Raw genomic sequence first — 72,089 nt, 5'->3', positions numbered from 1 at the left:
TCTCCGTATCTTGTGGATTTCCGGGAAAAATCAAAGTGTTCGGAATTGGATTCTGACGATCTTTACATACACTTATATACCACATAGAGTACTAATAATATCCCATAAGATCAATAACAGAACCCCTACATAGCGTGGCATGAAAAGTTTTCTCGTTCAGCAAAAACACTATTTATAAGGGTTTCAAAATTTCTCCAAAATTGGGGTTATTACAGTCTCCCCTCCTTAAAAGGATTCCGTCCCGGAATCAGATAGAAAACAAATGGGGATACTTGCTTAGCATTACACTTTCTAACTCTCGAGTCAATTTTCCCACATTGTGGTTCTACCACCAAACTCTGCCTAGTTTGATAATCCTTCTCCTAAGCACTTGTTCCTTTTCACTCTATAACCCTTCCTGGTTGCTCCATATAGGTTACGTCGGGTTGCATATCTATGCGCTCATATGCCTCTATTTATCTGGCATCTGAATTACACTTCCTTAACATTGATACGTGAAACACGTTATGACCTGCTACATGTTCGGGGTTAGGGCTAGCTTATATGCTAACTTCCCAAACGTCTTAATATATCCAAGGGTCCAACAAATTGTAGACTTAGCTTTCCTTTCTTTCCGAACCTCATCAATCCTTTCCAAGGGATACCTATATCATTACTAGGTCCCCTATTTCATACTCTTTATCCTTTCGTGTCAAATCAACATACTTATCATGTCCATCTTGGGCTACTACCAGCCGTCCTCTGATTAGATCTATCATATCCTTGGTCATTTGGACTACTGCGGGTCCGAGCATCTTGCGCTCTACAACTTCATCCTAACATAAGGGAGATCGACATTGTCTTCCCTCAAGGATCTCATAAGGCGACATCTCGATAATGACATATGATCTATTGTCGTAAGATAACTCAATCCGAATTAAGTGATCATTCCAAATTCTTTCAAGTCTATTGCACAGACTCTCATTATTGCTTTTAGCATTAGAGCTTCTGCTTCTCAATACCCATTCTTTTCCAGTTCGTAATCGCTACTACCTTCCGTTCCTAATATTATACTGGTTATACTTTTGCTCGTTAGCGTTATATAACCTTTTAATAACCACGTCAACCTTAGTATCACGAATGTGTTCCCATTCCGCATACTACCACCACTTTATTACTCCTTTTTCAGTTGTTTCTATTTTCCAAAATTTGATCAATCAAATAGAAGTAAAGGAATTTGTTGAGAGATCACTATGATCATGAACACTTGTTATATCGCATAGTTAGTACAGAAGGTGGCCAGCCTTTAGTACTTGACAAGCAATTAAACAATAGCTGGTATCCTACTCGGCTTCTATCACACAGATAGATAGTCATTCGGCAATACCTCCCCTTTTGGAAGGGTTGTTCTTCTCAGCTTACATGAAATGAAAAGAAGAGAAAAGAACGAACTGAAGAGAATTGTATATATGAAAAAAATATACTGCCACAAAATATCTGGCTTGGAACCTACCTCTGAACTATAGAGGTTTGTCATAGGAGAACAAAACATATACGTATTTATATCAGCATCAAGCATTATAGCCTCGAATTTCCCATGCCTAAATATTTTCGCTATCCCGTCCATCATTCTATGGACCCACACTCTTCCTCGAGCTTATACATAATCATCTTTGAAACTCCCTCGACATCGAAAATCGAATCTGGGATCTCATTCTATACATCATCGTTACTAGAATTCTATGCTTGCACCGCAACCTTCCTCGTATAATAATACGACTCTCTATTGATAAGAAAGAATAATTATTCACTAGGTAGATACTCTACTTAATTAGTCTATCAATGATAACTTATACACCACCACGACCCGATTAGTGGTACTTACTCTCAACATCCATTCCAATACAACTCTCACGGTTGTAAGTAATCAGCTCATTACTCTCAGAATCATTCCTACATTACTATGGCCCACCGTTGACCTACTATAGTCATTCGTTTTCCATGAAGTTTTAATAGCTAACCATACGGAGTCCATTCATATCATATCGAATTCTTCTAAGGAGGTAACATGATCACCGTTCTTGATTCATGAAGAACACTCCTGATCCTGACGTACATTCATGACGTGAAGCAGATAAAATTGCAGAAGAGTTTCAATCAAAGCAACGATAGCAGGTTAATACCATTCTTAATCATATGCCTTAAATAGAAGACTTAACTCAAAGGTTCGTCTAGTCCTTTTGGAAACATGGTCCTGGCTTATCCCAAGATAGGACCTCCTAAGATAGATAGCCCGTTCATGGCGATTACACGAATTAAACTTTTACCAACTACTATTACGGTTGGGTATTGCACAGTCATCAGAAGGAATGTCAATCTTCCAAACCATAATACAACCTTCACAGTTTTAACCATCATCACTGTATTCCTCTGGCACAAGCGCCTATAATTATCCTCTTACCTTTAAAGTGTCGGCCACCTCTTTGGCCTTTCCTGATATTAAAATTTCCTTATAGTCAATGTCATTTTAACCACCTCCAAATAAATTTTCTACCTTATTTCAATCACTGTTTTTGTGAAGATGTATTCCTTAAAATCTGATGAGTAAAAAAAAAATATCACCATTTTTCCATAAGTTATTGCCTCAGTCTTTAGAGGCTAATCACTGTCAAGACTGACTCTCAATCATACTTAGAACATTTTTTATCTTAAGTCCTAATTGCCCTGAACAATTTCGACCATTACTGGTTCGATCCATACTTTCTCGTGGTTTAACACGTGCTCCACTTGGCATCATTATAATTACGTCATATTTCCTTTATCAACATTTCTATTCTTGAGAATTTTAAATATTACCTTTCTCCTTGTAAAACCTCTAAGGTTATCCTTCAATCGTTCCTCCTATATTCCCTAGATACAGGGCATATCAAAATACCATTTACTAATACTAGAACCATTGTCTATATACTTCTGAAAAATTTCTCCACTGATTCTTAAAGGTTGTTGTTACCTTAACCCTTTCCCAATCATACTGTCAAAACTCATATTGTCCCTATTAAGGGTGACATGCCAACCTTTATGCAGTCCCCTAGGATTCATTTTAAGTTACCAATGTTCTATCCTTAATTCCACCTTTAAAAGGTACCTGCATCCTTCCACGAATAAATCAAGTCATATTTCCTTGATAGATTATCATATTCATCATTCCCACCTCGATAGTCTATACCTAACTTCATAATAGCATCCTTATTCAAATTGAGGTCAATTCATATGGCCTCCAAAAGATAACAACGGTTATCCGCTTGTCTTGCCTAATTTGGTAACGATAACAAGGATGTTCTGGAAGATATTGGTCATGTTCAACGTGAACTTCTTCTTAATAATTCCTTATTTACTTTTGTTGTTTATCTCAACAGTCACCTCAATGTTGGGATATCTTTCATACCTGGCGTCTCCCTTCCTGGGTATCAAGCCACCGGTCTTACACTTCCCATTCTTGAAGGTCACTTCCTTCATCCAATTTTCTTAATTTCTTACTTTTTTGTCTCCTCAGTCTATCCGCGTCTCATTATTTATCCTTCGAATTACCTCAAGGTTTCCTCGAATCCTCCCAACTTAAAGGGGATAAAATATACATAACTCTTATGCCTTCAACCATCAATTTTAACTCATGGTGAATCACCCTCATCCTGACGATTACATACTCTTCTATTTCTATTTCTACGAGTCGTTAGGGTTTCCTCATACCCAACTCCCTTATCATACCTCAAACTCTATTGCCGTTATATTCCTTTCCACTTCAATTTTTTTTCTCTTATCATTATTTCATGGACCAACACAACATAAACATTGATTTCATACATCCCGTCATTCTGGATTCGTGTCCTCAGAATGAATCTTGACAACTTTTACATCTTAGATTCATAATTCATCATACTCGTCTGCTTTTGTTCTGGCTCTAAAGCTTTTACACTATCTCCTTATCTTTGGGAATTACTTTCCCGAAAATAATTGACTGAACTTAAATCAGTTTATTCTAACCTCTGGCTCCGTGCCTTTCTTGGTCTTTCACCAGCGGGTGGTCTCTTTCTTAGGAGGGTAAGTGACAAAAACGGTCTTTTGTGGTTCATCAATCATTTTGAATCTCAAATGATTCCTATATTTCCTTTAGCCAGGCTCTTGCCTCGGCTGGGTCAGCTTGTTTCTTGGAACTCTGAGAGCTTAGCGACTTAGAGGTCCTGAAAGAATTTCACACCACATTGTTTCCTCAAGGTGGTGGTTGGGGATAATAGTCTAAGTTCTGTCTAGACAGGTCCATGAATTGCCGTATAGGAGTACCATCTCGGGTCTCCTTTCCTTACTCGACTTTCTGTTTCCTTAGTATGAAATGTTTCATCCTACTCCCCATAATTGGGGTCATCTTTTAATTTAAAATCCTCATTTTCCACTCCATTATGTCATGGGTTCCTTCTATCTTGATGGCGACCTCCCTGACTATCACGTTCAGGGTTTGCTCTAAATCTTATTCCTCAAACTATGGCTCTCATCTAAGTTCTCATCCTTACGCTCTTGAACTTTTGGAACCCAAATTCTGTAGGAATACCTCATTATTCCCTTCTCATCTTTCTCGGTATTAACCTCTTATCTATTTGTTGGCTCTCTGCCTTCATTCATAACTTTTTCTGGCACAATATGATCTTTTCCAATAATTCGGGCTGTATTGCTATCTCAAACAGCTTTTCGGTACCGGCTCCGGTTACCTTCACTACTATTTCCATTTTCTCAAAATCTCTTATAAACTCTCCAAAAGACATTATCATCTTGAGTCTCTCCTTTTTACTAAGGGCATCAGCCACCATATTGGCTTTCCCCGAATGATAAAGAATCTCCCAATCATAATTCTTGATTAGCTCTAACCGCCTCCTCTGGCGTATGTTGAGCTCTTTCTACGTAAGAATGTACTTGAGCACTTATGGCTTAGGTAATTCTCGCACTTCTCTCCATACAAGTAGTGCCTCCAATCTTTAGGGTAAAACTATTGCCACGAGCCTAAGCTCATGGGCGGGGATATCGAATTTCATATTACCTTAATTGTATTGACGCAGATGCGATTATCTTGCTGTGCTAAGAAGCACCCTAATTCCTTATGCGAAGCGTCACTTACAAATCACAAAATCTCCTTTTTCCATCCGGCAACGCCAGCATAGGGGCCATCACCAACCTCTGCTTCAGTTCTTGAAAGCTGTTCTCGCATTTCTCTGTCCATTCGAACTTCTCAGTCTTACGAGTAAGCCGCGTTAAAGGGGCTACTATCTTTACAACTTGAACGAACCTCCGGTAGTGACCGGCCAATCCTACCTCTGGTAGTTGCCCTAACCATGGTCATCAATTCCTCAGTGGTCCTTTATTCATTCTTGTCAGGATCCTCCATGGGATCCTCCTCAGCAACTATCCCTTCTAGGACAACATCCTCAACCGCTACATTTATAAGGGTTCCCATAAGGGTTTTAACTGTCAGTACTACGTTAGGTAGTCCGACTATGAACTTGGCAAGAGTTCTTATTATCTTAGTGAACTTATTATCTTAACGTCCCATCATCTCTGAGGTTTATAACGCTTAGCTCTGATACCATTTCTGTAATACCCCCAGATCCGGGGTCGGGGATCCGGGTCGTCACGGTCTTTCTTTCCACAATATCACTTTACTTAATTAATAATAAATAACCTTATGCTGTGACCCCACACTAACACACACCACAACCCGTTATAGTCTCAGAGATGAAATTTAAATAAGTACAAGTCTTTGAATCCACAATTTAAAAGTTATTACAACCCAAAATGATTACTTGATAAATTTACAGTTAATTGCCATTATCTGCCACAAGTTATAATTATACATAATTGATTCTCAAAAGTAGATGGTCTGATCTACAATAGATCTACCTCTGCAGCTATAGCAGCTACAACATCAACGGGAAGACGCGGGACGCTTCCCACGCGCTTGCGCTGGGTCTGCTGGAGTCTGGCCATCTTTCCTAACTGTTGTTGTGTGATGAAGAAATAAAGCAAGGGTGAGCAGGAAGCCCACCAAAATAATATGTATAATGATTTACAATATATGAGCCTACTCATAATACTCATGAAAGTCTTGGTCAAAAGAAATGAACCAAGTTTGATATCTTAATGCGATGAAGTCGCAAAATATTCAGTATATATACATATATACTTTTCAAAATATTAGAAGTCCTCTTCCATGCATAATATACACAAAGTCCCAGTGTATAACTGTATAAAAAAAATATCGTTGCAAGGTGATCTCATATATCTAACCTTGTCTCAACATTTTTCTGAAAATCTTTGTCATTCATAAGACAATTATTAATTAGATATAAGTTTAAAAGATGAGGTTACCAAATACCCCAATATAATTATATCTTTCCCAATACTACTTGAACTACCACCGTTCAAGTTATAATCAGTTTCAAAAGTTCATCACATAGATGAGACTACAAGACAAGATTTGAATAGATTCAATCTTTGAAATATTATTGAATGAAATAAAGTTACGAGATACTTTATTTAGTCCCGATATATATATATCCACATATATATATCTCTTAAACATTTCCTGGAACCTCTGTTATGTAAAGTATGAACAGAGTTTGAAACATCCAATGAATTTTGGAAAGGAAAAGAATTTTGGCATAAACCAGATATCTTGCTGATCAGGCAAAGATACCAATAAGTAACCTTTTCTACTAGTAGATGGATGAATCCCCCACCGGTCATCACCCTGGCCACATAAGGACCTTGTGCTGGACCGCCACCCGGCCTCTTACGCGTTGATGGACTGCCACCCAGCCACTTACACTTTGATAGACCGTACCCCGGCCTGTCGCTTATGCCGACTCAATTAGATGGGCTTACTTCCCGAACATTGGGCAAGTAATCAATTCATTTATCAAAACAGCAACCTTGTTGCGAATATAAAATACACCATAGAGCCGGATCCCTCAGGTTTTGAGCGAGTATTTAAATCCCCTTAAAAGGAAGATCTTAAATAAAAAAAATGAGTTTTGGGATCCGCTCTAACTTTTAAAAATCATTTTGAAGACTCGAAAACACTTTAAAGAGTGTTTGGAGTAAAGCTGATTTAATGAAGTAAATCAGTCCCCATATATTAGAAAATATCTGAATATTATTATTTAAATAATATTCCCATAAAGAATAATCTTTATAAAAATAATTGAAGTAGAAGTATTAAAACTTATACTTGAAATAAACATTAAATAACCAAAGATATACTTATATGAAAGTATTATCTTTATTTGAATAATCGAAAATAAGTTTGATTATTAACACTTTATTCTCTAATGAAATAAAGAATATATTTCAGTAATAAGCGGAGTCATAATACCTCGAATGAATATTATAAATAATATTCATTAAATAAAATAAAGGAGTCATACATCCTCAAATGAATATTCAAATAATATTCAATTATTATAATAAAAGGAGTCATAAGCCCTCGAATGAATATTCAAGATAATATTCATTAATAAATAAAGTTATCGAATAAACCTTATTCGATTAATAGTTTGGAAAACTATAACCATATATATATAAAAATATATATATTATACTCGGGAACATCGTCTCCCGGTTTAGAAATATGTTCACCTTTTTGGGTCCCCTATACTAAGGGTATACGCAACTACTGCTTATCTCTAGCATAGGTATTATGCAACTATAAGCATCGAAATCAACAGATAGATAACCAGATTACGAAACAGACATGCATATATACCATATCAGCATGCTCCAATATATCACAAAATTTGCTAATAACAATCATGCACTTATCACAAGATAATGCATATACATATATTTACATCACAACAACAGTATAACGGGTAGAAAACTTGCCTGAGCGACTTGGGGTGATAAAAGGCTCGGGACGAGTCTGGTAACCTATAAACAACAAGTAAGTTGGAATTAAACCAAAATCACTTATAAATCTATACTTTAACTAACTTAGACTCTAACGCTTGTTTTGCGCTCACTGATTCGCTTAAGTCACTCGGGTACCCTCGGCTCCACCATTTTTAATAATTTAACCTTTACGAGTTTTAAAGCGATTCCTTCGCGAGTGTCTTACCAACTGCCTAACAGACTTACCATAAATGTTTCATACATTAATTAACCCTTATTGGTCTTTAACCTATGTTTCAAAGTAAGGCGAGGGGAAAAGTTTCGTTCGCGAAACGCCGTTACTTGAAACGGTCGTTTCTCCTAAACCGTGCATCGGAATCGAACGAACTACATATCAAAACAAAGCTCGTAACATGAGCTATCTAAACATGGCAGTGGTCATAATCTAGCAGGGGGTTCTAGGGTCCTAATATTATGCACAAAAACAGTCCAAAGAAAATCGGACGTTACGACGGCTATGTTTACGCGATTTCCAATATTTTAAACCATTCAAACCCATTCCAAATCAACCTCAAATCCAACATACAACCAACATCCATCCTCATCACATCATAACAACCCCAACCAATTCAATTTAATCATTCATACTTATGCCTAAGCTTAACTTTAATCATACTTAAGTTCTTTTAATCAAAACCACAACATTTACCATTCCATTTCACTACCATTTCAAATCCCAAACTCTAATCACAACAACAAGCTACAATATCATCCTACTAATCAAAATCATCTTATAATATATAGGAATCTAGGGTTTGGAGATGGTATACCTTCCTTGAAGTGGTGGGAGGAGCTAGGAAGCCTTAAGAAGCTTTGAGAAGTCTTAAGAATGCTTGGATCTTCAAGAAAACAAGAAAAACTTCAAGTTAAAAACTTGAAAACACTATTCATAGTCTTCTTCTTTGATTAAATGAAGAAGATTGAGAAGGAATTAATGGCTTAAACTCATGATATAACCCTAACTAAGCATGAAGATGATTAGGGAATTAACTCACCAATTTAGGAGGCTTGGATCTTGAGTTTTTGAATTCTTGCCCATTTGCAATAGTAAAAAGCCGAGAGCATGATGAACCATGCCTTGGTTTCTTTTTGATTTTGATGAAAATGATTTTGCTTGGCTTGGTTGGCTTGTTTTTGTGTTTGATTTAGTTAATTACCTTGTTGCCCTTGAATTTGTGTGGTTAAAAAGCCACCACACCTCCTTCCTTCCCATGTCATGCTTGTGTCACCTTGCACATGTCATAATGCTCCCACTTGTCCACACCTTGTGGTTTGATGATGTCACAATCCCTGGCTTCTTGTACAAGCTTGTCTCTTGGTCTCTTATTTGTTTTACGGTTCGCTTATCTTTCGTTCTCGTTTATCGTTTGAGGGATCATACACGGGATCTTATTACTTAGGTTCCCTTAACCTTTCTCAATATATTGTATTCCTTCTATGATCCTCTCTTATAATCCTTTAATTTAAATCCTTTTTATCCTGTTACCTTATACTCAATTCTCTCCGTATCTTGTGGATTTCCGGGAAAAATCAAAGTGTTCGGAATTGGATTCTGACGATCTTTACATACACTTATATACCACATAGAGTACTAATAATATCCCATAAGATCAATAACAGAACCCCTACATAGCGTGGCATGAAAAGTTTTCTCGTTCAGCAAAAACACTATTCATAAGGGTTTCAAAATTTCTCCAAAATTGGGGTTATTACAATCACTCATTTTAACACTTAATAAAACTTAATTTCTTAAAAATCAAGTAGAGACACTCAAAATTTCCAAGAATCAAAACATGCATGCATCACATTGGACCTCTAACCATAAATCATTCTAATTACTCTACAATTTATAAAAACAATTATCAATAAATCATTCACACCAACAAAAATCAACATGATCTTCCCAAAAATTAAGAGCCATTCGGCGTCTTCTTCTTTTATCAAAGAAACCTCACATGCAAACTTAATTTCAAATCCTTGCATCTTTAATCACCCTAATCTTTAAACATTATGCTAGAATAACATCCATAACTAACAAAAATCAACTCATTAACTTTTGAACTACAATTCCTTTCGGCTTTTGATCAAAATACCACATGCAAACACAGAAAATTTGATTTAAAGATACTAGAGCTCAGTTTTAACATCATTACTCACCATCGGTTCACCGGAGTTCATCACCGGTGGCGGTGGCTTCACGGTGGTGCCCCCATTCGAGGTTTCCAACCTTCAACCACCAATTTACACAAGTAAATACACACATGCAAACATATATCTTCACTCTAAATCATTTAAGAATCAAAACCCTTTTTGTTTTTATGAAAACCGAATCAAACCACCAAATCCAACTTTGGATTTTTCTCAAAAATCTTGAAGATAGTGACATGCATGTATATATATGGATAGATAAAGAAAAATCTCACACAATCAGGTCTTATAATCAAAAGAGGATGAACAACAAGAGAGAGATTGAAGAGAGAGAAAGTACTGAGAGTGAGACAGAGAGAAGTCCCGAGAGGAAGAAAGAAAATGAGAGAAAAAGAAAGAGAAGAGGGGTGCTCGGGTGAGAAAAGAAAGAAAGAGGGGGTGGGGTGGGGTTATATACTACCAAGGAAGGGTAGTATAGTAATTAGGCTATTCTATTTCCAATTAACTCTTTATTCTAAAAGAAAATGAATTTGATTTGCAAATATCTCTCTCAGAAAAGATGAATTTGATACGAATGATAATTTTAAAACGTGAATCTTGAAATTAGCTTTCCAACCATTACTCATAATAAACTTTTGAGCGTAAGGTTGATTTTATATGATTTTTACAAGTTTGTGCTAATAATAGCATTTATCACATAAAAAAATCAATTTATAATGCAATGATCACAAAATAAATCCGTCTATCATATTTAGAAAGTTTCTAGTACTATTCCGAAGATAACAAAATAAATCTCATGCCTTTACCTTACTCGGATAATTTTATAAAAATGTGCGAAGGTTAAATAAACCTTATTTTAAATTAAATAATTCCCTTAAATCCATGAAAATATCAACAGATCACGTAATCACGCATACAAACATGCAAGCACATATATTGACACATCACAACTTATGTTTGATCATAAAAATTTTCTCTTTTTATCATTACTCCTCTTTTCGCGTATCAGGTCACGTTCTGTCTGACAGCCCGACGCTCAGCGTTTCAATTACGCTTTACAATATCATTATTGACCGACACGTCACTAGAACGCAATACTTCACTTAAACATTCATTTCACATAATAACACATATTTCACATTTTATATACTTTAATCCTTTTTAGGACGGGTTCCGTTCTACCCGACGGCCCGACAACACAGCTTAACTCCTAAGTTGACTCTTTAAATTGGAACGCGTCTATCAACGCTCCCAGATACTAATATACAATAAGGACGATTAATCATCACTTAATCACATATTTTATAATCACTTCACATAAATCATACTTTATTGACTTAATTACGTCAAAAAATTCTCAGTCGTCACATGTGCCCATGAGTGTGGTGCGTGAGTTTTATGCTAATGTTAAGGCAGAGAAGAACGGTTTCACAGTGGTGAGGGGTATGACGGTGGACTACAATGCTGAGGCGATTCGTAGGGTGATTGAGCAGCCTGAGAAGAAGGAGGAGCAGGAGAACTGGAATGAGAAAACTCCGGAGGAGTTTAACTTGGATTTAATTGTTGCTACCCTGTGTGTGCCTGAGACTCATTGGAAGTTCAAGAAGAGCACGAATGAGTATGCCACGTTCCCTGCTTCGTGCATGAACAGGTTTGCACGTGCATGAAATTCTTTTATTTGTGCTAATATCATGCCATCTTCTCACGTGCATGAGATTACTGTGGAGCGTGCGCGTTTGTTGTGGGGTATTCTACAGGGAGACTATGTGGATCTTGGGATGGTGATCCATCAGGGTATTCTTAGGTTCTTGCGAGGGAGTACTACGGGTTCGATACCATATGCGTCCATTGTGACAAAGTTCTGCGTGGCGGTTGGCGTTCATTGGCCCGCACATGAGCAGCTGCAGCTCCCTAGTGCTCCGATTGATAGTTCGACATTGCTGAATATGACAGAGTGGTATGGTGGGAAGCCCAATCCTAAGGGGATTGGTTATTCTTATGACCATCTCCCAGGTGGAAGGCCAGCGAATCAGACTTATGCTTGTGGGACGTCGCAGGCTCGTCGAGTAGCTTGGAGAGCTCAGTTGGGAGAGGAGGCTAGTCCTTCGAGATTACATCAGCAACAGGATGAAGCACGGGACAGTGATGGTTTGATTACGATGCAGTATAAGCGTTTAGCTAGGAGGATGGATGTTATGCATGATATTCATAGCAGGTTTGCACATGACCTCACCCAGGCGTTGGGGACTGCTTTCAGAGCCACAGGAGTTGACATCCAATGGCCAGTATTCGGTGAGGACTCGGTGTATCCACCTCCAGACACTCCTGATACTCCACCCCTAGAGGTGTTGATCCTGGTTTCGATTAGGTATGCCTGATTCCTTGCTATTACCTTCACTGAGGACAGTGAATATTTTAAGTTTGGGGGTAGTAGTAAAGGATTTATGTGTTTTGTGTGAGTCGCATGTAGTTGCATATTCATGCTAGTTTAGTTCATGTAGTTGCATATTTGCCATGTAGTAGTTTTTTTTGTGTTTTTTTTGTAATTTTTATGATAGTTTGTTCATATAGTTTCATGCATTTGCATAATAACATGACCATTTAGATGATTTTTTCGATTAATTTGTGATATTGATGTTAGTGTAGTGATGTCGTGTTTAGTAATGATTAGGTCTTGTCAAGTTGATTTACATGATAGAGATAATTGTATTGCACTAAGTCTTATAGGTTGCTTGAGAGCTAGATCATGGTCATGGTTTATTTGTTTGTCGAGGTTTAATCGCTTGTTTATATTTAGAATTTAGGATATTCTCTTAATAATAAAATAATATGGATATTTAAAAATTGGAGAAAATTGGATTTCATTGCTATTTGTTGTGGCTAGGTGTCAAATGGCTAGTAGTCGGCTCATTTTATATGAGTAGTCTAGGGTTGAACGAGATGGAGCGAAACACACTCATTCAAAAATTCGTGAAAAGAAAAGAAAAAAAAAGAGAAAAAAACAAGAAAGGAAAAAAATATGTTTATGCATAATTGATCACGAGTGGGTTCTTTAATACTTGAGTTATTAAGTTCTTAGGGGATTTTATGCCTAGTGACCTAAGGCTTTTTATAGTCTGGGATCCACTAACCTAACGCTCGCTACATGGGTATTATTGTATAAGTCTTTTGTGGACCTCACTCATTGCACGATCAAATAAGCATATTTGTGATGTTTTGTGTTGAGAATAAAAGTGTGAGTCCATGTAAAACTCCGATATAAGAATTGAAGTGTTATAAGTTATTTTGAGTCTAGCTTTTATTCTATTTATAACCTTGCGATTGCTTTGATGATTAGTGAGTCATAATTATTGATCTAGTTGTGATAGTATATTTGTAAGCATTTGCACACATGCACGTTCTGGCTTTTAAGTTGATTTGTGGGGCTTGATTGACCTTTGTGCAAATAACTGCATTTGCTGAGATGTTGCTTGTTGATTGGTTTACTTATTCTATGGGGATCGTTGCATTCATGTAGTTTGCATTCATGCATTTTTATTTCTTGTTCTTTGAGTCTGTTTATGCTTGAGTATAAGCATCGGTTCAAGTTTGGGGGTATGTTGAGTGACATTTATGACACTTTATTACGCTCCATAAAGCTTTGAATTGATGTTTTGTACTCGAGTTGTTAGTATTTTTAACGTGTTCTGTAGTATTTTTGCATTTCAGGCATTTATCAGGAATATAGGTACATTAGCATTGTTTGGATGCTAATTTGGTGTTAGATGATGTCTAGAATAAAAGTTCGTGAAAAGACCAGCTCAAATCAACAAGAAAAGAAAGAAGTCAGAAATTTCTCCAGAGAGACGGCGCGCCCGCACTGTGATAGTGCAAGCTCGTGCCAGGATGGCAGAATATCAGTGCGCTCGTGCTGGTCAAGCACGCGGCCGCGCCAGGTCGGGAATTAAAATCCTGTTTCTCATGGAATTTTGATCCGTTGGACTTCTACTCTGCATGGGCTGCTATATATACATAACTTAAGCTCGTTTTTCATAAGGAGATGTACCAGAGTTTAAGGAGAAGGCGTAAGAAGACCGTAGAGCACAATTCAACCAAGGCGAAGAAGATCTAGTTTATACTTGTGATTCTTTATTTTAAGTTGTAACTTTGGATGCTAGTTTCTTATTCGTGAACCTTTACTCTTGTTTCGTACTTGGTTTTATTTAAGTATAAAGACTACGTTTAGTATACCATGCTTTCATCGGAACCCACGTTGATGATGAGTCCGATTATGGGCTAATTGTTATCGTGGGGTACTAACGGATTTATTTAGGGATTTCTTTAGTTAATTTGTTACGATGCTTTAGTGTGTGGTGATTGTATGATAACCTAGTATTGGTTGTACTTATTCGTCTTATGAGCGTCGCGAACTTATAAGATTGTGTGTTAATCTTTAATGAAGCGAAAGTGAATTTAAGGGTTTAGAACTTGCCATGCTAGCATAGGTTCATGTATGTGATATGCATGATTTGTAGGTAATTTTAACCATCTTACTTGCCATATGTAATCATGATAGATAACTTGCGCATTCAACCATTATGTTGTCAAATTCTATAGATATATAGGGTCTCAATATAATTGGTGTCTATTCAGCTTCTATCTCTTTTGTGGATGTCTGGTAGTATGGCAGTTGTACAACGAAGTTGGCATTTATCAGTTTCGTGTTATCTGATTAGTGTCATCACCATTACATGTTAAGGTTAAGAACGAAAAGGCTATTGAATGAAGTATTTAATGAAGTTAGAATCACATGTTTGTGTCATATATTATTCAACTCTCTTTAATCTCCTAGTTTATGTTCTTTAGTATAATCTCTTAGTTAATCTTAGTATAAAAAACCTCAATTTGTTATTCGTCTTAGCATTGGATAATAATCATACCAGTGTTGCATAAATATATTGATTGAAAGTAACCTAAACCTATCCCCGTGGGAACGAACTAGAATTTATTCTATATTACTTGATGTCGCGTATACTTGCGTGAATATTAGCGTGTGTTCTAGCTCTAACATGTTGCCACTTCTGGTGGTCAGAGTTGTTGTAACCATCACGCTGCCAGTTCAGATGGCTAGAGTTATAATGATTTTGAAACCAGCCTCGAAAGTTTCCATGCCCATGGTTTCGTCAGTAACCTCGTCTTCCTTTATGCTCTTTCCCATGCCCATTCTTCTGGAATGACGTGTTATGTACTTCAGGTAACTGGGCAGAGCCCGTGGGACATATCTGATGATTTTTCAGTAACATCTCATTATTCTTTCCAGTAATAAGAAGAAGAGATATCAGCTCGCCATACTTCCGAAAATTGCGCTCCCTATATTGTTGCGCCAGAATCATAGTATTGGGGTGAAAGGTTGAAAGGGTCTTTTCTATCATGTCAGCATCAGTAATATTTTCACCACACAAAATCAGTTTTGAGCTTATTTTGAACAAGCCAGAATTATATTCAGCGACAGATTTAAAATCTTGCAATCTTATATATGTATTTATTCATAACGGGCATGTGGAAAATGGACAAGTTTTTGGTAATCAAACCTATCTTTGAGATTGGTCCAAAGGTTGAATGGATTTTTCACAGTTAGATATTCAGATTTCAAATTTTCATGGATGTGGTGTCTAAGAAAAATGATAGCTTTAGCATTTTGTTCAACAATTGGGGTCTTTCCTGATTCCATGATATTTTCTTTTATCCTGTTAGCACTAAGATGTAATTCCCCATCGAGTACTCAAGACAAATATTTAACCCTAGATACATCAAACGCAACAAACTCTAATTTTGTAAAAATTTTCATTCTGAATATATAATAAATATTAAAATATGATGTAATGATTCGCAAATATATTTAGACAATTATTTCCAAATAATAACATATATGATACGATTAATACAAAAGTTACGACGGCATAACCAGCTAGAAAACTTTTGGATAATACTTGACGGCATAGCCATCTTTATAGCATTTAAACAGTAATATAAATAAATAACGATAATAATTGGAATCAAATGATTAAGTTTAAAACGTACCTCTTTCGTTAAATAAATTTTATTCGGGTAATACCTTCTTCGTGAATAGAGCTTACTTGGACAATACCTCCTTCATAAATAAAGCTTGTCCGAGCAGAGACTTGTGCTCTTTTGTGGAATAAGCTTGAGTTGACACGGTTTCGCGAGTAAAATTAAGTTGTACCTCCTTTGTAAAAACAAGGCTCGGCTGGCAGAGGCTCGTGCTGATAACGTGATATAAATACACTATAAACTATAGAGTAAGAAAAAAAAGAGAGAGACCACAAAAGTATTATTACTTCTTTTATGTGATTGTTAAAGTACAAATGACTAGGTAAAACTTTTATTTATAGTAGAGTTTTATTAACTATACTATGAAAACTTAATATGTAAGTTTTCTTTGTGAGGTTAACAAAATCTTGATTTTCGTGACAAGATTCCAATATTAAATCAAATCTTTTTTTATAAGTATCGCGAGTCTTTCTTAGTAAGTATCGCGAGTCTTTCTTAATAAGATTTGACAATAATTATTATAACACATACATGTTAAAGTGGAGTGTTTTTTCAATTTTCTCTTTTAATGATGTTTGACATGTTTTAATTTGGATACGTACATACACGCGAGATTTGATAATTCTTTTTTGAAATCATCGTAGTTTGACACATAATTAATTTTTAAAAAAAAATTGGAAAAAACTTCTGAGTAGTTACCAAAAAAATTCTAAGATGATATAATATGCATAACATGGTACTGAATGATTTTTAATTGATAATTTTAATATTTACGTGAGGCTAGGGTCAACTAGAAAATATCACATAATATTTGGTAAATATTTTCCGGTCCCCGTTAATTTCCAAAATTGTTAGGTACTTGAGGAAAAAGGTACTTGAGATTTTCCTCAACTACCTTAGAAAGCTACAATTTACTGATCTATGTGGTTTTATAGGGGAATTTAACTTGACGTTCGTCATTGATTCTTTGTTTCGTTATTCTTTTTTTACTAGTGTTACAACTCGTATATCGCACGGGTGTTTATTAATATTTTTATATTATTTAAAATTGTAATATTTTTTTGGATCATTATCTTATTAGTATATTTTATAAATAATAATATAAATATTTGTTGTTGACAAGATTCGAACCTAATATAAATATTTTTTGTTGGCGGTTTCGAACCTGGGAGTATGAATAGTATAGATTCTTTTAGTATTTGAATCTAATAGTCCGCATCACCTTGATTAAAAAGATCCGATATAAGCCGCAATAATCAAACCAACCAAAAATTACATACCAAAATTATAACTCATTCTAATTATTACGGTACATTATATCAACTCAAAAGTCAAGAGCAAACAAGACTTTCGGTACAAAATCTAGAGAAAAGATCAATGATCATCTGTCCTTTTTGTTTGTTGCTTTGTCCCCAAGTAACTAACAATTAATAAATCGAAATCTGATCTCATACATTTTAGAACACAGAATTCACATTTCTACCTATCTACCTCAGCACTAATATATGTATATGTGTGCGTCTTCTCATCCGTCATCTACTCACTGCTGCCATTATCAGCAAATGCAGGAGATCGGTAGCTATGAGCTATCTAATTATCAATATAAAAAACCTAGTCTTACAAACTACTAGTAATAGTTTTGGCCTGCAAAACGGAGATTAGTACAATGTAAATATGTAATTGTGTTTGAAGTGGCCGCTATAGACCCAGCTAGGTTTACACGCAAATTTGTACTTTAGGATTTGTCTAATATTTAGTCAAGTCGTAGTTACCTCTTATAATAAATAAATTTTATAAATATAAAATATACTTGTATTAGTATACTTAAAATTTCAACAATAATAATACTTCTTATGTTCTAAATATAGTTTTATAATGTTTTAAGTTTAATTTATATTTACTTAGAAAGCCTAATGACTAAAGTAATATATTTGAAATGTAATAATGGAGAAATAAAAAAAAAGTGTGGAAAAAGATTTCCTCTTTGTTTTTTATTTGTCCCATATGACTTTGATGTACAGGTGCCTGGACCGGGTCGGGTTTGACCGGGTTTTGACTGGATCGGCCCGAGCCAGATTTTCGGGCCCGGACTTTTTGTGTATCTCTACTTTGATACAGTCAAATTGGCCCAAGTTTTGACTAATGTTTATTAATATTTTATAATTAAACAAAACAATCATTGAAAAGTACATTTAATCTATTTAATACCTAATTTTCAATTTTTTAAAATAATATAAGAATAATGTTTAGTGTTTGCTCAAAAATTGATCATTTTAACCTAATTAAAAAAAACATGACAACTAAACAAAGACTTGGTATAACATTATTTTTTATTATTAAACTTTAAAATACGTGTCCTACTATTTTAAGACACGATTGAGACATTGTTCCCTGTTTTACCAATTACCCTAAATTTTGATTTGATTTTGGAAATCATATAACACATAAACAGTTTACATGATTTTTTTTATATTTTTCTTTATTATATTTATATATTTTAGTCTACTATATTTTTTTATTAGTAAGAATATAAATAATTAGAAAATAATGAAATAGAAGAATATATTATTTATGATATTTTGAATCATGCACCTATATATATATATATATACTTGAAATTTAAAATAGATAACATAAATGTTTAATTATAATATATATCAATGAAATTTCAACAATTCATATATTTTTTTATAAAATTTAATAATTATTATTTAGTGTATCAAACTAACTATCAACCAAAAATTAAACTTATTTATTTATAAAACACCTATGAGTACCAATCTGTGTTTTCTATTTAGTGATGGAACTAGATTATCTGAAGATTGATGGGGGCTAAAACATAAAATTAACTGGACTGAATTATTATATAATAGGAAGTATAGTGAGCGTATACGAGTCTCACCAAAATCAGGGTACTAATAGGAAGTACATTGCAATGTTAATTTTGGGTACCAAAAAACAATTAATTTTTTTTGGATATTACTTAGCAATAGCATTACGTTATATATAAATACGTGTGAGAGTTCTACTCATAAGAATAATGTTTACCGGCATTTTAGAACTTATAAAATCCTATTTTACTATGAAGTGTGACAGCATATTTGGTTTGAATGTTTGATAAGATCAGTCTGTTAATTATAATTACCATCAACTGCTATTAGTTTATATAAGATGAACGATAACGACATCCATTTATATAATTGTGGTTGTCGCATGACTCGAAAGATGATGATGAAAAACAGTTGGACATTTTAGTAAGGACAAACATAAGCTACAAATTTTTAATATTTGAAAAACCTTACCTGCCTGCCTGCCCCAATATTGATGTTGTGTTTGTGTCTTTGTGCATGTGTGCGTTTTGACTCGGTAAAAATTATGTAGGTGATGGTTTGATGTGGAAATATATATATGTATAACCCCATGATCGAAATCTCATACAATCCAGTAAATTTGGCTGTAGTATTGTAGCAGTTGTGCTGATTAGTGTCAAGGATAATACACACTATAATGGGTCAAGGATATAACACTACAATAATCACTTACCTTTCATGCATATATCTTGTTTTCGAGACAAGAGTATCTGATGAATCTAATGAGTCGATCAACATCGTGCAAGTTTTCGACACAAAAGTATCTGATGAGGTTTGAATTATCAACATCCCCCAATGATCAGGAACGAGAGTGATAACAGTAGATTAAGAAATCACCGAGAGCTAGTAGTTTATTGATCGATGTGCGTTGGATGGTTTAAGTCAGCAGTACTAATCATAAAGATAATAACATTTTGGGAGGTTGAGTTATAATCCTTTTTATATAAATCTTAAATACATGTATCAACAGGAGAAATAAATTAAGCTGGCGGAGGGAGAAGAGAGAACTGTTACCGCGTCAAATACAAATTAGACGAAAGCTACCAAAACACTCAAGGGAGACAAGATGAAAGTAAATAAATGATTAAATCATAGACTAATGTACAATCTATACGTGTGTTTCTACTTCACAGTAAGCCTCTCTGGAACATCAATTTGTAAACAATCTTAAATAATTTTAATCTGTTGTACAAAATCGAAAAGTAGTCGCACATATACATCTAGAACAATGCTATATATATATATATACTTCTGAGTGATTTATAACTTAAAATTACATCTATTTTTTTAACTTACAGGTGATTTGATAAGGTGAAACAGCAGACCCCATAAAAAAATTTCTTTGCTAAAAAGTTATATATTTCTTAAGTTAGGTATTGATCGCGGAAATAAACCTAAGCTAATTAGTCTCTTATAGGATATTAGATTATTAACTCTTATAAGATGTTAGATTACCATATCATTTTAATCTACTCATCTGCACTGCAACAACACTGAGAAGGCTTTTACGACCGACATCTTACCACGATAATTTGAACTCGGTACTTCAATTTATGGAAAAATATATTTTGTGACAAAATCTAATTAAACTTTTTACTTGAACAAAAGCGATAAAAAAATTTCCTTAGTACATACCCTGATTTGTTGTAGAGTTAAGATATTAAGGTATTAGTTAGAAAAAGAATTAATTAATCAGATCTATATATATAATTAAAACTTATTATTTAGGGATGATTTAGACATTTCTTGCGAGTCAGCTGACATGTGTTGTATGTTTGTTCTTTGTTGTAATATATCATCAAAGAAAGATCTAATATAGCACTGCCGGCCAACCTGAAGAGACTTCAAACTTTACGTTGCCTTCTACTTCTCCATAGTTTAGATTATAAAAATTACAAACTTTGTAGTCTATATATTGAAACTTTGTTACCTTCTTCTAATTCTCTAAATTAATTCTTGCACATCAGGAATTCCAATATTCATACAGCACCTCCAAATATCGTAAAATTAAGGAGCAAGAGAATTCAAATGGAATCCAAATACCAACAAGAAGATTCAACAAATTCATCAGGCGATGAATCTGATCAAGTGGACCTGCAAGTTAGTGCAATATCGAGATCGTATGAGTGTGTGTTTTGTAAAAGAGGCTTCACAACAGCACAGGCCTTGGGCGGACACATGAATATCCACAGAAAAGATAAAGCTAAGACAAGACCTTGTAAAGAAAATAAGCAAGAACATAATCGTTACGGTGGGAAGGTTCCGGCCTTTTTTCCTGTCTCAACAAGTTTGTGTACTAGTGATAATTATCCCAGTATTCCATTGCGAGCAATTGAGGATTATCAGCTGGGACTGAGCTTGAGCTTGCAATTCAGGATACCGAAATTTGGAGAAGAGGTGGAGAATAATAGAACAAGTGGTTTGATTGAAGATGACGATTTGGATTTGGAGCTCAGACTTGGTCATAATCCTTAACTAAATTCGTATATATCTAGCTACACAATAAGTGATTATTTATTTTCACTTCTTGCTTTGCATATATTTGCTAATGCAAAAACACCATGTACGTTACTATAATCTTTTTGCAATCTTTTTCTTTTGTACATATACAGTATGTGGATCATTTTCGGCCATATATGTTATGGTAATTAGCGCATAGCAAGAGAGTGGAGACGAGATATAAATGAGTGTTCTTTATACTCGGTATTGAAGGTGAATATGGAACGAAATATTGTCATCTCCGGCCTCTTGCATCCGTTACAGCTAGGACTATGTGAAATCCCTGCCTACATCTCACCTTAAGCAGATCCTACTTGGTCTCGAGTATCCTATATTCAGGTAACGTAGTTTGAGGTATATGTGTGTATAGCCATATATCTGCAATTCCTTCCATATCAACTATAATTTCACGGGTTACATACACATACTTGCGTTCTTAGCCAGGTAGCTCATATGATGTAATTTGTCTTTATTCTATTTGAAAACGGACTTATGTCAGAACTCGAAAATACAGAATTCACCTTCAGGGTTTAGGAGCAACTACAATATGTGATGAATCTGTTTGTATTACATGATACTGCCTATGTACATGTAAACGCCTTTATCTTAAATCCACAGTGTTTCTCTTGTTTCCTTGATTAAGTTTTGCACGCACACATGAGCATACGCAAATAAATTACTATAGTTATGAATTATCGGACAATTGGATGAACATATGTTTTATCAGCTGCCAAATTTCTTTGCACAAGGAGAGGACGTTTATGGACTACAGTAGTTGCAAATATATATCTGCAGGACTGTGAAAGACTTATTAGATATAATGAATTATGCAGGAGTCTTTTTAGATAGTTCATGAAATTGTCAAACAGTTTACTAGTTTTAGCATTTTAAGTACATACATATTGCTGCATTTGTTGTAACAGAAGTTGAGCTAGAACAAATCTATTTTACTTTCTTATTCTTTTCAAAGCCGGCACTGATACAATGTGCTGGAAAAAGATTAATAGTTGAGATGGAAGTTGCACCCTTACATACTATCGAGTTTATCGAGTTTAATACTAGTTACGGATTTACAATACTACTTATTCGCAACTTTCCATTTTTTTTCTTTAATTGAGAAGTCAGGTACATTCCTAGAATCACTACAAGAGTTTTCAATAATGCCAACTGAATTTTATAACGGAAATCATTCCGTTGCAAATTAGTAACAAATTGTTAACGGTACTCACAATATTAAACAATTAATATAATAGTAACGAAGACCCAACGAAACAGTAACAGATATTTAACAACGGAAAATTTTGTTGGTAAAATAAGCGGGAAAAGATCCCGTGCAATTCTACCAACGGAACTGCCAACAAATTACTATCAGATATTTGCTAATGAAAAAGTAACGAAATTGCAATGAATTAGTAAGGAAGTGCCAACGGAGAATGTTCCGTTAGTATTACGTTACTAAGTCGTTACAAAACTAGATCGGTTAAAATTGCCCCGGTTATTGTTCTGTTATTAAATGCAGGCCTCGCATTTAATATTAACAACCTACTCGTTAGTAAAAGCAGTAGTTGAGCTGCATCTCTCATTTCTTAACTTTTATTCAAAAATCAATCTACTTCCATACTATTTTTCTCATCTTGTTCAAGATCTGATTCTCACAAATTATCACAACATATCTCTTTGAAAAATATTAAGGTAAGTTTATTTTTATTATTTTCGGTAATTAACTTGTGTTTTGAGATTCTTAAACACGGATAGCTAGTATTTTGTTTGCATTATGTAGTTAGCTTGTAATTAATTTTAATTAAAAATGTTTTGCCATGTCCTAAGTTTTGTAAAGTTTTTGTTTCTATATATGTCTCCCCCGAAGCATAGATGATAATAAAGGTAGTTAAGTTCCTAGTTTTCTAAACAGTAGTACATATTTTTTATGTTGTTAATGTACTGCTATTCAGTTTTAATTTTATAATAAATCAGTTTAACAAGTTTTTGGATGGGAGATTGGGCGTTGTGTAAACCCGATTCATGCTGTCTTTTTTTATTCCATGCTCACTTTTCTAAAAGTAAAATATGTACATGTATAAATATTTGAATTATAAATATTTTTTTTAGGTTATTAAAAGTTAAGCATGGATAATAATAGAGGTTGGATGTATCAAAGGATTGATAGTGGAGGATATTTAACTTCGGCTTTTGTAAATGGCTTGGAAAGCTTTATGGAATATGTTATATCTCGAGAAGAATCTATGAATGGAACAAATATTCAGTGTCCATGTTTCAAGTGTGAGAATGACAAATTCTGGAATGCGGAAACAGTAAAATTGCACTTAATGAAGAAAAGGTTTGTAAGAGATTATTATGTGTGGGATCGACATGGAGAGCCATATGTTTCTAGACAAAGGGCAGAGCAATCCTCCCCACATTACTCCAATAGAAATGGTGAAAGAGATGATGATAACCTAATGTACAACATGGTGATGGATGCTGCTGGTCCAAGTTTTGATCCAGAAATTCCAAATGCAGAGGCACAAAAGTTGTATGATATTTTTAAATCTTCAGAAAGAGAGTTATATGAAGGTTGTGAAACTTCTCAGTTGTCTGCCATGGCTCAGATGTTGAGTTTAAAATTTGATCATCATTGGTCAGAGGCATGTTATGATCAGACGTCACAGTTCTTCAAAGGCATCTTGCCTCAAGATAATGCATTTCTTGATAGCTTTTACAGTACGAAGAAGTATATGGAAGAGTTGGGGCTTCCTTTAGAGCATATTGATTGTTGTGTTAATGGATGCATGATATATTGGGGTGAAGATATCAACATGGAGTCATGTAAATTTTGTTCACATCCGAGATACAAAACAAGACTTAACAAATCCAAGAAGGAGAGAAAGAAAGTGCCTTTTAAAAGGATGATCTATTTTCCATTGGCACCGAGATTGCAACGATTGTATGCTTCGCCTACAACAGCAACCCATATGAGATGACATGTCGAACATGATCAGGAAGAAGGTGTAATGCGTCATTGTTCAGACTCAGAGGAGTGGAAACAATTCGATATAGCACATCCCTCATTTTCCTCAGAGACGAGAAATGTAAGACTAGGACTTTCTGCTAATGGGTTTCAACCATTTGGTGCAACAGGCAGACAATATTCTTCTTGGCCAATTATAGTGACTCCATACAATTTACCTCCGTGGATGTGTTCAAAGGAACAGTATTTGTTTCTTTCCGTACTTGTGCCCGGACCCAAAAATCCAAAACAGAAGATAGATGTTTTCCTTCAACCACTGATTGCTGAGTTGAAAATGTTGTGGGAAGTTGGCGTGGAGACATGGGATAATTCTCTTAAACAAAATTTTCATATGCGAGCTACATTGATGTGGACTATTAGTGACTTCCCTGCTTATTCTATGTTGTCTGGATGGAAAACTGCTGGGCATTTAGCTTGTCCTCATTGTGCTCATGATCATAATGCTTATAATCTTTCTCGTGGTGGAAAGACTACATGGTTTGATAATCATCGAAAGTTTTTACCAGCCAATCATCCATTCCGAAAGAATAAAAATTGGTTCACAAAGGGAAAGATAGTGACTAAAGTTGCCCCACCAGTGCGAACAGGTGAAGATGTGTTTCAAGAAATTGAGTCCCTTGGTTTAATGAAAGTTACTGAATTGGGTAGTAATGAACACAATGCTAGAGTCATTAAAGCTTACAACTGTGGATGGAAAAAAAGAAGCATCTTTTGGGATTTGCCATATTGGAGAACATTATCGATTAGACATAATCTTGACGTTATGCATGTTGAGAAAAATGTCTTTGAAAATATCTTCAACACTATCATGGCCATTGAAGGAAAAACCAAGGATAATTCCAAGGCAAGAGATGATATTGCAACTATTTGTTAGAGACCCGAGTTAGCAATTGATAAGTCGACGGGAAAGTATCCAAAAGCATGTTACAGTTTAGACAAAAAAGAAAAACAAAAAGTGTGTGAATGGCTGAAAGATCTGAAATTTCCAGATGGATATGTATCAAATATGGGACGTTGCATCAATATGAAGAAATACAAGTTATTTGGAATGAAAAGTCATGATTGTCACGTGTTTATGCAACGGCTTCTTCCCATTGCTTTTCGAGAATTTCTTCCAAATAATGTTTGGGAGGCAGTGACAGAGTTAAGCCTTTTTTTAGGGATCTCACTTCAACTACTTTGAGGGTTAGTGATATGCGAAGACTTGAAGAACAAATTCCTGTTATACTTTGCAAGTTATAGCGCATATTTCCACCAGCATTGTTTGACTCCATGGAACATTTTTTAGTGCACTTGCCATATGAAGCACGCATTGCAGGTCCTGTATAGTATCGTTGGATGTATCCTTTCGAAAGATTTTTACGGCACCTGAAGAATAATGTAAAAAATAAAGCTCGGGTTGAAGGATCAATATGCAATACTTTTTTGGTTGAAGAAGCTTCCACTTTTTGCTCACACTACTTTGGCCAACATGTCCAGACAAAACATAGAAAGGTTCCCATAAATCATCCAAATGGAGGTGAGGAGAGTTTTAAGGGAAATATTTCTATATTTTCTCATCCTGGACGTTCACATGGGAGTGTAAGAACTCGTTACCTTGATGATCGAGAATATATGACGGCACACAACTACATCTTGTTTAACTGTCCAGAGATTGCACCATATACCGAGTATGATTATTTTGTCATTATCGCATACGTTCTTACCTCTCCCTATTAATGAATATTAGTTTTGTTATATGATTTTTTTTGTGTAATCAGGATTTTCATAAATCAACTTCGGGATCCACTTATGTCTAGTGTTGAAGTTGATCGGTGCTTGGAAAGTGATTTTGCAATGTGGTTCAAACATTATATAAGTTAATTGCTGCCTTTATAAATAGTATTAGATAACTGCATATTAACTATTTTTTCGTATGCTAATAGTCACCGCTAATGATTCCAGGCTCAAAATCCATTATTGGTACCAAATGAATATGTTCGGGATATTTCATCCGGACCACTTCGTTCAGTTAAATCGGTACCAATTTACTATGTGAATGGGTACAAATTTCACACTCGAGAATATGGGGCTGATAGATTGACGTTCAATAGTGGAGTATGTATCAAAGGATCGAATTACAGCGAGACATTTAATGATTATTTTGGAATAATTGAAGAGATTTTAATTGTCGAGTATCCTCGCTCACCAGTGAAGAAAACTGTTTTGTTTAAGTGCGAATGGTTCGATCCTACACTTAATGTTGGTACAAAAGTTCATCCACGTTATAATATGGTTAAGGTCAATAAAATAAAGAAATTGCGTGTGTATGAACCATTTGTACTAGCAATGCAGGCCATGCAAGTTTATTTTTGTAACTATCCAAGTCTTAGACGAGACAAGGTTGATTGGCTAGTTGTATGCAAAGTGAAGGCTTGATCACTTATTGAACTTCCTCAAACCCCAACATCACATCAAGAGTCGTTCCAAAATGATATCCTTACACATTTAAATGATATTAGTATAGATGATATTCCTACACATTTAAATGATGATAGTGGAGTTGAAGTAGATTTGGATGATGGTGATGATACTCCGGAAGAAGAAACGGAATATGAATCCGAAGAAGACGGGTCTTCAAAAACGGAAGATAGTAGCAATTGTGAAGATGATTATAGTGATTTTTCTGAATAATTGTAAGTTTTATTCATAATTATAAGTTTTATTCATACATATATAATTATCTTAGTATATATGATAATATTACAATTATAATTATAAGCTATTTAATACATATACATACATATTATAATAATATATTATATATAATATGTTACAAAATATAGGTAACAAGTTATCTAATGTTATATTTTAAATAATAATTGTGAAAAATATAAATACAGGACATAAGTTGTTGGGTTGGGGTTTTTAGACAGTTCTATGTGTGAAGGGGCGGCGACAAGAAACTAGGGTTTTTAATCGAGCTGGAATGAAGATGAAAAAATTGGCATCTCTTATAGATGTATGTATCTTATATTCATTTCCTTTTCATGTTTGTGTACTCAATTCATGGGATTTCATTTCTCTTTCTTATATTTTGTTACTATATGTATAAGTATATATATATATATATATATGTGTAGTTGATTAAAAGTGTCTAAAATAACAATTTATTGACTCAATTGACTCAGTTGCTATTAATTGTTGTTGTTATTTTCATCGATTATGCTTTTGTTTCTTTTACTTTCTATTAGTTTCTTATAGTTTCGTTGCTTGCTTCTGTTTCTCTATTATTTGTTTAAGTATCTCAACTGGTGTAAGTTTAATTCATCTGATTCTCTGTTATAAGTTTAATTCATCTTATTAGTTAACTTATTTCATTTGTGCCTATGATAGAAACTTACTCGCAACAAGATTGTTTCTCTGTGCTTATAAATTGGCTAATCGAACATGTTAACTTTCTCTGTGTTTGTTTATATATGTTATGTTTATATTTTTTTTATTTACTATATTTGCAGCAGCCTATGAGTCATGATGGAAGTCCTAATGAGGGTATTGTTAATAAGGGTGTTGGCTTTGCTAAGTTTGCGAATCCTAAGAAACGCAATGGAGAACCAAGTGATGGTCAGGATGCTTTTGCTCTGGTGAATAAAAAAAACGCAGCGGGGGTGCAATCATTGGCAAGGAGGATGGCTTTGCTCCTAATAGTCATGTCACCAGATCATTGCCAGATGTAGAACCACAACTTGTATGTGTAAAGCTGATTTTAGTAAAGTTTTATTGTTAGCAAATTTTTCTTTTACTTTTTATTTAGTATCTTTGAATTACCACTACTTCATACTATATGCTTTTATGAATTGCATACTTTTTATTAAACTTTAAATTACATTGCAATCCGCCTGAGAGGTTCTGTACGATACATTGATGTTTTTGTAATATTGCAGATTTTGAATAAAAAGAAATGCAGTCAAAGTGCAAATACTGGCAAGAAGGATGCTCCTAATACTCAGGTCTCTAGGATAACAGTTGACAAAGCCGGTGACACCTTCCAAGTAAGTCACGATCTGGATTGCACTTTTGTATATATGCCCCCTTAAGAGTGTTTTGTTTTTTATATTATGCAATATCTGTCATTAATAAATTTTATTAAGTATTTTGTTATCTTCTTTATTACAGCCACAAATGAGGAGGTTTAGGAGCCTGCTGAAAATGTAATGGTTCATTCTGGTCAGGCCGTACCAGCTCCTAATAGTCAGATCTCTAAGACAACCGTTGACAAAGCCAGTGACACCTTCCAAGTAAGTCGCGATCTGGAATTTGTCATGGATACTGAGTATTTTTCTGAATTTGTTGATATAATTGTGGATTGGTCATACTTTGTGTTTGTCTTGTATATCTATTATCTAGCATACTGTGTGTTTGTCTTACATCACATTAAAAGGTTGCCTTGTTGGTTACTTGCATTAATATTGGATAATGTGTACCTGAAGTTTACCTTTTGTGCAGAGTGTGTACTTGACTTTGACTGACTGACTTTGAATTCTGGTGTATTCTTACTAACCTAGTTGTTATGAGTTAAATATTTGATTATTTAATCGCATGTTTGTTGATTAATTAGCCATTGATTATACATCAGATACGTCGTCACTAGTGAATGAACGATACGTCGATCTGTATGGGATCATAGTCCTTCCAATATCTCTGGTGTACAGAGGTCTAATGGTGCTTCATCATCGTCACTAGTGAATGAACGAAATACGAATGATAAGAAGGTTGATGGTTCTGTCCAAGTTGGGAAATTTTCCAAAATAGTTGATACAACAGAAATGTCGAAGGGGCCTCAAGATATTCCTGGTCACTGGTTAGTAACAGGGGCTAAGCTTGGGGTAGACAAGGGAAAAATAGTTTTGCGCGTAAAATACTCTTTACTGAATTACTAATTAGGCTGTTCTAAGACTGTAGTTACTTTTTCCCCATTTCGTTAGAGAGCATAGCTAAGCATTCTTTGCACAGGTTGAATATTTTGTTTCCAGTAGCAATTTCTTCTTTTCATTATTTTTAGTCACTTCCGTTGTATATTTTTTAATAGATGTTTCAAAGAATTTATATGAACTTTTTTCCCTGAAGTGTTTTTTCCATGTAGTTCTTAACAGTGGTAACGCATGCTTAAGTTACTGATTATGTTTTAAGTGGTGACCAACCGGTCATTTTGGCTCCCTATTATTGCATATTTTTAATCCTACCTTGTGGATGCTTGTTTTCTCAAACAAGAAGATTGTAACAAAATGCAGAGTTTATAAGTATTGTTAAGTAGTATATGGTGATAAATCCTGAATTTTAAATTATGATAAACACATGTTCGAATTTGTGTTTGTTTCACTAATTGTTATGGTTTTTCTGTGTGATCTTTAAGTTTGCATCTTTACCTCTGTTGCTTTGTTACCCACTGTAGCCGTACTTGGCACACAATCCTGCAACTTGTGGAAGGATTCCAAGATATCATATAAGCAGTCCTGTTAATTTTCGCAAGTAGGTTTCTGCAAATGTCGTTATGAATTTACAAACAAACTCATTATCGATACATGTATATGCATTTCTGTGACAGCTTAGATGAAACACCAGTTACTATGCTATTGGTCTAATGAAATGCTATTGTTCTCAATTGAACATCATGATGTATAGCAGTGTTTTGTTTTTTATATTATGCAATCTCTTCATTAATCAATTTTATTAAGTATTATGTTATCTTCTTTATTATAGCCACAAATGAGAAGGTTTAGGAGTCGTGCTGAAAATGTAATGTCTCGTCCTAGTCAGGCCGTACCAGCTCTTTCCGGAAAGCCTGCACAAGCTGAATCTGGACAGCGCATTCCCACTCAATTGAAACAGCATGTTCCCTCCAAATCTGGACAACCTGTTCCCTCCAAATCTGGACAGCATGTTCCCTCCAAATCTGGACAGTGTGGTCCCACCAAATCCGGACAACAGCACTTTCGTGCTCATTCTCAATCGGGACTAGGTCAATGGAGAATACGTGTATCATATGAGTCAGGACTTCACTCACCTACGCAGTCAACCACACCTAATGAATCACTACATCTCACTGCTCAATCACGCCAACACACACCTGAACCTCAATCACGACGCTCAAGCGATGCTCAATCAGAACCAGATGAACAGACACCGGCTCTATCACATCCAAGCACGCTTAATGTGTCCTCTACTGCTGGTAATGATAATCTATGTTGGTATTGGCTTTAAACAGAGAGATGGAAGGATGCGAGTACAAGTAATTGAAAAAACATAAGTTTGGAGTTCTTTAAAGAAATTGAATTATTTTTTGTTTGAAAATATCATCTAGTGATTTACCTTTTATCAAATTTATATATGTTTTAGATTGGATCCTTCAAATAATTGCTCTGCAAGGATTCGGAAAATCATGTATGAGCGACTTGAACCTGAAGGATACAATTGGAATTCAATTTCAGAAGAAACTCAAAGTTTTTATTTTGAAGAATTTAAGGTAATTCTATCACTTGTATTATTTATATCATCCTAAAAGAGTTATGAACTGTTCTAAGGTAGTGACAGTTGTTCTAGGATGATTTTTATTACATATCTTTACTGTTGTCCAAGTAGTTAGTTATGACAATTGCTAATTTTTTTTTAATATGAATACTTTTAAACAGAAAGGTATTTATGATTTTTATGACATATCTTTACTGCTGTCCAAGTAGTGACAATTGCTAATATTTTTAAAACAGAAATACTTTGTGTGGAGACAGTCAGACAAAATTATTTATGATGGTTGGAAAGATTGCGCGAGGAAAAAGTATTCAGAGCTTGTTTCGGTAGCTCGTTCTAACTGGGAAAAGTACAATAGACGAGATAAAAGAATTGACAAGAATGTCTATTTAAAATGGGTTGAATATTGGAAAACACCAAAATTTCAAACAAAGTCTGTGATCCAAAAAAAAAAATCGTCGTAGCGGGGTTGATGGCCGCCCTTCAACACATACTAGTGGGTCCGCTTCTCATAGGACTGTTGCAGCTCGTTATGTAAGGATTTTTTTTTGCTCAGAATTTTGCATTTAATTTTTTATAAATTCTAGAAGCAGGACACCTAAAAGCTTATGTGGTTTGGATGTTGAATGGAAATATTCTTTCAAGTTAAAATACAACATTCACTGAACCTAGAACCACCTCTTATCTATGAAGTATTGTTTCGTATATAAACTAATGGTGTTTAAAAAGCTTGCTTGTCGGGGAAAGCTTAAGCTCAGAAATAGTATTGTAAATTAATTAAGTTAATTAATTACACTTCCTGCACACTGCGAAAGCCAGGTAACTGTATTTTATTGATGCTCAAGTAGAATTTTTTTTATGCTCTAAATTTTTCTAATTATTTTTTGCAGAAGATACAACATAAGAGAGAACCTACCGCTGATGTGTTGTTTTACATGACACATACTAGAAATGTGAAGAAAAATATCCCATATGGCGATATTGAAGATAATGGCATGGATGACGAGGATGGCGAGAATGGTGAGGAATTTGAGGTTGTATGGGTTGATAAAAAAAGTCAACAAATATATGTGAGTGCTTTTGATAAATCCTTCTCTTCTTCGTAAATTTAACTGTGAACACATTTTTTTTTTGCTTTTTTCCTATTTTCCTTCGCTGTTCATTTATATATAAAATATTATTCTTTCATCATTAGATTATGCTTATATAAATAATTCTTATCGTGGACCTGGCAACTCTTGACTTATATTAGCAAATTAACTAAATTGATTGTATACGAAAATAAGTTAATTGTGTCTAGTAAATAGTTAACTTTATGAAAATATGAATCACTGCTTAAACTGATATTAAGTTAATTGTGTCTAGTAAATTACACCTAGTTCTTAAAAAATAGAACTACGAGAGGAGTTGCATTTTTAGTATGCTATATTTCTTATGTTTAAATGTGTAATGCAGTTTATGTTTGGCTTACTGTTTTAATACTGTAACATTTATTGATTCACCATAAAATACTTAAAATTGTGTAAATGCGGTTTACTGTTATTTTCGAAGAAACTAAGTTTGAGTCCAGAGTCCCAAATAACTTTCTATAGAATCAGTGAAATTATTTAGTTGATAATTAAGATGGCAGGAGCTCAGTTTTAAACCAAGTTATAATGTAATGTTTGTAGCTAATATAAGAGGATTTTAGCATCCTTTCGGAAAATTACTAGTCAAATTTTTATGAAAAATTAATAGTAACTTTTCCGTTGCCAATACAATGACAAACTTATAAAAAAAGAATAACCACTTTGTAAATTTAATATATTGTTAGCAGGAATAACCAAGGATCATTTATATTGTTATGCAAGGATTATTTATATTGTTATATGCAGGAAACCTTTTTAGTACTTTGTGAGTAGCAAGAGAAATCTGGGGAGCCTGTAGATAGAAATGCACTATTTCTCAAAGCAGTTGGAGGGCCTGATAAGAAGAATAGGGTGTATGGGCTTGGTTCATCACAAAACATCTTCTACAAGCCGAAGACTATGCATTACCCTTCATCCTTTGCCACTGAAGAAGAAAACCAACAGCTTAAGCACCAGCTAACAGAAATGAACGAACGGATGAAAGCGATGGAAAATCAGTTAGCCGCGATTATCGAGGCTAATTCAGCCCGACTTCCTCGTTCCCCTACTGATTTAGATGGTCAAGATGATGGCAATTAGTATTTGATTTAGTATATTCACTATGCATTTTGACCTAGACTATTTATGTTGTGTATAATATGGACGCATGATTTTGTACTAGTTAAAAGCTACTAGGTTTGGTAATTCTGCATTTGGATTTGACATCTTGGTATGGTGTAGTTTTTGGGCAGATGGTAAGACTTTGGAGAACATTATGCTCATCTTCTATCTTTTGCTCATCTTGTATTTGTTCATTTTGTATTGCAAGATGATAATTCAAGATGATGGTTTGTTATTAATGAAACACAATTATCCTTTGTTATCTTTTGTTGAATGTGTACTTTGTTGAATATGTACAGGTTTAGGGAAATAAAATTAGAATCATAATTTTGTTTGGATTTTGTTGGTAAAAATGTGTTATTTAAATTGTTATTAAATTTAACAACAGATATTCTGTTAGCAAGTCATCCAATAGATAAGCCATTGTTATTAAATTTACAATGGATAATCTGTTAGCAAATAGTCATTAAATGTAACTAGGCGGGGAAATTTTGATGGCATTCTATTAGTAAAGATAGTAATGAAATATTCTGTTACCAAAATTTACCAACGGAAATTGGGATGCCATTCTATTACTAAAGATAGCAAGAAAATATTCCGTTACCAAAATTTATCAACGGAAATTTTGATGTCATTCTAGATAAAAACCGAGAATTCTGTTATTAGGTTGTTGTTATTCCGTTGTGAAATTACTAAGGAAAAGTAATTCTGTTAGCACTGATTTCCCAACAATGTTAACTCCAACCGATCATTTTGGTTGTCATTCCATTGGCAGATTGTTTTGCCAACGGATTCCCCTGACATGCTAATAGAAATTCTGTTGTTAGATTTGAATTTTCTTGTAGTGAATAGGGGAACTTTTTTTTATTCTATTCCCTGTAATAGGGAAATATGCAAGGCATCATCCAGAGGTGTAAATGAGTCAAACTGTTCGTGAGCTACTCGAGCTCGGCTAATAAAAAATTCGAATTCGGCTCGAAAATGATCGAGCCGAGCTCGAGCTCGAGCTCGAGCTCGAGCTCGAGCTTTTCTAATTTTTAACCGAGCCAAGCTCAAGCTTCAAATTATTCGGCTCGTAAGGTTCGCGAGCCTTATCGAGCCTCTATTACTTTAAATTCTTTTATTATAAATATATTTTTATATAAATATTTAATATTTTTTATATATTATTTATTTTTATCGAGTCGAACTCGAGCCGAACTCGAGTCGAATCAATCATATTTCAAATTTTTATTAATATTTAGTAAATTAATCCAAGCTTTCGAGCCGAGCTCGAGTCTATCGAACCTTTTACAAGCTGAGTTTCGAACTTGAAATTAAAGGCTCGGTCGAGCTCGAGTTCGAGCCCGAACTATTTTAATCGAGTTCGACCCGAGGCGAGCCTGGCAGTATTCGGCTCGGCTCAGATCGATTACACCCTAGTACCATCTACACCAAGTACTAGGGTCGTTCACGAACCGAGCCGAGCCTAGTTTCGATCGAACAGAGCCGAGCCGAGTTTTGATCTAACAGAGCCGAGCTTTAATTTTTTTTCTGACAAACCGAGCCGAGCCGAGCTTTCTTATCGAACAAAAATCGTGTTCGAGCTCGAGCACGTTAACTAAGGAGCTGAACACGAGCTTGTTCGCGAACATAAACGAGCAGAGCCGAGCCAAAAAAAATTCAGGTCAACCATTGTTTGACTGTAAAAATAACTTATCAAATAATTTTTTTTTTGATATTTCGGTTATATCACTAAAATATATATATATTGACATCCATATGGTTGGATCGATGAAAAATATTTTTAAAAAAATCGAAACACTAATTAGTGGTAATAGTCAAACTAGTACTTGACTGTTAAAATAAAAAATCAAATAAAATTATCTTGATTTGAAACTTTGGTTATAACATTAAAATATATTTATTTTGACATCCATATGGTTGGATCAATTAGAAATAATTTTAAGTCGAGACACCAATACAGGACTAAACACTAGTTACTAGTACTAGTCAAACTAATGTTTGACTGTTAAAATAGCAAACCAAATAAAATTATTTTGATCTGTAATTTTGGTTATATAAATAAAAAATATATATTTATATATTATGACATCCATACAGTTGGATCGATATAAAATATTTTTAAAATAATCAAAATAACAAATCAAGACTAAACACTAGTTAGCGGTAATAGTCAAACTAATGTTTGACTATTAAAATAACAAACCAAATAAAATTATCTTCATTTTAAACTTTTGTTATATCATTAAAATATATTTATTTTGACATCCATATGGTTGGATCGATTAGAAATAATTTTAAATAAGTCGAGATACCAATACAGGACTAAACACTAGTTACTATTACTAATCAAACTAATGTTTGACTAATAAGCAAACCAAATAAAATTATTTTGATCTGTAACTTTGGTTATATCAATAAAATATATATATTATGACATCCATACGGTTGGATCGATATAAAATATTTTTAAAATAATCAAAACAACAAATCAAGACTAAACACTAGTTAGCGGTAATAGTCAAACTAATGTTTGACTGTTAAAATAACAAACCAAATAAAATTATTTTAATTTTAAACTTTTGTTATATCATTAAAATATATTTATTTTGACATCCATACGGTTGGATCTATTAGAAATTATTTTAAATACATTGAGACACCAATACAGGACGAAACACTAGTTATTAGTACTAGTCAAACTAATGTTTGACTGTTAAAATAGCAAACCAAATAAAATTATGATAAAAAATTTCGAAATCACGTCAAAATATATCACATATGGTATGAAAAATGATCTTTGGAAGATGCAAAAGAATACAATGAACTCGAATTTTTTTTAAAAAATCATACATATATAAAAATGTTCAAGATATATTAGAATTTTTTCAATTTTTAACAAGCGAGCTCGAGCCGAGCCGAGCTCGAATCGAGCCGAGCCAAGGTCGAGCCGAACAACCCAAAGCATCCCTCGCCTTCAAATTAGGAATGCTCTCTTAACATTAGATACAAAACCAGCCGACAACCTATGCAACTACTACGCTCGTAACAAACCTCCCCCCTAAAATCATGTCCGTCCTACTCCTCAAACATATCTTGCACCGTGGGCACACTAGAGTGAGCATCATGACTCCCAGATCTCTTTGTGAGGGTTTGTGCCTACTTTTCCTCTAAGCACTTGCAAAACATCATATTTCACTTAAACTAATGTCGGTAGGTTATTTGGATTTTGGACCTTACCGAATATAACTCTTGGCCTATGCCCCTTAATGGGCGACAATAGCACCCATAATCCAGATGGAATATCTGATGCTAATGTTACTGGTTCACATGGACAAACCAGCACCAAGCCTATTGGGCTGCGAGCATACCATAACTCCACAATAGTTTAATATTTTCATCGATGTTGTACTTGCCTACTTGGATTGACACCACCCAACAATCCTCCCCTCAAATTAAGAACCACAAATTTCGTGGTCTTGTCCGTAATTAATCTGTCTACATCTTGAACCATCGCAAGGAACTGGCAAATTTTCCCGATTGTCACGATTAATCTATCTATATCTTGCGAACCACCGCAAGAAACAGACAGATTTTTCCAATCGTCACCAAGGGAAACCTCCCACATTGAAATATCACAGCTCGTTACTACCCACAAGGTACAACTCTGAATATTTGGCCCAAATATCATTTGTTAGGCCGCGAACGAGCCATAACTCCACAATAGTATAATATTGTATGCTTTGGGCCGAGCCCACATATATTTGTTATTGGACATATCCCAAAAGGTCTCATTTCTCATCAACGTGGTATGTGGGTTGACACCACACAACAAAGCCTCGTACAACCTTCCTAGCCTTTACGGAGTAAGTCAGCCTTACTCTTTGAAACACTCAATCGGCAGGTTTTGCCCAACCTTAAACTCATCAGGAAACAACTCAATCTCCCAACCAGCCCCGCGGACACTCGCCTTCTAAGTAGAAAACCTCCCTCGAGATATTTCGCACAAATTTATCCAATGTCTCATTCTCAAGCAACTTTTATGCTCATAACACTTAGGTGCCATAATTTCTAATACCTTGGATTTCCTTTTCGGGTTGTAATGATTTAGACAAGTTTTCTTATATCAGTTATAGTAACTGAACCTTTTATATTCCACACAAAATTCCATCCATCATCCCAGCAACTGCTACATATATACATCTGCGCATTATAATATCTAATACAAATGATTGATATGTTAATAATAGCCCATATAAACATTACATATCATTGTAGGCCTAGACTCAACATTTAGGCCCTTAAAGTAAAAATATATAATGGCACATACGGCATGCATGTCGAGACTCTGGTCCCTGCCTTATAAAAATAATAAAGGATGATGTTAGATATAAATGATTATATCAACAGAAACTATCAGAAGTTCATATCAGGACTTATATCAGCATTTACAGAAGAGTGACGTCATCAGTACTTATATCAGTACTTGATGATAAGCAGATGATGTCATCAGGATTTGTCACTTTAGTAGATATTCAATATGGAAAAGAAAAGTAAGAATTCAAGGCGGTGAAGGACTTTATCTCAGAAGCAATCAAACATGGATAGGTTTCCTTATTGCAATAGATTACAATTCCTTATTTGATTGTGTAGTTGTGCTCTATATAAAGCAAGATTAGGTTCATGCTATAAGCATTGCAAATATTGTTATATTATTCACATAACTTAGAAGCTCTCAAGGATGATTGTTCATCCTTTCGCGAGAGTATGTTTGTAATCAGTTTTCATCTGTTAATACAAAAATTGTTGATCCTGTTGAAACTTTATCGAATTGATTGAATAAACTGTATCCATCCCCCTCTACAGTTGATTACGGGCCTAACAATTGGTATCGGATTTTGTTGTTAACATAAAAATAGTTTAAGATCTTGTTATGGATCAAAAACTAGGGTATATTAATTGCTGTATTTATTACTAAGGAACGTGAGCTTCGAGGCTCGATTTGACTGCTCTTGTGTTTCGTGACTCGATCTGCCTTAACAAGATGCCTACGTACCTTGCTGATTGTCAAGGATCAAGTCAAAAATGTAGTTCTGATTTGTGGGGTAAGGCCCCTTATATAGATATTAGGGAGTCCTTGAATTGGACTTGGGTTAGCAAACTTGGTGGGAAAGTCTCAGAATTAGAATAGACTTTGGAGTCCTAAGAAGTAGGAAGCTGATTCTTTATCCCACTAGGTTCCTTGGAGGCCAATCTACAAGGATTTATGTCCCTATTAGGACTCATATTGACAGCTGTTTTCTCCCTTATTTAATTAATTATGAAATTAATTAATATTCAGGTTTGTGGGCCTTCTTTGTTCCATCAGGCCTGATCTGGTCCATCAGGTCTGATCAATATGTTAACCTTTCTGGTCTGAATGTCATACATCTTCTTATTGGGCCTTGTAGCCCAAATCATGTGTAATTAATGCAATATTAATTACGTAATCAGGATTTATTTATTCCCTATCATTTTCCCCCCAACTTTTGGGAAACAGTGGCTAGGTTTCGCAGAAGTTAAGTTCACTTATTCCCTTACAGGGTATCGTTTTGCGTAAAGCGTGGTATGACCTACACATTTGCAATGATTTACTTTAATCCCTATTATTTAGGAATTATCTTAATTTCCAAGAATTTCCCCTGAATTCTGGGATTTCTCCTTAATTTTATAGAATTTTCCCTTAATTCTGGGATTTTTCCTTGATTTTCAGGAATTTTTCCTTAATTCTGGGATTTTTCCTTAATTTTCAGAAATTTTTTCCCTTAATACTGGGATTTTTTCTTGATTTTATGGAATTTTCCTTTAATTCTGGGATTTTTCCTCGATTTTCTGGATTTATTCCTCATTTTCTGAAAATATTTAAATTTTCAGAAAATATTTTAAGGAATTTCCTTTAATTTCTGGATTTTTCCTTATTTTCTAAATATATTCATATTTTCCAGAAAATATTTAAGGAATTTCCTTTAATTTCTGGATTTATTCCTTATTTTCTGAAAATATTCATATTTTCCAGAAAAGGAATTTCCTTTAATTCTCATTTTTTCCTTCTTTTCTCTTTTTCTTTTTCTCTCCTTTTTTTTGTTTTTTTTATACCTGGTTCGACCAGGAATCCTGTTCGACCAGGATCCTGGTCGAATTAACCATCAATTCGCCCTGGTCGATAGGCTTTCGAGCAGAAACATTTCGATCTCAATTCCTGGTCGAATTTCGACCAGGATTTTATACTATATTTTTTGTTCGAGCAGGAATTTTTGGTCAGGATGTAAGCTTTGACCAAATTATGCCCTCCTTTTTGCCCTGGTCGAAGGTCATTTCGACCTAGATCATTCGTCCAAGAACATAGTATTAGTCCTGGTCGAATTAGGTCAGAAAATCAATTTCTTTTTTCCCTATTTTCCTGGGCTTTTTATCTTGGGCCAACCTTTTTGGGCCTATTTCCTACAGGCCTTTTTTCTAGGCTTTATTTTTGGGTCAACCTTTTACTAGGCTTGTTTTAATGGGCCTCTCTCTTTGGGCCTATTTTCAACAGGCCTTTTTTCCTGGGCTTTGTTTTTGGGCCCTTAACTTTAATTACCTGGGCCCTTTTATGGGCTTATCTCTTATTGGGCTACTTTTTACCATTTCAAGCCCACATACCTAATCTGGGCCTTAAACGTGGGCTGAATTTTTTTCTTTCAACATGAATTTGGGCTTTTCTGATTTTTTTAGAATTTGAGCCCATGAGATGGGCTCGGCCCTTAACTTCAAGCCCAACTTCTAGAATATTCTGGAATTTCTAGATTCTTGCATATTTTTCCAAGTAATATCAGGATTTTTCTTAAAGCTTTCCAAAATTTTCTAGAACCTTCCTGATTTATCCATTCTTTGGGCCTAAATGGACTTTTTTAGGTCCATTTAGAGAATAACAGTGGCTATAAAAGGGGAGGGGAAGTGAGGTGAAGTCTCACACTTCACTTTCACATTTCTCACTTCTTCACTCCAAAACTTTCCTTCTCTCTACTCTCCTCTCTCTAGCCTTCAAAACTCCTCCCTCTCTAGGGATTTTCCGACCTTCTTCCAAACTTCCAAGCCTTCTTCATTCTCCAATAATGGCAGAAAAAGGTGCTGAGAGAGCGGCCAAGATTGCCTCGGCTTCAAAACGAGGAAGGATGTCGAGATCCGCTCTTCTTACATGTCTTTGATAGATATGATTAATTCTAGGGGGACGAATATCCCTCCACTGCACATCTCGACTCTTTTAATCATTGCAACACATGGCATAATATAGATTATGATAAGTTAAATTCATGTTATAATGTTCGTCCTCCCCTTAGGCTAGTTCCAGTTTCTGGTGGCGACTGTACTTGCCACTGGAAACCTAATACTCTTTTCGTTTACACATATGCCCTTGATTCTGGGCTTAGGTTTCCTTTTCATCCCTTCATTCCTCACCTCCTAGCTGATTTGCAAATTAACCCCTGCCAGCTTCCTCCAAACGCCTGGAGGAACATTTTATGTTTCATAGTTTGTTGTCTTAGGGGAGGTTTTCCCTTATCTGTAGTTGTTTTTAGGAAGGTTTTTTAATGTTACAACAGTTCTTCGGGTAATTGTGGTTGGGTCTATATATGTTAAATAAAGGCCCAAGTGTAAGCACATTTTTAACAGCGCCTCCATTCCCGACAATAACCAAAATTGGAGGAATAGTTTTATCGGGTTAAGGTGGGAGAATGGTGACTGGGGCACCCTCTTCAGATCTTCTTTCGGGAAGGTTAGTGATGGTAGCCTCAAATCCATTCACCTAACCCCCGAAGAAACTATCATTTATGATGAGCTTACTCCGGATGATGGTGCCACTATCAGCTGGACTCTTTTAGAGGAGTTTTCCCTCATCCACATGGGGCTATCCTCTGTTTCTCAACAGGATATTTTTCTTCCCTTCTCATTTTTACTATTTTTCATGCATTATTGACACCACTTATTTTGTTTCTTCTCTTGTTTTGCAGCTGCTAAGGAAATCAGCGAGGATAATGTGCCTCACATTGAGGAGACTGCGAGGATGAAGAAGGCTCGCCTTGCGGGTCTGGATACTCGAGGAAAGGATACGAAGCCTAGCTTCCTACGGAAGCACAAGGAGCCCATGGTGGAGGTTCCAGCTGAGGGAGCTGAAGCCCACAGTGCCCATATCACTGCTATTGCTCCTGTCTCTGTTGCTACGGGCTCCTTTCAGCCTCTTTGGGGATTTCGCCGAGGGGATACCATGGTTGGATCCACGAAGCACGCCTGGGATTGGTCTTACCATGGCGTAACCCCCAAGGACTTCACCGATGTGGTAGCTACTCCCGACTTGGAGAGAATAAAGCTCATGGGAGCTCAGTCCCTGGCCTCGGTATGACTATTCCCTGAATTTTTTCTTTCTTTTTACTTGTAGCATTTTCTTGCCTTATAATATCTCCGTTTATTGTATTATTTCAGTCTAACGCCTACTTTCAAGGTGTTGTGAGGCAAGCTGAATCATGGAAGAGGGCTTCTGATAAAGCTGACAATGCCTTCAGGAAGCAGCAAAAGAAGTATGCCGCTTTGGAGCGAAAGCTGAAGCGCAAGGAGGAGGAGCTTGTTGAGTTGATTGAAAACTACTTGGACTCGGAGGAGTTTACCCAGTCCATAAGGTTAAAGGATGATTCAGTGTTCTCCGGGTTTTTTAGGACTGGCTGGGACACGACCCTTGGGACCATGAACGAGGCCTGTCCTGATATTAACCCGGCGGAATATGTCTGCCCTGATGACGAGGATTTACTGTAGAGGTTTCGTACCCGAATGGTTGTCTCGGATCGTATCCCTCAGGACCCGCTTCTTCCTCCTCCTGAGTCATCTTCGAGGCCTGCTGCGGATGATAGCTCTTCCTCCTCCGGGACGAATGAGACTTCCAGCGAGAGCGGAGGAGATGATGATATGGATGCCGAGGGCACCTCTGCTCCTTAGAGCTTTTCTAGCCTTGCATGGCTTATTTATTTTATCTTGTCTTTGAGACTTTGTTTATCAGACTTTCTACTATTTATTCGAACTAGTTTTATTTATCAAACTTTATGCTTTCATCTTACGCACTTAGTTTACTTCTCTTGTTACTGGAACATATTTTGAAAACTTTCTAAATTTCATAAATTGTTGGGATTCATCCCTTATACAAGTCTTAATAAACCTCAAACTAAAACATGTAAATCCTAAGAAAGCAAAGCTTCAAGGTGCTTTTCAACCTACTTGTCATCTTGAGAAGTGAGAATCGTGCTCAACCGCCTTAAAATCTTCAGGTTTTGTGCATGCCAAGTTCTCGGGACTTCAAAGCCATTCATAGTCTCAAGCTTGTAGGTTCCTCTACCTTGAACACTCTTGACCTTGTACGGCCCTTCCCAATTTGGGGCAAGCTTCCCTTTTTTCCCTACACCAGAAGCTTCCACCTTCCTCAAGACTAAGTCACCCTATTTGAAGAACCTTTCCTTAACCCTTAGGTTATAATAGAACGAAGCCTTTTTCTGATATTCCACTATCTTCGCGTGTGCCTCATCTCGCACTTCATCAGTTAGATCCAGGGCTAACCTTTGCCCTTCCTCATTTTCCTCAACATTGAAAACTTGAATCCTGGGGGAGGAATATGATATCTCTACAGGAACAACTGCTTCTGCCCCATATGCTAACATGAAGGGAGTTTCTCCAGTCATGACTCTGCAGGTAGTTCTATAGGCCCATAGTATTGGGAGTATTTCATCCACCCAGTTATTCCTCGACTTCTCGGTCCTCTTCTTTAGTCCATCCAGGATTATTCGATTCGCCACTTCTGCTTGCCCATTGGCTTGCGGGTGAGCCACAGAGGTGAATCGTAATTCAATTTCATTCTCTTCACAATACTTCTTAAATTCCTCATTATTGAACTGTGTTCCATTGTCAGTGACTAGGATGCGGGGAATTCCATACCGGCACATGATATTTTCCCACAGGAATTGTGCAGCCTGCTTAGTTATGATCTTGGCCAAAGGCTTGGCTTCAATCCACTTAGTAAAATAATCAATGGCTACAATCAGGAACTTCCTTTGTGCCATGGGGAAAGCCCAAGTATATCCATTCCCCACATAGCAAAGAGGATGGGTGAGTTGATGGGGGTCAGCATCTCGGGGGATTATCTAACGACAGGTACATGCTTCTGACAGCGGTCACACTTCTTCACATACTCTTTGGCATCAGCCATCATTTCTGGCCAACAGAAGCCTAAATGGGTTATCTTATGAGCTAGTGCTCTACCCCCCAAGTGTTGCCCACAGATACATTCATGCACTTCTTTAAGAGCCAAGCGTGCTTCATTGGGCCTGAGACATCTTAAGTAAGGAACTATTAGGTTCATGCTATAAGCATTGCGAATATTGTTATATTATTCACATAACCTAGAAGCTCTCAAGGATGATTGTTCATCCTTTCGCGAGAGTATGTTTGTAATCAGTTTTCATCTGTTAATACAAAAATTGTTGATCCTGTTGAAACTTTATCGAATTAATTGAATAAACTGTATCCATCCCCCTCTACAGTTGATTACGGGCCTAATAATCGGTATCGGATTTTGTTGTTAACATACAAATAGTTTAAGATCTTGTTATGGAAAAAAACTAAGTTATATTAATTGTTGTATTTATTACTAAGGAACGTGAGCTTCGAGACTCGATTTGACTGCTCTTATTTTTCATGACTCGATCTGCCTTAACAAGTTGCCTACGTACCTTGCTGATTGTCAAGGATCAAGTCAAAAACATAGTTCTGATTTGTGGGGTGAGGCCCCTTATATAGATATTTGGGAGTCCTTGAATTGGACCTAGGTTAGAAGACTTGGCGGGCAAGTCTCAGAATTAGAATAGACTTTGGAGTCCTAAGAAGTAGGAAGCTGATTCCCTATCCCACCAGGTTCCTTGAAGGCCAATCTACAAGGATTTATGTCCCTATTAGGACTCATATTGACAGCTGTTTTCTCCCTTATTTAATTAATTACGAAATTAATTAATAATCAGGTTTATGGGCCTTCTTTATTCCATCAGGCATGATCTGGTCCATCAGGCCTGATCAATGTGTTAACCTTTCTGGTCTGAATGTCATACATCTTCTTATTGGGCCTTATAGCCCAAATCATGTGTAATTAATGTAATATTAATTACGTAATTAGGATTTATTTATTCCCTATAAGATCTGAAAATCAATCTACAATGTTAGAAAAAGAAGAAGAACCACAGAATCCAAAACCACCACCCCCAGCCACATCACAGATTAGCAGCAACATGAGTAGGTATGAAGCAATCGAGGTGCCAATCCTGAAGATACATGAATATCCAATCTAAAAATTCAGGATGACCATTTATTTGGAAGCCACAGATCCTGAATATCTAAGCAGGATTTATGTTGGTCCTCATAAACTAATGAAGGTAGTTATTTCTGTTCCAGGAGAACCAGAAAAGATGGTTGACAAAGATAGGAAGTACTACACTCCTGAAGATCTTTCACCTATTATGAAGGATGTTAAGGTCAGACACATCTTGCACAACAGTCTTGATAGTGTTATGTCCAATAGGGTTATTGGATGCAAGACAACAAAAGTGATATGGGATGCTTTATAGGTAAAGTGACAGGTACAACTGCTATCAGGAAGAACAGTAGGACAGTACTTACTCAAGAATATGAGCACTTTGACTCAAGAGACAATGACTCCTTAACTGAGATCTATGACAGATTTCAGAAGCTTCTGAATGACTTATCTTTTGTCAACAAGTAGTATTATTTGGAGGATTCAAACTTGAAGTTCTTACTTGCTCTCCCTGAAAAGTGGGACTTTAAGGTCACATCAATAAAGGATAACTATGAACTTAATGACACACCTCTAGATGAGATCTATGGAATACTGAAAACTCATGAACTAGAGATGGAGCAAAGAACTAAGAGAAAAGGATCTAAATCTAGACCAGTAACACTCAAACTTGGAGAGAAGCCAAAGGAGAAAGCTAGGAGAAAAAGCTTCTCCAAAGGAAAAGCTATGATTGAAAGGTCAGATACTGAATCATCAAACTCTGATGATGACTCAAATACTGATAGTGATCATGACAACAATAAATACATGGATCAAATTATTTCACTATTGGTTAAAGGCTTCAAGAAGATGGTCTACAAGAACTTCAAGAAGGGAAGAAGATTTCCCAGAAAATGATCTAGTTCCTCAAACTCTGATAAGAGGAACAACAAAAGAAATACTGATTGGAAGGAATCAAGATCTGGAAAACCCAGAGCTGAGAAGAAACAAGACTTGATCTCAAAGAAGAAAAACTGGGATGATTCATCAGAATCAGATGATGAGGTCAATTATGCTCTCATGGCAAATGCTGATGCTGAGGCTGATAATGTTGAATTAAAGGTACTTCAAACTGTTCTTGCTTTTGATAGTAATGATATCTATGAATTAACATTATTTCTTAAGACTCTACATGTTAGTTATAGGGATCAAACCTTAGAGAATAATAGAATAAAGAGTGAAAACTCTGAGTTAAAGAAAAGGAATGATCACCTAGAAATTGAGTTGTTTTCCCTGCTAGAAATTCAAAAAGAAAGAAATAATGTTGTTTATGTTAAAGAAAAATTGTTAGAAAAACATGCTTATCTAGAAAAGGAGTTAGCTAAAGAAAGTGAGGTTATTAAACTTTGGACTAACTTGGGAAAAATAACTCAGGAAACTTTAGAGAATGGTTGTTGGGGATCACGATTAGGATATGCTACCAGATCAAATTCTGATAAGAAAATTGAAAATAAACTGAGAAAACTGAACCAGTAAATACTGATAGCAAGGTCAAACTGAACAAGGTTCAGATAAAGACCATTAAGTTTAATCTAAGTGATAATACTGTCAAGTCAATTAATGAAGAAGGTTCAACCTCAACACCTAGATCAAACTTAATTACTGATAAGAGTTAACAGGTTTACACAAAATCAGTAAATATTGGTTCAATGGCTCAGAAATATCTTAAGCAAAAACTGAAGGACTTACACATGAAACATAAGAAGAAAAGGCCCAGGAAAAATAGAAATGGCACGATAGGTGTTAATAAAAATGGTTATTATGTAACTCCTCCCAATGCACCTAGAAAGGCCTATTTGAAATGTGGTAGTACTAATCATCTTGCTAATTCTTGCAGGAAGAATAAAGAGATAAATACTGTTTCCTCCAAATTAGAGTTTAGGAATTGAACAGTTAGATATAAACCACAGAGTCCTTGTTTTCATTGTGGTAGTGTTTGGCACTCTATTTATACATGTAAAGAGTATCACGGTTTGTATTATAATTATTATAAACTGAAACCCTCTTTAATTAAAGAAAAATCCGTCTCTGCATGTACAAATACTGATAGTAAGGATGTAAACATAAATTCTGATAAAAGTCTTCTGCTGCATATGTTAACAAACTTAAAAAGGCCAAAGGATCAAAGCAAGTCTAGGTCCTTAAAAACACTAACTGATTTCAAATACTGATTGCAGGGTAACTGGAGGAATACTCTAGTCTTGGAAAGTGGATACTCAGGACACATGATTGGCTATAAATCCCTGTTATCAGAATTTGAGGAGAAAGCTGACCCAAGTATTTCTTATGGAGATGGCAACTTAGGAAAAATCTTGGGATATGAAAAAATCAAAGTTGGAAATGTCATCATTGAAAATGTAGCTCTAGTTGCAGGACTCAAGCATAATTTGATCAGTGTAAGTCAAATCTGTGACAGAGGTTACCATGTTAATTTTTATGATGAGCATTGTAAAAATGTAAGTAAGTCTGATGACAAGATTGCAATGACTGGTGTAATACATGGTGGTTTATATGAAGCCAGGGTCTCCATAAATATTGATGAATTATAAGTTTATCTACTAAGTAGAGCATCTGTGGAAGACAGCTGGAACTGGCATAAAAGACTTTCTCATCTCAACGTCAACAAAATTAATGAACTTTTGACGAAAGATCTTATGAGAGGATTGCACAATGCAGTGTTTACTTCTGATGGCTTATGTGACTCATGCCAGAAAGCCAAGAAAAGGAAAACATCTTTCAAGAGTAAAATTGAATCCTCCATTCTTGAACCATATCATCTACTTTATATTGATTTCTTTGGTCCAGTAAATGTTATGTCAATTTCCAAGAAGAGGTATGCACTCGTAATTGTTGATGAATATACAAGATACACATGGGTGTATTTTCTGCACACTAAGGATGAATCTCCATCCATTCTTCTTGATCATGTGAGAGAGATGGAAAAAGGATCAACATATAAAGTGAAGATCATTAGAAGTGATAATTGAATTGAATTCAAGAATAGCTCTATGGAAGAGTTCTGTAAACTCAAGGGGATAAAACAAGAGTTTTCTGCTCCTGGAACTCCACAACAAAATGGAGTTATTGAAAGGAAGAATAGAACTCTCATAGAAGCTGCAAGAACCATGCTAGAAGAAGCAATATTGCCTACCTACTTCTGGGCTGAGGCTGTGTAAACTGCTTGCTTTACACAAAATGCAACATTGATCAACATGCATGGAAAACACCATTTGAGATGGTGAAGGGAAAGAAGCCAAATTTGAAGTATTTTCACAGTTTTAGTTATAAGTGTTTTGTTCTTAAAACTCATCTGGAGCAGCTGACCAAGTTTGATCTAAAACCTGATGAAGGCATTTTTGTGGGATATACACTCTCTACAAAAGCCTTCAGAGTTTATAATCTGAAAAAAGAATAGTCATGGAATCTATAGATGTATCTTTTGATGACAAGAAGATAACAGTTTTAGAAGATGCAGATAACCATGACAAATTGAGATTTAAAAATGAAGTACCTTATGCTGAACTTTTAAATCCAGATCCTGATACAGTAAATCCTGATATCACTCAAAGCTCTGATGATCCACATGATAGTGGAAATTCTTCTAACACTGAAGCATATGTTGAGGGGGAGCAACATGATTCAAATCCAGAGAATTCTACAAGTGATTCAACTCAAGAAATATCAGTAGATAGATCATCAGAATCTAATTCCTCAAAATCTGATGAGTCAAATGCTGATAACAATAGGAACACTGATTCTGGGGGAGCATCAGGAAATAATAGTGGTACTAGTCAAAGAAATAACAGAGAGTTCATGGATCAAGGGGGAGGGTCTTCTTCAAGGACTCAACTTTCATCTGCAAGAAAATGGTCTAAGTCACAAACACCTGACTTAATCATTAGAAATCCTGAAAGTGGTGTAAGAACTAGAAAAGCCACTCAAAATGAATGTCTCTACCATTATTTTCTATCTCAAACTGAACCTAAGAAGGTGGAAAAAGCTCTTTAAGATTATGACTGGGTTACAGCAATGCAATAGGAGCTTAATGAATTTGAAAGGAACAAAGTCCGGACTCTTGTGCCAAGACCAAAGAACAGATCTGTAGTTGGCACAAAGTGGGTGTTCAGAAACAAAACTGATAGTGAGGGCATTATTACAAGGAATAAAGAAAGATTGGTTGCAAAGGGCTATTCATAACAAGAATGCATTGATTATGATGAGACGTTTGCTCTAGTTGCAAGGCTTGAGGCAATTAGAATCTTTCTAGCCTATGCTACTCACAAGAAGTTTAAGGAGTTCCAAATGGATGTAAAAAGTGCATTTCTAAATTAGGAACTCGAAGAGGAAGTTAATGTTGAACAGCCTCCAGGGTTTATTGATCCAAAGTATGCAGATCATGTCTACTTACTGGATAAAGCAGTCTATGGACTGAAGCAAGCTCCAAGGGCCTGGTATGAAACACTTGCTCTATTTCTGTAGAAAGTGGTTTCACAAGAGGTACAATTGACAAAACCCTCTTTTAAAAATACTATAGTAAGGACTTTTTATTAGTACAGATATATGTTGATGATATCATTTTTGGATCTACTAATGATAAACTCTGTGAGAGATTTGTAAAGCTAATGCAGTCTGTAATAACCCCAATTTTTGGAAATTTTTGAAACCCTGATGAATAGTAACTTTTGCTGACTATGCTAATTTAGGAAAATTATCAGACCACGCTATATAGGAGTACTGTTATGGAAATTCTAAGATCGTATTAGTATTCCATAAAGTAAATGAGTGTATGTAAATGTCGTTAAAATTCGAATCCGAACACTTTGGTTTTTCCCGAAAATCCACCAGATACCGAAAGAATTGAGTATAAGGTAACATGATTAAAAGGATTTAAATTCAAAGATTGTAAGAGAGGATCATAAAAGGAATATAAAATATTGAAAAAGTTTCAGGGGAACCCAAGTAATAAGATCCAGAATATGATCCCTCAAACGACGAACGAGAACGAAAGTTAAGTGAACCGTATAACAGATAAGCGGTCATTAGCCAAGTAATTAAGGGTTAATCAAAGAAGTTAGTGGATGATGGTGTCATCACACCACAAGGAGAAGGCATGTGTTAAAAAGATGACACAAGCATGATGATATAAGCATGACAAGGGATTTTGTTTTGTTGGTTGATTATGGGCCATGTAAAATTTACCATGGTAAAAATCTAAAGGATTTGCCAAGCTAAAAGAAAGAGAAGCAACCAACATAAATCATAAAACACAAAAATTAGAAGTTGACTTTTGCTTCCAAGAACAAAAGCTCTCGGCCAAATTAATACCAGCAACTTCAAACTGCCGTATCTCCTTCAATACTCACTCAAATGTTGTGTTCTATAGCTCGTTGGAAAGGTATTGAGATGGCCTACAACTCTTGTTCAGAAGTCTCGTCCAAATAAGCATGATCAAGCTTATAGGAGGTTAGATTAAGGCTCCCTAAGGCTTCCTAACAACTTAACACCTTCCAAGGAAGGTATAAACTTCAAACCTTATCCTTTACTTTATTTGTTAGTAAGATTAATGGTTGGTTTTGTGAAATGAGAAGCATAGATTGTGATTATTAGTAGTTTGGTTTGATTTGGAAGTGTTTTGGTAAGTGAAGCTTGATTATAGTTCATAGGACTTGATTGTGGTTGTTTGAGTAGTATGAACATGGGTAATCGCGTAAATATAGCGGTCGTAATGCCCGATTTCGTTCAACTGCTTGTTTTAGTGTTCGGCACAGAAATCCAACTGACTAATCTATGAATTTTCCATGTTTAGCTAGATCATGTCGTAAGCTTCGTTTTGATATGTTGTTCTCTTAGATCCGATTTACGGTTTAGGAGAAACGGCCGTTTTAAGTTACGGCATTTCACGAACGAACCTTTACCCCTCGCTTTACTTTGAGACCTTGTTTAAGGCCCTTAAAAGACTAATTGGATTATTAAACAATTATGTAAGACTAATTGGTCAGTTGGTATAGTATTCGCGAAAGGGTCACCTTAAAAAGTTAATCAGTTAATTTTATAAAAATGGTGGAGCCGAGGGTACACGAGCGACTTATGTGAATCGTTAAGCGCAAAAGCGAACGTTAGGGTCCAATTGGTTAACGTCTACTTTCTTAAGCGACCGTGGTTTAATTCCAACTTATGTTATTGTTCATATGTTACCGGACCTACTCTAAGCTTAAGTCTACCCCGGAATGCTCAGGCAAGTTTTCTACCCGTATAACTGTTATTGTGATGTATATATGTATATGCATTATCTTGTGATAAGTGCATGATTGTTATTAGCAAATCTTGCATTATATTGGAGCATGTTGATATGATAAATATGCATGTCTATTTCGGAATCTTGATATCTCATTGTTGATTCAATTGATTATAAACTGCATAATACCTATGCTAGAGATAAGCAGTACTTGCATATACCCTTAGTATAGGGGACCCAGAGTTGAACATTTTTCTAAACCGGGAGGCGATGTTCCCGATTATATATATATATATATATAGTTTTCAAAACTATTAAACGAATAATGTTTATTCTATAGTTTTATATTATAAATGAATATTATTTTGAATATTCATTCGAGGACTTATGAATCCGCTTATTTTATTTAATGAATATTATTTTAAATATTCATTCGAGGACTTATGACTCCGCTTATTTTATTAAATAATATTCTTTAATTTATTAAAGAATAATGTTTCGATATTTGCCAAAGTATTCGGAATATAGTTGATACTATCAAATCATTCTTACTTTAAATATTTCTAGAGATTATTTCCAAACTTTATCAAAACTATTTTGGGAAGGTTAGATATATGAGATCACCTTGCAATGATATTTTTATACGGTTATAAACTGGAACTCTATGTATATTATGCATGGAAGAGGATTCCCAAGATTTTGAAAAGTATATATACATATATACTGAATATTTGCGACTTGGTCGCGTTAAGATATCAAACTTGGTTCATTTCTTCTTGACCAAGACTTTCATGAGTACTATGAGAATGCTCGTATATTATAAATTATTATACATATTATTTTGGTGGGCTTGTTGCTCACCCTTGCTTTCTTCTTTCATCACACAACAACCGATGGACAAGATGAACATGATCAAGCTCCCAATTCGCGAGCGGATAGGAAACGTTCCGCATTTTCCTGTAGGCGTTGATGCCGCTGTAGTGGAGGTAGGAACTACCAATAGGCTAGGTTTTCAACTATTGATGTACCAGACTTATGTATATTATGAATTGTAATAATGGCAAAGAATATGTAAATTTATTCAGAAACCCTTTTAAGGTGTAATGGTTTATAATTGTGGAATAAAATGACTTGTGCTATTTTTGGTATTCATCTCTGAGACTATAACTTGTGGTGTGTGTATATCGTGGGGTCACAGTACGCAGTAGTTGGTTGTTTATTAAGATTGAGTGTTATTAAGGGAAATGGAACTCATGACAACCCGTATCCCCGACCCCGGATTTGGGGGTGTTACAGAAATGGTATCAGAGCTAAGAGTTATAAACCTCAGATATGATGCATCATTAAAATGATAAGTTCATTAAGATAATAAGAACTATTGCCAAGTTCATAGTCGGACTACCTAACGTAGCACTGACAATTAAAACCCTTATGGGAACCCTTATCAATATCATGATAGTAACATAGATCGTTATTGTATATGGTAGCGAGACTCCGAACCCTGAAGTTCAAGAGCAATAACACGATGATGTTTTACTATATATTGGGGATCAGATTGTGGATCCAATGGAGCACCCTAACGAGGGACCAGATGATGTTCATATTAAGGATGTAGCGGTTGAGGATGTTATCCCAGAAGGGATTGTTGCTGAAGAGGATCCTGTGGGAGATCCTGACAAGAATGAAGAAAGGACCGTTGAGGAATCGATGATCGTGGTTAGGGCGACTACCAGAGGTAGGATTGATCGGTTATTACCGTAGGTTCGTTCAAGTTTGCAAAGATAGTAGCCCCTTTAACGCGGCTTACTCGTAAGACTGAGAAGTTCAAATGGACAGAGAAATACGAGAACAACTTTCAAGAACTGAAGAAAAAATTGGTGACGGCCCCTATGTTGGTGTTGCCGGATGGAAAAGGAGATTTTGTAATTTGTAGTGACGCTTCGCATAAGGAATTAAGGTGCTTCTTATACAGCACAGCAAGGTAATCGCGTACACGTCAAGATAATTAAGGGAATATGAAAGTCGATATCCCACCCATGATCTTGGGCTCACGGTAATAGTTTTTCCCTAAATATTGGATGTACTACTTTTATGAAGAGAAGTGCGAGGTTTACGCAAATCCCAAGAGCTCAAGTATATTTTCACACAGAAAGAGCTCAACATGCGCCAGAGGAGGTGGTTAGAGAGCTAATCGAGGATTACGATTATGAGATTCTTTATCATCCAGGGAAAGCCAATATGATGGCTAACGCCTTAGTAGAAAGGAGAGACTCAAGATGATAATGTCTTTGGGAGAGTTGATAAGAGATTTTGAGAAAATGGAAATAGAAGTGAAGGTAACTGGAGCCGGTACTGAAAAGCTGTTTGAGTTTATAATGCAGCCCGAATTATTGGAAAAGATCATATGGTGCCAGGAAAAAGTGATGACTGGAGAAGAGATTAAAACCGGGAAAGATGATTAGGGAATAACGAGGTATTCCTACAGAATTTGGGTTCCAAATGTTTAAGAGCTTAAGGAATGGATCTTAGATGAAATCCATAGTTCGAGGAATAAGATTTAGGGCAAACCCTGAATGTGATAGTCAGGGAGGTCGCCATCAGGAAAGAAGGAACCCATAACATAATAAAGTGGGAAACAAGGATTTTAACGTATAAATTAACCCCGATTATGGGAGAAGGATGAAACATTTCATACTGAGAAAACAGAAGTCAAGCAAGATAGGGTGAACCAGGATGGTACTCCTCTGGGGAAATTCATGGACCTACCTAAACAAAACTTATACTTTTATCCCCAACCACCACCCTGAGGAAACAATACGGTGGGAAATTCTTTCAGGACCTTTAAGTCTCTAAGATCTCAGAGTTCCAAGGAACAAGTTGACCCAATCGAGGCAAGAGCCTGGCTAAAGGAAATAGAGGAATCATTTAAGATTCTAAATGATTGACGAAGCGCAAAGGACTGTTTTTTCCACTTACCTTCCTAAGAGAGAGGCCACCCGCTGGTGGAAGGCTAAGGGAGATAGAGAGATAGTGTAGAAGTTTTAAAACCAGGTCAGCGGTGGAAAAGTATGATGAATCATGAATCTAGGTTGTGACAGACGTCAAGGTTCATCTGAAGGACACGAATCCAGAATGACAGGATGTTTGAAGTCAATGCTCATGTTGTGATGGTTCATGAAATGGTTGTAATAGAAATGAAAATAAAAGACTGAAAGGGGAAGAGTATAAAGGGATATAAAGGAAATAGAGTTAAGAAGCGATAAGGGAGTTAGGTATGTGAAACCCTAAGAAACCCTGGCAATAATATAGAGAAGTTTGTCATCATCAGCGTGATGGTGACTGATTATGAGATAAAGTCAAGGTTTGACGGCATAAGTGATACGTATAATTAATCCCCTTTAAGTTGAGAGTATTCGATGAAACTTTAAGATAGACCGATGCATTAATAAGGAAACACGGAGACAGGATAACAAGAATTTAGGAAAATGGGATGAAGGAAGTGACCTTCAAAAATGTGAAGTGTATGTAACACCTGTGGCTTGATGCTCAAAAGGGAGACTCTAGGTATAAAAGGTATCCCAACATTGAGATGTCTGTTGAGATAAATAACAGAGGTAAATGAATAGTTAGAAGTAAGAAGTTCACGTTGAACACGCCCAATATCTTCCAGAACATCCCTGTTATCATTACTAAATCAGGAAAGAAAAGCGGATAACCGTTATCTTTTGGAGGCCATATGGATTGACCTCATTTTGAATAAGGATGTTATTGTGAAATTAGGCATAGACTATCGAGGTGAGAATGATTGAATAAGATACCCTTATTAGGGATATATGACTTGATTTATCTATGGAATGATGCAAGTACCTTTCAAAGGTGGAATTAAGGATAGAACCTCGATAACTTGAGATGAACCATGCGGGGGGGGGAATGCATAAAGGTTGGCATTTTACCCTTAATAGAGACATTATGAGTTTGGGTAGTATGGAATGAAGGACTAAGGTAATGACAACCTTTAAAGATCAGTGGAGAAAGTTTTCAGAACTCTATAGACAATGGTTCTAGTATTAGTAAATGGTATCTTGATATGCCCTGTACCCAGGGTGTACATGATGAAGGATTCAAGGATAACCTTAGAGGTCTTACAAGGAGAAAGGTAATATTCAAAGTTCTGAAGAATAAAAATTTTGATAAAGGAAATATGACGTAATTATAATAATGCCAAGTGGGGCACGTGTTAAACCATGAGAAAGTATGGATCGAACCAGTAAATGTCGAAATTGTTTAAGGCAATTAGGACCTAAGATAAAAGACGTCCTGAGTATGATTGAGAGTCAGTCGTGACAATGTTCACATCTAAAGACCGAGGCAATAACTTATGGAAAAATGGTGGTATTTTTTTTCTCACCAAAGCTTAAGGAAGAGCATTTTCACACAAGAAGTGATTGGAAATGAGGTAGAAAATTTAGTTGAAGATTGTTTTAAAGACATTGATTATAATGAACTATTACTATCAGGAAAGGCCAATGAGGTGGCCGACACTCTAAGTGTAAGAGAGAAATTATAGGTGCTCATGCCAGAGGAATACAGTGATGATGGTTAAAGCCGTGAAGGTTGTATTATGGTATGAAAGATTGACATTCCTTCTGATAATTGTGCGATACTCAATCGTAATAGTAGTTTGGTAAAGATTTAATTCATGTAATCGTCATGAGCGGGCTATCTATTTTAGAAGGTCCTATCTTGAGATAAGCCAGGACCATGTTATGAAAGGACTAAATGAACCTTTGAGCTCATTGTCTCCCAATAAAGACATATGGTTAATAATGGTATTAACCTGCTATCGTTGCTTTTATTGAAACTCTTCTGTAATTTTATATGCTTCTATATGTACGTCAAGTTAAGGAGTGTTCTTCATTAATCATAAATGGTGATTATGTTACCTCCTTAGAAGAATTCGATACAGTAGGTATGGACCTTGTATGGTTAGATATAAAGAGATTTCATGGAAAATGAATGACTACAGTAGGTCAGTAGTGGACCATAGTAATGCAGCAATGATTCTGCGAGTAATGAGCCGATTACAACCGTGAGAGTTGTATTAGAATGGATGTTGAGATTGAGTACCACTAATCGGGTCATGGTGGTGTACAAGTTATCATTGATAGACTAACTAGTCGATTATCTACCTACTGAATATTTATTCCTTCTTATCAATAGAGAGTCGTATTACTATACGAGGAAGGTTGCGGTGCAAGAATAGAATTCTAGTAATGATTGTCTAGAATGAAATCCCAGATTCGATTTTCGATGTCGACTGAGTTTCAACGGTGATTGTTTATAAGCTCGAGCAAGAGCATGGGTCCATAGAACGATGGACGGAATAGTAAATATTCAGGCATGTGAATTGTGATGCTACAATACTTGATGTTGAGATATATACATATATATGTTTTATTCTCTTGTGATAAACCTCTATAGTTCATAGGTAGATTCCAAGCTAGATATTTTAAGGCAGTATTTTTTTATTTAATGCTCTTAAATTCGTTCTTTTCTCTCATTTTTATTTTGTATAAGCTGAGAAGAACAACCCTTCCAGAAGGGGAGGTATTATCGAATGACTATCTATCTGTGTGATAGAAGCCTAGTAGGATACCACATGTTGTTTAATTGCTTGTCAAGTACTAGAGGATGGCCACCTTCTTTACTAACTATGCGATATAACAAGTGTTCATAATCATAGTGATCTCTCAATAAATTCGTTTACTTCTATATGATTGATCAAGCTTCCAAAGATAGAAGCAGCTAGAAAAGGAGTACTCTAAGTGCGTTATATCCGAATTCGAAACGTGTTCCTGGTACTAAGGTCGATGAAATTAATATACAGGTTATAGAATGCTAGAGAGTAACAGTATAGCCATAATGGTATTATGAAGGGAAGACAGTAACGTTTACCAACTGGAAAAGAGTGGGTATTGAGGAGAAAAAGCTATAGTGCTAGAAGCTATGATGAGAGTCTGTGCAATAGACTTGAAAGAAATTTGAAATGATCACTTAAGAGGATGGCTGGTAGTAGCCCAAGATGGACATAAGAAGTATGCTGATTTGACAACGAAAGGACAAAGAGTATGAAGTAGGGAATCTAGTATTGTTAAAGGTATTCCCTTGGAGAGGATTGATGAGGTTCGGAAAGAAAGGAAAGCTAAGTCCACGATTTGTTGGACCCTTGGCTATATTAAGATGTATTGGGAAGCTGTCAAATAAACTAGCCCTACCCCCGAACCTGCAGCAAGTCCATAACATGTTCACATATTAATATTAAGGAAATATAATCCGAAGGAGAGACATATAGGGGAATACGAGCGCATAGACATGCAACCAAGCTTAACCTATATGGAGCAACCAGTGAGGGTTATGAATCAAAAAAAAAGAACAAGTGCTTAGGAACATGGTTATCAAATTAGTTAGAGTTTGGTGGTAGGATCACAATATGGGAAAATTGACTTGAGAGTTAGAAAATGCAATGCTAGAAAAGTATCCCCAACTGTTTTCTATCTGATTCCGGGACGGAATCCTTTTAAGGAGGGGAGACTGTAATAACCCCAATTTTTGGAAATTTTTAAAACCCTGATGAATAGTAACTTTTGCTGACTCTGCTGATTTAGGAAAATTATCAGACCACTCTATATAGGAGTACTATTATGGAAATTCTAAGATCGTATTAGTATTCCATAAAATAAATGAGTGTATGTAAAGGTCGTTAGAATTCGAATCCGGACAATTTAATTTTTCCCGAAAATCCACCAGATACCGAAAGAATTGAGTATAAGGTAACATGATTGAAAGGATTTAAATTCAAGGATTATAAGAGAGGATCATAAAATGAATATAAAATATTGAGAAAGGTTTAGGGGAACCCAAGTAATAAGATCCTGAATATGATCCCTCAAACGACGAACACGAACGAAAGTTAAGCGAACCGTATAACAGATAAGCGCTCATTAGCCAAGTAATTAAGGGTTAATCAAAGAGGTTAGTGGATGATGATGTTATCACACCACAAGGAGAAGGCATGTGTTAAAAAGATGACACAAGCATTGATGACATAAGCATGACAAGGGGTTTTGTTTTGTTGGTTGATTATGGGCCATGTAAAATTTACCATGGTAAAAAGCTAAAGGATTTTCCAAGAAAAATTAAAGAGAAGCAACCAACATAAATCATAAAACAGAAAAAATAGAAGTTGAATTTTGCTTCCAAGAACAAAAGCTCTCGGCCAAAATAATACCAGCAACTTCAAACTGTCGTATCTCCTTCAATACTCAATCAAATGTTGTGTTCTATAGCTCGTTGGAAAGGTATTGAGATGGCCTACAACTCTTGTACAAAAGTCTCGTCCAAATAAGCATGATCAAGCTTGTAGAAGGTTAGATTAAGGCTCCCTAAGGCTTCCTAGCAACTTAGCACCTACCAAGGAAGGTATAAACTTCAAACCCTAGCCTTTAATTTATTTTTTAGTAAGTTTAATGGTTGGTTTTGTGAAATGAGAAGCATGGATTGTGATTATTAGTAGTTTGTTTTGATTTGGAAGTGTTGTGGTAAGTGAAGCTTGATTATAGTTCATAGGTCTTGATTGTGGTTGTTTGAGTTGAAAAACTTGGAGGTTATGGACTTATGTGGTATGATTTAGGTGAAGTTTTTTTTGTATTGATGGTTATGAGTTGGTTGGTGGTTAATTGGAGTGGTATGAACATGGGTAATCACGTAAACATAGCCGTCGTGATGCCCGTTTTCATTCAACTGCTTGTTTTAGTGTTCGGGATAGAAAGCCAATGGACTAATCTGTAACTTTGTGATTTTTAGTTAGATCGTGTCGTAAGATTCGTTTTGATATGTCGTTCGCTTAGATCCGATTTACGGTTTAGGAGAAACGGTCGTTTTAAGTTACGGCGTTTCGCGAATGAACCTTTACCCCTCGCTTGACTTTGAGACCTTGTTTAAGGCCCTTAAAAGTCTAATTGGATTATGAAACAATTATGTAAGACTAATTGGTCATTTGGTAGAGTATTCGCGAAAGAGTTGCCTTAAATAGTTAAACGGTTTTATAGAAATGGTGGAGCCGAGGGTACTCCAGCGACTTATGTAAATCGTTAAGCGCAAAGGCGAACGTTAGGGTCCAATTGGTTAACATCTAGTTTCTTAAGCGACCGTGGTTTAATTCCAAGTTATGTTATTATTCATAGGTTACCGGACCCACTCTAAGCTTAAGTCTACCCCGGAACGCTCAGGCAAGTTTTCTACCCGTATAACTATTGTTGTGATGTATATATATATATATGCATTATCTTGTGATAAGTGCATGATTGTTATTAGCAAGTCTTGCGTTATATTGGAGCATGTTGCTATGATAAATATGCATGCCTATTTCGGAATCTTGATATCTCATTGTTGATTCAAATGATTATAAACTGCATAATACATATGCTAGAGATAAGCAGTACTTGCGTATACCCTTAGTATAGGGGACCCAGAGTTGAACATTTTTCTAAACCGGGAGGCGATGTTCCCGGATTATATTATATATATATATATAGTTTTCAAAACTATTAAACGAATAATGTTTATTCGATAGTTTATATTATAAATGAATATTATTTTGAATATTCATTCGAGGACTTATGACTCTACTTATTTTATTTAATGAATATTATTTTGAATATTCATTCGAGGACTTATAACTCCGCTTATTTTATTTAATAATATTCTTTAATTTATTAAAAAATAATGTTTCGATATTTGCCGAAGTATTCGGAATATAGTTGATACTATCAAATCATTCTTACTTTAAATATTTCTAGAGATTAATTCCAAACTTTATCAAAACTATTTTGGGAAGGTTAGAGCGGATCCCAAAACTCTTTTTTAAATTTAAGATCTTACTTTCGAAGGGAATTTAAATAATCGCTCAAAAATTTGAGGGATCCGGCTCTGTGATGTATTTTTATATTCGCAACAAGGTTGCTGTTTTGATAAAAGAGTTTTTGATTACTTACCCAACACTCGGGAAGTAAAATTCTTGGAATAAGTTAATGCATTAATAGGCATCTCCTGGGAAATATCGGTGAGTTTTCTTTTCCAACTAGATATGACTTCTTGGTGGAGCCGTATCAACAAGTTTCTACTTGGGGAAAGGGGAGACGAGCTTTACGTTTCAGAGTCATGGATTTCATCTGAACTAGGAGCGGCGTAAGTGGCCGAGTGGCGCCGGCCCAGCCTTATTTATTGGCCCAAATGGCCTGGAATTTTCTCTAAGACGGTCCATTCCTTAGGATTCCAGTGTTCGGTAGACAAGTAAATCCGACTGTTCTCCTCTACATGTAGAAAATGGTGGGGTTGCACTACTGCGACTTATCATCGTGAGTGGTCTTCCTGGCGCGGCAAACTCCCGTAATGAGTTCATCATCCAATTGGATATTTCTGCAACACTACCTAGAGCACTTCAATAGAAAGGCTACGGTTGGGCGATTGTTAACTGTTGGCAGGGTCAAGTTTTCAAAATGACGTTTTCATCGAATGAAGTATCTCGTAACTTCATTTCCTTTTGATGATATTTTAAAGATTGATTCTTTACAAGTTATGTCTTGTAACTTCATCTGTGGGATGAACTATTTATACCTTGAACGATGGTAGTTCAAGTAGTATTCAAAAAATATATAAGTTTGCATGACAGAGATATTCAGTAAAACTTTGAGAGAAGGTTAGATATATGAGATCACCTTGCAACGATATTTTTACACAGTTATAAACTGGAACCCTATGTATATTATGCATGGAAGAGGATTTCCAAGATTTTGAAAAGTATGTATACATATATACTGAATATTTTGTGACTTGATCGCGTTAAGATATCAAACTTGGTTCATTTCTTCTTGACCAAGACTTTCATGAGTACTATGAGAATGCTCATATATTGTAAATTATTATACATGTTATTTTGGTGGGCTTGTTGCTCACCTTTGCTTTCTTCTTTCATCACACAACAACCGATAGACAAGATGAACAGGATCAAGCTCCCAATTCACGAGCGGATAAGAAACGTTCCGCAGTTTCCTGTAGGCGTTGATGCCACTGTAGCGGAGATAGGAACTACCAATAGGCTAGGTTTTCAACTATTGATGTACCAGACTTTATGTATATTATGAATTGTAATAATGGCAAAGAATATGTAAATTTATTCAGAAACCCATTTAAGGTGTAATGGTTTATAATTGTGGAATAAAATGACTTGTGTTATTTTTGGTATTCATCTCTGAGACTATAACTTGTGGTATGTGTGTATATCGTGGGGTCACAGTATGTAGTAGTTGGTTGTTTACTAAGATTGAGTATTATTGAGGGAAATGGAACTCATGACAACCCAGATCCCCGACCTCGGATTTGGGGGTGTTACACAGTCCAGGTAATAAATGAGTATGATGGGAGAATTGAGTTACTTTCTGGGGTTACAAGTTAAACAGATTGATGAAGGGATCTTCATAAATTAATCCAAATACACCAGGAATTTGCTCAAAAGATTTGGAATGCAAGACTGCTCAATTGCATCAACTCCAATGGCCACTGCAACCAAGTTAGATTTAAATACTGGTTCTTCAGTAGATATAACTAACTACAGAGGTATGATTGGCTCACTCCTATATTTGACTGCTAGTAGACCTGATATCATGTATGCTACCTGTCTCTGTGCAAGGTTCCAAGCTGATCCAAGAGAACCTCATATATTAGCCGTGAAAAGAATTTTTAAGTATCTAAAAGGTACCATGAATCTTGGATTATGGTATAGTAGAGATCCAGATTTTAAACTAATTGGATATTCAGATGCTGATTTTGCTGGATGCAAAATAGACAGGAAAAGCATTTCTGGAAGCTGCCAATTTCTTGGTGGCAGATTGGTTTCTTGGTATAGCAAGAAACAAAAGTCAATTTCCACATCAATTGTAGAATCAGAATATATTGCTGCAGGAAGCTGTTGTCCTCAGATTCTATGGATGAAGAATCGGTTACTGTATTATGGGTTAGATTATTCTGCTATTCCTATATATTGTGATAATCAAAGTGCTATTGCAATGACAGGAAATCCAGTGCAACATTCAATGACTAAACATATCAGCATAAGGTACTTTCACAAGATTGGTACAGTGGAATCGGTCTTTGTTCCAACTGATCAGCAAGTAGCAGATATATTAATCAAGCCTCTCTGTGAAGCTACTTTCACAAGTTTGGTGAATGAATTGGAAATGATATCAGGACATTTCTCAAACTCTGATAATTAAGGCATAATTGTTGATAATTGAAGCATGGTATCTTATTATGTGTCAGTACTTGTTAGATACTGATTATTGTGCTAAATGTTGAAATCATGATAACATTGTGGCGCCCTCCAAACCCGGGTCAGAAGTTTGGGGTCCACAACACATTCACAATATATATAAACCTGTACATAAAATATTAATGTCAATGACCCTGTTTCACATAACCGCAGATCGCAACAGGTTAAAGTATGAAAACAAGCCACAATCTTAACTTTTATTACAACGTACCAAGTCCCAACTAATTTAACTTACAATTGATAATAAAATCATTCTTATAATCTGACTATCTCTCTACCGCATGAAGCTTCTGCTAGCTCGATTCAACTCATCTGGAACCTTAACCCGCACTTTGGACTAAGGAACTTCACTATCACCCATATTCCTTTCAACTGTAAAATATATAAAAGAATCGCAAGGGTGAGCTAACTAGCTCAGCAAGCATAATAGTGATAACTGAGGTTAAAAAATGATCAAATGAGATGATTCAAAGGAATCAAGTTTCTTTTTAACTCATCATTAGAATTGGATACTCATTTTAAGTTTTAAAACCAAGGTTAGGCTGCTGATCAGTCACGCACTAACCCCAAGCAAGCACACAGCACTGCTCTAATTACTGGATCCAAGGCACACATTGGCCTAACTTGACCATTGGTATGGTCTGACCACGAATCAGGTCCACATATATAAAAACTATCCAATCCTAAAGCAGTTCAATATGATAACAATATGATTCAATAAAACAAGATCATATTCGTTGATGGTTAAACATTTCCATAAAAAACATAAGAAAACTCATGGATATATCAAGGGTATATTAGGGTATGTACAAGAAACAGTTTTCAGTTTGTAAAAGCATCAGGTATTGGATCAGTAATGATTTTTTAAGATATAGTTATTCGATGTTATAAGGAATGGTTGGAGCATAGAAGTTTCTGTGTTTTCAAACAATTTTGTTCTAGTATTTGGTGGTTGGTAGTTAAACATTTGGGGTGTAGTATCATATCTGTGTTGTTTGGTATATGAGGATCAAGAAAGGACGGTTTACAAAGAATAAGGCTTACGGCTCAAGATCAAGAAATAATCAGGATTCAAGGGTAAACAGTTGGAAGCACTTGCATTATAAAATAGGAGTTATGTTTAATAATAGCAACATGTTATGAAACAGTTCGAAAACATTGGTAATATATCTTGAAGAAAAGTTCAGAAATACTTGCCTTGCAAGGCTTTACAACTATCACTGATCAACTCTGAGCCGACTTTGCTCTAACGTCCAACCACTAGATCCCATTGGATTCGATTTCGACACTCAGGTCTTCTTGTTGAAATTCTACTGAGCGCGTCGACTGACCACTAGGTTATCTTTAGTCCATCGTCCACTTTCAGGTTCCCGACTATAACCTACAGGGTCGAAATACCCTACATTAGACGTCTAGGTATGCTTGACATATCCTCTATATTAACTCTTATCCAACGATATTCAAACCCGACTCGTAATTATTCATATTAGAATAACACAGACAGCAATTAGAGTTCACATTCTCGAAAATCGGTTCAGTGTTCGTTTTCGGAAAATACCCATACTCTTTATTTTACGAAATCAGGGTTATTGATTTAGAAAAATATTTCATGACATCGTACAATCAAGTTTCATATAAAACACACATATATATATAGTTTCTCAACGTCCCGATATTCATCGGATACGTTTCTGTATTTGCGTAATTCAGTTTTTTTTTTCGAAAATCGGACAGCGTTTCCTTTGTTTATCGGACTACCCGTCGAACACATTATCGACGTCAAATCAATTTACAACAATTATAACGACAATCCAATCACAATCCAAATGAACGAATCCCAATCACCGACATTATTTAATTAGTAATATTATTCGCATTTTATATTTTTATTCGTATTAGGACTTAGAATTAGATCATCACCGTCCACCGTCGACTCGCCGAGGCTCATCGTCGACGGCGGTAAAAATTTGTCGGTACCCGATTAATTTCGGGTTTCCATACAAATTTTCACCGATTGATTACTAACAATTCCCGCATAACTTTATTATTTATCTCACGAAAGTCATCAAAATTCGATCTTGCAGAAAAGTATAATAAAAATTTATATAATAATTCTTCATTTACAAATCTGCAAAATAAATAGGGCCAACAATAACGTCTATACGTGCCGCCCGCGCAAGGAACCGAAAGAAAAATACAGGGCATCTATATACGCAAACACGAGCCACGCACCACCAAAATCTCCTCGCCGGAACAGTGAGGGATGGCGGCGGCAACTGGGAATAATCGAGCACAGGCACACGCACCCAAGGAGTGACACACACACACAGCCATATCAACTATACATACACATACAAGAAAGACACCACCGAAAAAGCCATAGCCGGCCGGAACTCCGGCGGCGGCTTACCAGAGAAAAACGAAGCTAGCAACACCGGGAAGAGAAGTAAGGATGGAGGGGGAATCACGGGGGAATAAGAAAATGAACCCAAAGAAAAGAGAAAAAACTAAGTTCGCATATTCCTCACAGAGAGAGATCGAATCCGAGAGGAGATAGGGGTGAGACCACAGCGGTGGAAAGAAGGGGGCTTTCTGTTGGTTGTTTTTGTTTTTTTTATTAAGTGCAACCTTCAACAGCTGCCACGTACCAGAAATAAAAGGACATGTGGCTTGATTCTGACTGCAAGCCTACTTCCACCTCATTTTAATCTAATTAGCGGCACAATTTGCGAATGAATATTAATCAAAATAATTCCAAGATAGACTTATAATTTTCTAAAGATCCCGAAACTAATGGAATAAAATTTTCATAATTTTTAAAGCATCTTTGAAACGAAGTTTGTACCCGTATTTCACAATTAACGAAACTGAGGTGCGTTTAAAACAAATTCAGAAAATCGCGAAAATAATCTTATAATATTATAAATATCCCGAAGTAAATAAAAACGTAAGTTTCATAATTTTAACACAATTTTTGAAATGTCACTTATACCCGCTTTTATCAATAAAACGAAACAACGAGCGCGTGAAACAAATCCCGAAAATTTCCAAAATAATTTTAAAATTCTCAGAATATTCCAAACTTAAATAAATATGGGTTTCATAATTTTTGAAGAATTATAGAATTAAATATGGATTTTGCAAATAAAAGCATTCAGAAAATCATTAAAGATAAATAATTAATAAAATATTAATTTCTCAATTTTATAAAATCCTAAAAATAATTATTGTAATTATAAAATCATAAAAACAATTTTAGAGACACTTCAAGTATTTTTACAAATAATTTTGCATTAAATCCACTTTAAAATTGAAACAATTCAATACAATTCCTTATTTAATCACGCGAACAACCCGGTACATCATAAATCACTCATAGATAATAATCAAACAACACATAGTGGTAAAAACCAATACACATTTTTGATTTAATAATTTCCATAATAATCACATATTTAAATAATTCAAAAATATACGAGTTGTTATATCTTTCCCCCCTTAAAAAGATTCTATCCTCAGAATCTGGTCTAGTTACACAAGTGAGGATATTTGTCAAGCATATCTGACTCTAATTTCTAAGTAGACTCTTCTACTCAAGGGTTCAAACGTACTCACAACAGGTATGCACTCATTTCCAAGGACTTGCCTTTGACGATTAAGAATTTGGATTGATCACTATATGCAGAACAACTTTGACAAGAGCACCATTGGCTCCTGATCAATCACATAATTCAAACCCAATACTTATCACTTTAATATTGACAAGTAAAATACATTAGGTGTACACACGGGTGTGACAGTCATATCATTTATGAACAACTTTATCTACATTTATCAATACTTCGAATGGTTCACTAATTTTAGGACTTAGCTTGTCCCTTCTACTCAAACTTATCCAATCTCTTTCAAGACGACACTTTTACTAACACTACTGGTCCTATTTCTATGCTCATACTTTCTCTCAATACAATTTTGTCTTCTTTCTTTGTCTACTCCGAGTTGCTTTAACCAATAGCACTACGCTCTTGGTGTGTAGAATTAACTTAGAATTTAACAACTTCCTTTCTCTCACTTTATCTCAATAAAATTGGGGACTTACACTCGTGTTCGCATGAGGCTTGTTAAAGTAGCATTCCAAAGCTGACATTGATGATAAATGATCGTTCTAGTGTTTCCTTAAAACTTCATCTCTTAACATATCTTACATTTCCTAAATCATTTCCGTACTTTGACTCTCCGCATAAGGATGTTAGACGGTGCTCGTTTTCCATTTTTTCCCATTCGTCTATTAATTTCTTGGTGGTCTTAATTACATTTAATCCTTTTTGTCGGCATAAGGCATCTGTTACCATACGGCTTTGCTTAGGTAGTTGTTAATGGATTAATTCAGAATCTTTGGTTAACCTTAGTCAAAATTTCATTCTCGAAGACTCAACATATAGTTGCTTTCCTTCTGATCTTTGGAGAAAAACCTTGGGCATCCCACGTAGACTATCTTATTCCTTGAGTAGCTGAGGATGTTATCAATAAATGCAATTTGCTTATCTAAGTACTCCTTATACACCATGATCCTTAATTTCTTATAATCACCTGATACACTTGTTATTTTAAATAATATCACCAGAGCTTGCAATGCTCTTAACTCGCTTTAATCGTACTCTCTGATATGTTCTCAGGTCGGATCTTAAGTTAATCCTCGAGATATAATATATTGCTTGAATTAGGTCCCGTAGGAAATTAATTCTTTATATGGGTCACTTATTCTTATTCGTTGTTTTTCTAAACTCCCACTTCACGATTCGCCTCTTGTAAAGTCACTTCCTGGATCTGCCTTATCCACTAGGCGTTCTAATACTTCATCTTAACTCTTTGATATGCCCAACACCTCCTGATCCATCTTGAAATTTCCTTCTTATACTTGGTTATCACTATTTTTCTTTTATTTCCATATATTTTGGCATCTCTTTAATAGAGTATATACCTTATACTATGAATTCCCTGTGGCATTTCATTTCTTAATTCTTCTACTTGTAACTTCCAAGTGCTGGAAGAGAACCCGGGGATATCGTGATCATTCTCCCGGGCGCATAAATTTCCTCTCACTACTGCTAACAGCGTGATCCATTATCTTCTTTTGACATTTCCTTATCTTTCTCTTAACAACTTCGACTGAAAGGTCATACTATTCATCCTTGCTCATGTTTGGATTATAAACTCTGACTCCCAATTCCAACTTCTAAAATTACATAGAAAATTCTTCCGGTATAGTTTCTATGTCCGTTATTGCTTTCCTCTATCTTTGCTTTTCCTCGTGAATACATACTTCACCCTCTTATGGCCCGTATAGATCTTACATCTTTCTCCATACATATCATGTTTCCCAAATCTTTCAAAACGAATATTATTACTGTTAATCCCAAATTATAAGTAGGATACTTCTGCTCATAAGGTTTCGGTTGTCTTGATGCATATATAATAACTCTATTGTGCTGCATCAACACACATCCTATTCCCTAATGAGAAGCATCACCATTATCTACCACATCTCCTTGATACTTTTAAATTAATAAAACAGGTGCTGAAACCATTCTTTCATTTAACTCCGCAAAACTTTCCCTTTATCCTTCTCCATTTCACAAAACTTCTTGTTTTTCCTGGTTAGCTTCGTCCAAGATATTGCAATTTTCACGAAATCTTACACAAATTTCCAATAGTAACCGATCCATGATAAAACTTCTTACTTTTGTTGGTGTTTCTGCTCTCTTTTCATTCATAGTAATTTTAACTTCTGCTGAATCTCTTTTGATCTTCTCTTCATTGACTATTTATACTAAGAACTATATTTTCATACAACTTCTTTCTTTTCCAACTTCCCAGTTATCATTAAATGCTTTGCCTGGTCCTCCGTTAACTTTAAGTATCACAACTATAGCTTACTCAGATATTCCTTAAAGGTGCTGTCCATCCAGTTCAAATATTACTGGTATATAAATTAATATAAATGACAATACGAGAACAGTACTTAGTTCTGAAAATTATCCTTGATACATCCATAGGTTTATCTTCAATTGGTGAAATATCAAGTCTTAAATCAGTCTTATAAAAGTACTTTGCTTCCTTTATTTGATCAAACAAATCATTGGGTCGAGGTAACAGATACTTGCTCTTGATAGTGAACTTGTTGAGCTCTTGCTAGTCGACGCATAATCACATACTTCCATCTTTCTTATTAACATTTAGTACTGGTGCACCTTATAGGATATGCTGGGTCTAATCGCTTCTTCTTCAAATATCTCTTGCGTCTACTTTGCTACTTCCTCATTTTAACTGGTGCCATTTTTGGGTAAGGCCGTAGTCACTGGCATCGTCTCAGGCGTTGAGTCAATCACGAGCTTCCTTTCTCTATCGGGAAGAAATGTTGATAACTCATCTAAAACATATCTTGAAATTCCTTAATTGCTATTAAATCTTCAAATTTTGTTTGCTTCTGACTTTTATGTATCCCGTAATCACCATAATGCTCATATCTTGATCATCATAATCATCATTAACAAACTCTTTACCTTCTTTTATCTTCTGAACCCCCTCATCTTCTCATTTGGCATCCTCAGAATTATCTTTTCATCACGACGGTCTGTCTGGTCATTACGCTTTAGTAGTCAATCCATTTCTTAGAATAATATCAAATCCTCTTATCTTCCATGATATCAATTCTTCACAATTTATTTCCAGAAATTTCAATTCCACCATTGGTGCTTACTTATTCAACAATTTTACGTTCTTGACTTGTTAGTCCTTTGATCCTAATCTTATCAATTCAACAGGATAATTCATCTTATCAACAAAACCTTAGGAGCTAAACAATCAAGTTGCTCTCACATCTTCCAATACTTTAACGCATAAAGTATTCATAATAATCATTCACATCACCACATTCGTATTCTGAATAATATATTTCACAGGAAAATTGCAATTTCTCATTCTCGGAGACGTATTCCTCCTTGGAGTAGATTCCCTTTGTTCTTAGTATATCCCTAACTGGGGCTAGCGATTTGCAATTCTCGTCATATGCCTTTGTTTGTTTTCCATGCGTGAGAAGTAGATGGAACTTTTCCCGCTTGGTCCATAATTCGTTGATTTCTGTTTGAAAAATTCTTACAAAGAACGACAGTACAACGAAGCAACTAGAAGGATTCACAATTCAACAAAATTTAGAGTTGAAAAGAAAGAAGAAGTAAGGATTTGAATATGAATAAGACAACCACATTGGTACTTAAGATGGCCAGTCTTTCCTACCATATGGCATACAATGCATGATTAGGTGGCATCCCACCCGACTCTTCGTCATTCTGACAAAGTGTCTCACCATAACACTGTTTGTCCCAATCAGAAAGCAAAACTTGAGGAAAGTAGATAAATTTGAAAGGAATGGAATATCCTCTCTTTTTCGATATCATAGAAAAGAGTTCATTGGAGAAAAGAAGTTCATACATTTTTAGGAATTGAAAAGGAATATACGCTGTAATATTGTAAACTAGAACGATACCATTGGTCACCATCCATATTTCACTTGTATTCATCTTTCGAGCTTGTTCGATCACATCCCAATCACATCATATAGCAACTTTAGAGGGTACACTGAAATGCTTTTGCAAATTAAGCATTATGGTAGATTCCCACTTGTCACGTCTTGCGTCTTTAATATCGCACCCACACGGATAATACTTTAACAATTCGATCATAATGGCGTTCCTTACCAGGTAACTTCGAGATTTCTCTTTTAAAATAACCATGTACCATTCGATATAACGATCTTTTTGCTAATAATATTCTGCTTTTAGAGAGGTCTGGAAATCTTTCCAATCTTCTTCGATCACGCTCCGGCTTCTGTTAAATCAATGAGTTCTTCGAACTCTGATAGTCCTAGTAATTGAATGTATAGTTACTCCATACGCTGATTCTGTTGTAAATTTTATCGAACAATACTTGCATTTTACTGTTAGGAATAATCAACTTCTTCCTAATCGCGGATCACTTTGTCCTCTGAATTAACAATACTAAGTCTAAAACAGCATTCTTCCAGGTAATCCGGACTTTCTAACAAACAAGAAACTCAAGTAGTAACTTGACAACCAATGTTTAAAAATCATTTTATTCGAAAAGGCTTTTAGAAATTTGTAAAGGAAAATGTTTTTCGAAAACTTGTTTAAAAAGTTTAGAAAATCACAAACCTGGTTGTCCTTACTATATGAGTTGGTTGTTATCTTTCCGACCTATAACAAGGTACCAAACTTATGGAACGATCATATAAAGGTCCATTCACTTCAATCTACCTTTTCTCCTTCATCGTGTCCACTTACCTTCTTTAATCGATGAAACTTCAATTGTTGTCGCACATTATCTTATTCGTAACTTCACGTCAAGGCTCCCATACTGGTAATACTCCCGACATTATCGTTGCAGTAGTTAAGTAGAACATGCTATCCGATAGGCAACAAGTCTATTTTATAGAACAAAGTTTGCTCGTATCACATCACATTACTACTTTACATATCGCATTTATCATATCATCATTATTTAATTTCACAAAAATCCCAGGTTTATGCTTTTCTCTCTTACTCTTTCAAAATTCATCTAGTTCATCCCATACTTATTCATGGGTGGCTTAGTCACTAAGGGCTTCTTTTAACCCGATAACAACTATCCTCTGAAACACTTAAATTCTTTCTCTAAACTTCTTCTCACCTTTATTTATATCTCAAGCGCTCACCATTTACTGTAACTCTCGAATCCATCCTCGTAGGTACAATCGCTTCATAGAACAAATTCTAAACAGGGGGTATAAAACATGATATAGGGTAAACTGAAGAGATATGCTCACAGCCGAATGTCCAGTGAAACAAGAATAAACAGATGGAGGTTCTTGAGTAGGTAGTCTCATATCAAGAGGTAGAAAAGTAGCGTAAAATAGCTTGAATAAGTGCAATCGTTATAACAGAAGGTAGTACCATTAATACTGGTGGAGGAACAAGGTACAAATCCAATCTGAAAGAAGATGACGATCCTCGAACGGAAAGCTCCAAATGATCAAATAACACCAGGAAATCAAGGTTTGCCATTGCTGTTGTCTGGAATTCACGTTGCAAGCTGAGGATCCCAAATCGCAACACGAACCGTGCTAAAGACTTACTATATAGTCGCACTCATCCTCACAACATCTTATCTTTCTGTTTCCTATTCCTAATCCTAACCCTCTACCCAATCCCGACAATCTAGGCTTGTTTCAGTGACTTATAACCTGTAGCTCTGATACCAACCTGTGGCGCCCTCTAAACCCGGGTCAGAAGTTTGGGGTCCGCAACACATTCATAATATATAAACCTGTACATAAAATATTAATGTCAATGACCCTGTTTCACATAACCACGGATCACAACAGGTTAAAGTATGAAAACAAGCCACAATCTTAACTTTTATTACAACGTACCAAGTCCCAACTAATTTAACTTACAATTGATAATAAAATCATTCTTACAATCTGACTATCTCTCTACCACATGAAGCTTCTGCTAGCTCGATTCAACTCATCTGGAACCTTAACCCGCACTTTGGACTGAGGAACTTCACTATCACCCATATTCTTTTCAACTGTAAAATATATAAAAGAATCGCAACGGTGAGCTAACTAGCTCAGCAAACATAATAGTGATAACTGAGGTTAAACAATGATCAAATGAGATGATTCAAAGAAATCAAGTTTCTTTTTAACTCATC

At 35.5% G+C, this 72,089-nt stretch overlaps 3 protein-coding genes, 1 long non-coding RNA gene and 1 pseudogene across 5 annotated transcripts; all 5 read left to right on the top strand.

The window, feature by feature from the left end:
- Positions 1-21,068: 21,068 nt before the first annotated feature.
- On the top strand, positions 21,069-21,515 carry LOC141700850 (protein LATE FLOWERING-like). Its single transcript, XM_074504533.1, has one exon. It carries the CDS (start codon positions 21,069-21,071, stop codon positions 21,513-21,515), a length of 447 nt encoding a protein of 148 aa, XP_074360634.1.
- A 2,150-nt stretch (positions 21,516-23,665) lies between these two features.
- Positions 23,666-24,520, top strand: LOC141700844 (uncharacterized). Its single transcript, XM_074504526.1, has one exon. It carries the CDS (start codon positions 23,666-23,668, stop codon positions 24,518-24,520), a length of 855 nt encoding a protein of 284 aa, XP_074360627.1.
- Positions 24,521-24,550: 30 nt separating this feature from the next.
- On the top strand, positions 24,551-27,240 carry LOC141700835 (uncharacterized; annotated as a pseudogene).
- Positions 27,241-27,485: 245 nt separating this feature from the next.
- Positions 27,486-30,844, top strand: LOC141706303 (uncharacterized). 2 transcript variants are annotated; one of them, XM_074509096.1, is made up of 5 exons: positions 27,486-27,568; positions 28,065-28,294; positions 28,491-28,598; positions 28,723-28,844; positions 30,364-30,844. In XM_074509096.1, exons 4-5 carry the CDS (start codon positions 28,761-28,763, stop codon positions 30,805-30,807), a joined length of 528 nt encoding a protein of 175 aa, XP_074365197.1. In that variant the 5' UTR covers positions 27,486-27,568; positions 28,065-28,294; positions 28,491-28,598; positions 28,723-28,760; the 3' UTR covers positions 30,808-30,844. The 2 variants fall into 2 exon arrangements, with proteins under 2 accessions (XP_074365197.1, XP_074365196.1); XM_074509095.1 differs by having other exon boundaries at positions 30,307-30,844.
- A 472-nt stretch (positions 30,845-31,316) lies between these two features.
- LOC141706302 (uncharacterized) lies at positions 31,317-33,528 on the top strand. The gene is made up of 3 exons (XR_012568757.1): positions 31,317-31,605; positions 31,962-32,141; positions 32,946-33,528. It is a non-coding gene; the product is annotated as an uncharacterized LOC141706302 (long non-coding RNA).
- The last annotated feature ends 38,561 nt before the right edge of the window (positions 33,529-72,089 follow it).

This window comes from Apium graveolens, chromosome 2 (assembly GCF_009905375.1).
Source record: "Apium graveolens cultivar Ventura chromosome 2, ASM990537v1, whole genome shotgun sequence".
Taxonomy (NCBI): Eukaryota; Viridiplantae; Streptophyta; class Magnoliopsida; order Apiales; family Apiaceae; genus Apium; species Apium graveolens.
Note: the sequence above shows the minus strand (reverse complement) of the source record. Positions and strands in the feature narration are given on the sequence as shown.

Excerpts from the sequence above, each read along its gene's own strand:
- LOC141700850 (XM_074504533.1), top strand. The coding sequence starts at position 21,069 with ATGGAATCCAAATACCAACAAGAAGATTCAACAAATTCATCAGGCGAT.
- LOC141700844 (XM_074504526.1), top strand. The coding sequence starts at position 23,666 with ATGGATAATAATAGAGGTTGGATGTATCAAAGGATTGATAGTGGAGGA.
- LOC141706303 (XM_074509095.1), top strand. The coding sequence starts at position 28,761 with ATGGTTCATTCTGGTCAGGCCGTACCAGCTCCTAATAGTCAGATCTCT. Across the intron at positions 28,845-30,306 it reads AAGCCAGTGACACCTTCCAA|CCACAAATGAGAAGGTTTAG; the intron begins GTAAGTCGCGAT and ends TCTTTATTATAG.